General features: G+C 31.6%; 1 protein-coding gene across 1 annotated transcript; it reads right to left on the bottom strand.

The window, feature by feature from the left end:
- Positions 1-42,718: 42,718 nt before the first annotated feature.
- LOC124535786 (flocculation protein FLO11-like) lies at positions 42,719-61,246 on the bottom strand. Its single transcript, XM_047112120.1, has 3 exons — positions 61,168-61,246; positions 49,451-49,623; positions 42,719-45,518 (listed from the first exon to the last, which is right to left on the bottom strand). Exons 2-3 carry the CDS (start codon positions 49,600-49,602, stop codon positions 42,752-42,754), a joined length of 2,919 nt encoding a protein of 972 aa, XP_046968076.1. The 5' UTR covers positions 49,603-49,623; positions 61,168-61,246; the 3' UTR covers positions 42,719-42,751.
- Between the last annotated feature and the right edge of the window lie 10,843 nt (positions 61,247-72,089).

The following is a 72,089-nucleotide window of genomic DNA, read 5'->3' as shown; positions in this document are numbered from 1 at the left end:
TCATCTCTATCATCAAATTCTCTAAAATGTTTTCTACAACTTAATGATGTAATATCCTCATCCAAAGCTTCGTTTGCAGTTAAGAGCCTTAAATATTTTGAAGCCATCACATAATTAAATAGCCAGTCAAAATTAATAACAGTTTCAATCAAAACAAATTTTAGATAGTTCATAAATTAATTTCATTTCAGGCGTGAAGTAGATGTAATCAACCGACAGTTTTAGCTGGCGCTGAATAAAGTTCTCGCTTTATATCGAATCAGCTGCTAAAGTTGGACGCACTAATAAATAATTTTAACGGTCTTGGTTATATGCTACAATTATTTATCTTCATTATGATATAAATATCCTTCATTCCAGTGTTGCGACTCACCTGATGATGGCATACTTCATTTGCTAAAACCGGAGACATACGTGCGTCATACTGTAATTTGTTTTTGTATATGTTGATGCGTAAAATAATTCCTATTGTTTTTTTTTACACGATTTCCCAAGAAAGGTGTGTAAGATTTAACAGAGAATCGTTAAATCGATTAGAGTACTCAAAATCGGAATACTAACTTGATTCCTAGTCATGCTGCTATTAAATAATTAATTAGAAAATTATAGTTACTGATATAATTATATAACACTAACACAGCGACCAACCTCATGTACAAACAATTTTCCATACTATCGAACATAATGTTACAAGTTACAAACATTTCACTGAAAGATTCCAGGATGTGATTTTGTTATCTTTTTATTTTTCAAATTAATATCATATAATATAATAGAATCAAATATTTATAATACACGTCGGGTGATTTTTTTAATACTCATATCACTTTTTCTCAGAATATGCGAATCGGAAGAATACTTATATGATTCCAGGGCGGTAATTTTACTAGGGAACGCCATATCATACGAAATATTATAGTTTCCAATGAGTGCCTCGACCCGTTCGTGACTTGACATTTTTTTCCTCAAGGCAAGAGTTATTAGTAACAAATACTGCTCTGATTCTTCCCCTTCTAAGGGAAAAGTATATGATTGTGTTGAAATTTGGTGGTAGGACTTTTGTCAAAATCCGGCTGGGTAGTTACAGCCGCCCAACATATTTCCTAAACCTAAAACTAAATATTGTGCGATAAATTATTTCCACAACGCCCAATCGAGCAATATCAACTACGTCTATCTTTCTCATAAAGAAACCTTGCTAATGAAATATTAAAGTAAAGTAAAAATAGGAAGATATAAAAAACATACATATATCACAATAATCACAGTTTAATTCTGATATATTTACTTAATTTCGTACATTTCATGAATGGAAATACATACCATTCACATACTTTCGGCGGCCGACTACTACATTACATTACATTCTACATTACATGATTTAGTTCACTCATAGGTTATAAATTTACAAAGTTTGATGGAACATCAAATAAATGTTTAAGACGTAAATATAAATATACCATTATAGGTAATGAATTCGGAAAATTGATTTTATTTAACTTTTACGATTCATCAATTAAAATCATTCAAAGAAAGAAACACAAGTAAGTAAGACATTAAGTATTTGAAAGTTTATTTTCGTAATCAATTTAAAGATCCTTATTATGGAATTATCTATAATATATTATTTTTAATATTACAAATGTTAAATGAACTTTATCTATCTTTCGCTATTTGATAACTAAACCGTTGAACCGAATTTGATGATATTTGGTATGATGCAAACTTGAACTCCAAGAAATTTTGCCTGATACGTGAGCGAACACGGTAAGTAAATCACAGCCCATAGACATTGTCGCTGTGTAAAAATATTATTCTTTTCTTACATGGTCAATACGCCACTAACCTTGCTAAGATGTTATGTCCCTTATGCCTGTAGATACACTGGCTCACTCACCCTTGAAACTGAATCATAAGAATAATAGGTTGTTATTTGGCGTTAGAATAGCTGATGAATGGGTGGTAATTACGTAGATGGACTTTCACAAAACATTTCCTAATATAGTCTAGAGTTAAGAAGTCCTTACAGGTCCCTTTCGAGAAGTCTGGCTGGCTCATGCTTGAGAGCTAGTTGATTAAGTACAGTTTTTATTTTAATGTATGCAATGTTGTTCGCCTTGCCTAATAGTAATGTACTGGTCGGTAGTTGACTGATACTATTATCCTCATAAAATGATAAATAGTTTATTTTTCTTAAACTATTTGAGTGATTGTGAAACTTTACCTAAAGCATCATCATCCCTTAATCTACCCCTTCGAGGGGTAAATTAATAAAGTCCCCGAAACTCAAACTATCTTCATATTGTATTTTATCTAAATCGATTGAGGTTTAAGCGAGTACATGTAACAGGTAGAATTACTCTATTTCGTTCCAGCATTAATTAAATCATAATCAAATACAATTTTGAATAACACAAGAAATCACGTGCTCATTTTATATTTGTCAAAACATTTCTTATATTTATATAAATAACAATAAAATCTTAATACAAATGAAAGACAAGGAAATTGAAATTGTCCAAATTAAATTAAGCATTTGAAGTAAATTTTTCCGTAGAGCGTTTGTGGGGCATCAAATTAAAATCTTGAATAAATTATTGTGCTTCGCAGAGCGTAAGGGAGGCAATGAGGCGGGCCTTCGATGGTATAGCAAGTGATGAGCTATTTTAACACTAAATTTATTCAAATCGACCTCTATTGGTCGGTGTTAGTTGAAGCGTTTGATGTTTGTAGATTTTATCTGATAAAGAACTCTTAATTTTCAATTCGTCTTTCCTTTTGTATATTTTACACGAAATCCCTCAGCGAACATTTAAAAAATCCAACTTTGAATATTTTAACTCGTCAACCGAAAACTACTTCACAAATTTGCTTCTTTTTTTTTAAGAATTCCTCTAACAATTTGTACATAAAGTATATTTCATATTAAGACAGTTGTATCTCAAAGGTATTTTTCATAATTACGATACTTTTAAATTCTAGGCACATTTGAAAAGATTATTCTGAAAATATATAGTTTAAGTTTTGTTTTAATTTATAGAAGCAGGAATCAACATACTCATTTATTATATACATATATATATATACACATAATGAAATTGGACTGTTTGTTTGCAATATTAAAATAGCCCTTTTTTCTCAATTTATATATATTTATACACGATACGTGCACCAAAATAACATTTTTACAATTTTTGTCAGTCTGTCTGTCTGTTTGTTCCGACTAATCTCTGGAATGGCTGGACTGATTTAAAACGGGACTTTCACTGGCAGATAACTAATATAATAGGGAGTAACTTAGGCTACGATAATATTTTTTTTTTTGTTAAATTCAAACACGTACAAGGTCGCGGGAACAGCTAGTGAAAAATAATATTACTAATGTGCCTATAATAGAAGACAATTGAGTCAGCCTTGAAATCCAGTTTAACTACAAATTATAAACAGCAGAGCATATATAACTCCTCTTAAGCAAAGCTTATGAACAATTTAGTTGTGGCATCACGTGAACACTTATCATATATATTGTTATAATAATATTATTATAATAATATTAATTGTATTAAATTATTATACTTTCATAAATGTAAAACATTATGAAATAGCGACAGCATATAGAGCTTCGAAATATATATCACGCACTCATAGATAAATAAGCTTTTTAGTAAACATTACACACAGAGAACACAACGTCTATATCGAAATAAGTACGATGTAGTTTTGACGTACATATGCCGGATATGTAAGCTACATGCAATAATGAAACATATACATGGCAACGATCTAATTAGCGCTTTGTATTTTAGAATTCCCAATCGACGTATCAACACAACATTATTTTATCCACCTGAAGTAAATACTAACTATACACACAAATACCCCTTAATCACGTGGTAACGCATATTATTTAAAAATGCATTTATTTAGCATTTAGAAACCTACATTAAAAACGCTATAAATAAAAAAAAAACAAAACAGAAATACACTCACTCATATAAAAGAACGCCTGACAGAAGTTATAATAAAAGCTATAGGGAAGACAAACAAACAGTGAGAGAGGCGCTGTAACGCGTTACGTAACAAAGCTTTTTACCCTCCCATAAGAAGTTATCACTTCAAAATATATCACATAACCACACAAACTCGGATATAAGTTTATACGTATGGACGCACTCATACAAATGTAGTTTCCCATTTCTTAATTATTACTACAATACTATGACTAAAAAGAATTTAAATTGAATATTCTAATAAATAAATACGAATAAAACTTATTATAGCGATAGCGCTATTATGAAACGCATAAAAAATTATTTCTATCTTAAAAATTAAATCAAATTTCTAGTAAAACAACAATGTTTCTTCGTCAAATATTTTGGCGTCTTTCATTTGTTTTAATTAAAAATAAATAATTATATCACAGTGGTCAATTGGCTGTAACATTTGCTACGATTCCTTGTCTCATTTTGTACCATTTACGGACGATGACTTTATTTTAATTAATTATATTTATTGAATTATTAATTGTTAAATTATCACTGAGCCTAGATTGCTCAGCTTGCTTAATTGGAGATTGCTGGTTCACTGAATTTTGATATGCTTGATTAGTGTTTATAATTCATCTCGTGATCGGTTATGATGAAAACCTGCCACGTGGGTCATTCACGATAAAAATAAATCAGAAGGTCGTTTGATAGCATTAGGATATTTTTAATAGTAACAGCCAATAAATTTCCCATCGCTGAGCTACGGCCTCCTCTCCCTTTGAGCTGAAGGATATGCTCCTCGTATTCCACCACGCTGCTCCAATCAGGTTGGTGGATTTACATGCCGCAGAATTTCGTTGAAATTAAATACATGCATGCATAGTTTCCTCACGATGGTTGCCTTAACCACCGAACTCAAGGTGAATTATAATTACATAAGCACATGAAATTTCAGTGGTGCTGGAATGGGTCGAACCCGCAATAATCGGTTAAGATATACGCTATCTAACAACGGAGTCATCGCGGTTCTTATATATCGATATACAAGTTCAAAAGTGTTATAAAACATTCCTCAGGTTTCCCTGATTTTTGTTACTATAATTATAGGAGTATAATTCCATCTGAGATACTATGTTTGTAAATAGTATTTATTGTCAATCATTTGTGAAGTCAGAGATTTTATAAATGCTGATGTTTCATACTTTTATATATAAACATTTCCCAATAATTTAAATAAAATGTCAATAATTGTAATTTTTTTTTATTTACATACATATATTTGTCATATTAGCAACCTGATGTTAATGCCAAACCATATAATAAACGTTGCAGCTGTAAAATATATATTAACCAATTCTTCCACCACAGATGCGCCTTCAACCCTTGTGACTATGATTCTATGTCCCTTGTGCTTGTAGTTACACTGGCTCACTCACTCTTTAAACCGGAACACGACAAAACTAAACATTGCTCTTCCTTTTAACATCTTTAATATCTTCATAGCGACTAAGATGTTTTAATAAAATTAATCAAATATTAAATTGAATTTCATAATGTATAATATGTACTTTTTACATTTCCAAAGCTGAAACTAAATTTGCCGAAAATTCGTTAATGAACAGAAGTTATGACCAGTAGAATAAATTGTTAATAAATAATGACATATTTCATCTTTCTCTTCATTCATTTAAATAAAAGGTTCCTGCAATCTATTTTAATTTTATAGTCTATCTCCCTCTTTAACCGACTTTAAAAAGGAGGATGAATCTCGATTCGATTTTATTTGCTTATTTTTGTGTTTTCTTGGCTGACACCGACTCCAAAAATAACAATAATAGTAACTACATTATACATTACGTAAATCGTCTTTTAAGAAGTCTAATGTTTATCATTTCATTACACTTAAGAGAACTCTAAAAATATTTTGACCATTGTTTGTTATTCGGTTATGTTGAGTTAGATTTAAAGTACTTAGATACCTATCTATCGTTTTAGGTGGTAAGCTAATAGATCTTACCTAAATATGATGAGTGGGAAGAGTAAGTTGATTACTAAGTTGTAGACGAATACGCAACTTTTTAGTGCATATTAATTTGTTTTGAAATATTTTTTTTGTTATAATTTTTATTTATTTAATTTATTGGGACGCAGATCTTGTGTAGATTAGATTAAACTGGCAGAAATCTGCACGTAGCTGCCTGTAAAGGTCGCAAAAATAGTATACAACGTCCAGGCGATCTATCCCTCTCTTTCTATCTCTATCTTCCTCTCTGTCTCGGAATACGGTTTTATAGAATTAATTTTGTGGTATTGTTTTTATTGAGAATTTCATCATTGTCATTTTATTAATCTACGTTGTTAATTTAATTACTGTGTAATTTAATACATAATATAATATAGCGAAGGAAATTCGTTTCGACCAGGTGCCCGATAACAGCTCCCGTTTATTTTTTTATATAATAACTAGCTGTGCCCGCTACTTCATGCGCGTTTGAGTTTACTATAAAAAAACATTATTCAATACGCAGATTTATTAATTCTGTTTTAGGTAGCTTTGGTGATATTATGTCGTTGGTGCGTGGAACCACGTGACGGCGGCGCTGGGGCTGCGTGCGATACTGGACAGTATTTGGACATTGCAGTGTGTCTTTATTATTATTACATGTATAATTCTAAAATGAAATTAGCCAATGCAGGAGAAATCCTTATCATATCAGCTATTCGCCAGTAAAAATCCTTAAAAAATTGATCCAGCCGTTCCATAGATTAGCCGGAACTAACAGACAGACAAAAATTGTTAAAAAAATTATGTCTAATATATGTACATACGTGTATTCAGTAAAAAACTGTTATTTTAATATTGCAAACAGACATTCCAATTTATATATATTATAATATGTATAGTTTTCACTTAAGTTCTACAGATTATTTCTTTTAATATTTGCATTAATATCATCTCTTAATCCCTTATTGGTTTGTTGCTAATAACATTTCTTGTTTCATCCAAAGCACTACATTTTGTTTTTAAAACAAATATAATATACCCCAAGAAAATTGACAAAGTATTTCAAAGAATATAAGATGTACTCGCTTTCTATTGGCAGATTCAAATGCGCAATCGGAATCAAAATATTCTTTATTCAAGTATCCTCATTAAGTAAGGAAAGATTCGGAAAGTAGATTTTACCGAGCAGAACTGCCAATAAACTCAGCTAGCTACCCTTTTTGATTGGACTTCAGATAAGATCCACGTATTCTCAGCATTGGGCCATCGCGGTTTCATTACTTTATTCTATTTTAATCAGCGTAATATACAAAGTCTTACTGGCCACCAATTTAACTCAAGTCAATTTAAATTATACCATAAAGGTCCTTAAACGGCATTCGAGACCACACACTCGAAACCCTGAACGGTGATCTCCCAAAAGGGCAATTGGGAGGGCTACTTAGGGACACGTCAGTCAAGATGAGGGTTTGACCGACAGTGCGTATTATAGATCAATTTGTACGAGAGGTTCTCGAACTGAAATATGTTCAAAAGTGAGATTACTCCGTACCTTCATGCTTAGGAAATGTCTTTAAATTAATTTTCTCAACTATTTCAAATTTAGGTAAAATGAAAGAGATTTCGTTTCGATCGTTATCGGTGCATCGGGGTTTCATTTAATAATAGATATCTTTGACAAAATTAAAAAAACATATATTTTTGATAGGACGTTTCCAGTATGACACATTCATTTATTATGTACATATATTCAATTAAATCAATAAATGACTTGAAGAGGTTCATGAGTTGATCATAAATGAGATTTGGTCATATAAAATATTAGAACATTATCTTTGGAAATCTCAAATGTCTATGAAATAATATACAAATATATTTGGATGTTCATGACCCTAAAAATACATTAAACTATGCTGTGTCTTCTTCTTTCAAACGCAAATTCAGACTAACAGAATGAGAAAAAAAGTTTGATTACAAAGCATTTTTTTAAATTAATAACTAAGAATCTTTAACAGCCTTTGTTAGACTTATAAACAATGACTTATCGTCGAGAATCGATGGTAATTATTTAAATAAATTGCACTACAGCTAGCTGCACTAGCAAAGCCTTTGTAGGCTCGAACGGAGTACACTATTATATGCTTTCCTGAAGACATGTGCCTGTTAATGACTATGTCAATTTAGCTGAGCCACAATAGCTGTTGCCAGCTAAATTGCTTTCAATTTAACATTATTACAAACCATAATTTTAGTTTCGAATAAATAAATAAATATTAATATTGGACAACATCACATACACTGATCCCAACGTAAGTAACTAAAGCGCTTTTGTTATGGAAAATCAGAAGTAACGACAGTGTTACAAACACCCAGGACCCAAGAAAGCATAGAAAACTGATGAACTTTTCTGCATCGACTCGGCCGGGAATCGAACCCGAGACCTTGGAATGGCGTATCCATGAAAACCGGTGAACACACTACTCGACCACGGAGGTCGTCAAAGTTTCGAAGGATTCCTATATTGTTTAAATATTATGCTACTTATTTTTATGTTACGTCATCATATTTTATACGTAAAATTCTAAATTTAAAAATAACGCTACGTTATAACATTATGCAAATTCGATGTTTAAATAATAAAAATATTCAACCTTTTTTTATATTCATAACATAAAAACTTTAGCCGGAGTAGAAGCAGACTGTAATATATTTTTTTTACATTTTAGTGAGTAATCATGCCATCCTGTCGTTTAAAATTTTTATGTGGAGTATCACACCTCAACCTCCGAATGTCACACATGACCTAACCAATGTGTACAACTACTACTATGTGTACTAACTAATGTGTAAAACAACAACAGCCTGTAAATTCCCACTGCTGGGCTAAAGACCTCCTCTCCCTTAGAGGAGAAGGTTTGGAACATATTCCACCGCAATGCGGGTTGGTGGAATACACATGTGGCAGGATTTCTATGAAATTTGTCACATGCAGGTTTCCTCACGATGTTTTCCTTCACCGCCGAGTACGAGATGAATTATAAAGACAAATTAAGCACATAAATCAGCGGTGCTTGCCTGGGTTTGAACCAGCAATCATCAGTTAAGATGCACGCATTCTAACCACTGGGCCATCTTGACTCTTACAAACGGAAATGAAATTACCCAGATAGAATGACTACCTGTGGATATCTTCAACACCGGAAGGTGTTGCCATTGCGTTGCCGATCTTTTAGATATGAGTAGGTGCTTTTCAACCGACTTCAAGAAGAAGGAGGTTATCAATTCGTCTGTATATTTTTATGTTTGTTACCTCATAACTTTTCACTGAGTTATTAGATGACTGGGTTTTGATAGATATACTGTAGGGTTTTCATGGCTGACACCGGCTCCTAATACAACAATAAATATAACTACGTTGTATAATCGTAAATCAACTTTTAAGTAGTCTAATATTTTTCATTTCATTTTACTTAGGAGGACTCTAAAAAATATGTTGAATACGCAATTATTTTTATTACTTTTTGGTGCATATTTATTTGTTTTAAAATAATGTTTTATCTGAAATCGGTTTTTCTTTTTGTTAAATTTTTTTATTTATCTTAAAGTTTCAGTTAACGTTGCTGATTTGTAATAAGTCATCGATATACAGAGTGGTTAATGCAAATCAGATAGCATCAATATCGGCACCCACCTTGATGCTCCGATCAAATTGTTACCAAAAAGCTGGTGATCCAGTTAAATTATTTCCTGGGAAGCCCATGGAAGGCTTAACAGGTTTTTTTAATTGGTGGTAGGGCTTTGTGCAAGCCCATCTGGGTAGGTACCACCCACCAGGTACCACCCACTCATCAGTTATTCTACCTCCAAGCAACAGTACTCAGTATTGTTGTGTTCCGGTTTAAAGGGTGAGTGAGCCAGTGACATAACATCTGCCTGTAGTTAACAGGCAGATGTTATGTCCCAACATAACATCTTAGTTCCCACGGTTTATGGCGCATTGACGATGCTAATAATAGTTAATATTGCTTACAGCGTCATTGTCTATGGGTGATGGAGACCACTTACAATCTGGTGGCACGAGCATATGACTCGTTCGCCAACCTTTTCCATAAAAAAAAATAACAAGAAGCTATATGCCATTGTGATCGATCTACTAATGTCAAGTAGTAGCCCAGGGGGGAGGCCTTGGACTCAACTGCTCCCGCCAATTTTTGTGAAGTATTTCTATCATACTTCAAATATTTCTTCTTTCAATGACTATGTAAACAACGGTTTATCTAGTTTCTAATCTAGTCTATCGTTTTATGGGCTGCCTGTCTTTGCTCTTGTATTCGGAATGCACGTAGTCGTGCCCTACTTCATGCGACACTGACACGGCGCTCTTCTCGTGAAATTTGTCTTTCTTCATTAGTTAATTGATTCTGAATATTCCGTAGCCTAATTGCATTACTGCGTTGGGAAAAATTGGATCTTGATAGTTACAGGGTTATAATACTCAAAAAAAACAATTTTCAAAACAAATCTCAGATAACTCTGATTAAATAAATTACACTTTCGCCGCATAAATACTCATATCATATACTGACTGACCGGATTGACAAAAAAACCTGGAATTATTGAGTGAGACCATACGATATGACATTTTTCTATTAAGTCATTTGTTTATTTGTTGTTTGGCCAATATAAGTAGCTTGATATATTTTCTTCAGTTTACACAAAATCAATTTCTGAACGCATGAATTTTGACAACCATTTTATCGTAAATTTTTCAATCGTTTCAATAACTATTCGGGACAAAAACAAATACAACAAATCTAAACTATGAAAATCAATCCAGCGGTTTTAGAGTTATAAGTATCTAACACAAATTCAACTTTATTTTGTATATTGACATTATATAGCTATTTCAATAATAATAAAATTTCACAGATATTTTAACTTTGACGTTTAATAAATTCAAATCATTAGTAAAATATACAAATAAAGTGCTAAAGAAGGCATATTATTCAATACAAGATTACACAGACGATAAAAAAGCGTGGAATTAATACTTGTCGACTTCCATGCAGGATATATTACAAAATATGATGTTGAAAAATAGTAACTACTGAGTTTCATGCCGGTTATTCTCCCAAGAATCTACTTTCCGAATCGATGATAGCTTCACTTAATATAGTTGTTAAATAACGATACAAACGTGCTTGCAAAAGCCTACTTGAATAAAGTATATTTTGATTTTGAATAAGTAACATATACGTTGCTTTAATTTTTATTTATATAAATAACTATCATTACACAGTAGATAAATATCCAATTTGGTGTTTATTTTTAAGAGCAATATTAGGAACAGTTTACTAATAAACTCGCAAAAATAGAACATCAGATAACCAGAAATGAATTTCGCATGAGTATTTTGCGAGGAAACCCGTATTCCATTTTTGTTTGTTTTCTTTACTTTATTATGACTTCGAGCCTTTCATACAGCCTTTTATGTCTGATTAGTAAAATTGAGTTCAACTCAAAGCTTTTGTTCGGTAACATAGGAATGTATTTTGAAATCTTTTTACGGTAGCCAGAATCAAGTTGTAAATGTTGGTTAAGAAAATTTCTATTGTGATTCTGCTAATGGGCCACTTGATGATAAGTGGTCACCACATGCCATACATATTGGCAAAGTGAAAAATATCAAGTCGAGATGGCCCAGTGGTTAGAACGCGTGCATCTTAACCGATGATTGCGGGTTCAAACCCGGCTGATTCATGTGCTTAGTTTGTCTTTATAATTACCTCGTGCTCAGCGGTGAAGGTAAAATATCGTGAGGAAACCTACAAGTGACAAATTTCATAGAAATTCTGCCACATGTGTATTCTACCAACCCGCATTGGAACAGCGTGGTAGAATATGTTCCAAACCTTCTCCTCAAAGGGAGAGGAGGCCTTTAGCCCGGCAGTGGGAATTTACAGGCTGTTGTTGTTTTTGTTAATTCCAATGACATTGGTTCTATATACTTGTGTGTGACTAGTATGTGTTCACTTTGCGTGTGTGATACTTCAAACTGGAACATAATATGAGGTTAATACCTCATATTATGTTCCATTTTGAAGTATCACATATACACGACAGTATGTAACGACAGAATTAGTAGTAAGTGGTATTCAACGATACATATTTTAATAAAAATTTTAACAAAAAGAAAAACCGACTTCAAACAAAACACTATTTTAAAACAAATGAATATGCACGAAAAAGTAATAAAAATAATTGCGTATTCAACATATTTTTAGAGTCTTCCTAAGTTAAATGAAATTATAAATATTAGACTACTTAAAAGTCGATTAACGATTATATCATGTAGTTATAATTATTGGTATATTTGGAGCCGGTGTCGGTTTGAAGTCGGTTGAAAATAGGCCAAGCGCGAGGTGGAATCGTACACAGTTCAGTAACATCTGTACTAATATATTTTTATAAATGAGAAAGTAACTCTATCTGTTGCTCTTTCAAGAAAAAACCATTGAACTGAATTTGATTAAATTTGGTGTGAAGCAAACTTGAACTCCAAGGAGTCCTTCCTTAGAGTTCAAGTTTGCTTCACACTAGGCTACTTTTTTGCCTGACACATCACAATCAACTACCTATAATGCGGGCGACAACTAGTTATCTATAAAACGAAAAAAAAAAAAATGTTTATCGTATTACCCTGCTTTATTATTTATTTTATTCATCATTCATTATACATCATTTGAAAGAAAATCATGTTTAACTATCACGTCAGCGTCGTAGTTACAGGGTCTCGTTTTACCTTCACACTACGGAACCGTAATAAAAATAAAAATCGATAATTGATAATTAAATTTTAAGCATTACTATGAGATTTATACTGATTATCGGACCCAAGTCTCAACTCTCACAGTACTCCGATTTCCGTTTCCAATCGGGTCTCCAACACGTCTTCGACACACGTTACTGGCCGCCCCCCACTTCGGTCTACTAATTTTACCAGCTATGTAGCTCTAATTCTTTTCCAGATAAATTAATTATCGAAAATAATGTAAACATAGCTCGATTTAGTCTTCATCATTACATAGTATATAAAAAAAAAAATCATCAAAATTTGTTTGGCGTGATTTTGAGTTATTCACCTATTTATCGCGCACATAATGCAAATTTAGACTTAGGTCGTTTTCATATGGATATCATCATCAGAACTAAGACTAAATTAAAATGGGACCCCACGGGAAGCACCAGCTTTCAAACAAAAAAAAATTTATCAAAATCGGTCCACCCAGAAAAAAGTTATGGGGTAACAAACAAAAAAAATACAGACGAATTGATAACCTCCTCCTTTTTGAAGTCGGTTGAAAACAAAGTCGCTTTACGCTGTCTATCCCTATTTATCCTTACATCTTCAAAATTACGCAACAGATTTTGATGTGGTTCCTTTTAATAGATAGAGCGATTCGAGGGGATGGTTTTAGTATGTATGATAATTTTATAAATGTATAAGAATAATTTGTTGTAAATACCGCCTAGTTTTAGTTTATTATCCATGGTAAATACATTACTAAATACACTATAGTCTATTCCAATGGGAACAGGAGAAAAGGTAAATAAACAACTTCGACCTTGAATTGATATGTCATTTGCGTTCGACTAGTGAGGTGAAAATAATTGAATGAATGGGTAATTAATGCTAAAGAACGATATATATTTTTTTTATTTTAAAAGTAATTTTCCGTTTAAACAAAGTCAGGTCGTAATAAAAAACTTCAGGGAATTCCGAATATGCATCCGTGCACATGATACGAAAGATGAGAGACGAATGTCTTTCTTAACATTGTATTATTTTCAAAACTATAAAATTGCTATGCACAAAACTGATGTACATTTCGAGATAAGAGATTGTTTTTAAGTAAAATAATTCTTTTAACATTTTTGGTAAAAATATTATTTTTATGTAAAAACCTTACTGTATAAAAATAACTTTTTTATCTATCGTTAGGTAACTTTTTACGTTTCTAATAAATAATTCATATTATATATTACAACCAACTGTTTGTAGTTAATCTTATAGTGGAATTATCAACAAAACATTTGTGATATTGAAAAATACGGTATGTTTTGAATGTTTCCTTTTGTCATTGGAATGGACTATAGGTACTAATGTTGTAAATAGTAAGTAGTAATAGTATTACAAAAGTAACTTTATGTTCGTTACGCCTTCATGACAAAGCCTACTAGGAAATTGGCTATTTTTATAATTCACCAATAAAATCATTAATTTTCGCAGGTAAAACCACGTATTCAGCAATGTTATAATGAACAAATATTTCAATCAACAGATTTCATGTACGAAATGAGAAAAAAGTCACGGCTATGTTTTTTAATTTTTGTTTCGTTTCCTGTTAATTTATTTTTATTAATTACTTATTTATATAGCAAATTGGAATCCAAATTAATATCGAAATAAAAATATACTTCATTCGAGTAATTTCGTAAATAGATTGAACCGAGAACCGAAAAGATACTAAGTAATTATATATCTCAAATTAAAAACATGTTCATTAATAACAGTTACATATATATGAAAGAAAGAAAGAAATGTTTATGTATGTAGAAAATCAACGAATCCATTATTATTCTTCTATATATTCGTATAGAATGTAATAAGGATACCTACCTTAAAGTCTTTTTTTAAACAATTTATATTATAAGAAACATTAACGTTAATCAGTTAAACATATACAAATAATAATTAAAAAAAAGCTTTTTTTCGAACTCTACTTAATAAAAATAAAAAACATGGTAAATATTTTAAACAACTTTAATAATAAAAGAAAGTTGCCATATAAATCTTAGCTACTAGAAAATAGGCTATTTTTATAATTCACCATTCATCACACCATCACATTCATAAGTCAGTGTGTTATATTTACAAAATAAATAATCAAAGTTGCATCCAATTAAATTTATTACACTAAAACCGCATATAATTCACAGCTTCATAATAGAGCGACATTAATAAATCTATTGTTAAATAAACGATGAAACCCGAATTAGGGAACGGGTCATAAACTTTTGTGTGAACACGCGAGTAAGTGGTATTGAATAGCGACAGTTGTACTGAATGATATTTTTATCAGCACTTATGGTTACATTTCTATGGCTAGAATTTACATAAAATAAATATTTAATCGAAATGGTGGTCGCCCATTGGTGGATATTCGATCATAATTAATCTATACATACATTGAAGTATCTTTTTTTACCAAATGTCAGTAATTAAGTAAGTACACGGTACAAAATCGATATAGATACATCTAAAATTTTGTGCCCGGATTTGGATAGCTGACAGAGAATTGGTCAGTGCTGACCAATGCGCCACCAACTTTGGTGGTCAGATATTATACACTTTGTGCCCCAGGCATTCATCTAGAGGATGTAAATTTCCCACTTCAGGGCTCTTGCGTTTTCTCCCTTTGAGAAGAAGGTTTGGAGCATAGTCCTCGATGCTCCAATGTCGGTTAGTAGATTCACATGTGACATTATTTCGTTATAATATACATGTGTCTTTCGTAGCTGGTTTCTTCCGTAGGCTTTTCCTTCAACACCGAGCACGATAAATTAATTATAAACACAAATTAAGAACATCAAAATTCAGTAGTGCTTACCTTATTTTAACCCGCAATCATTAGTTAAGACGTACTCGTTCTTACCACTGGGCCATATAAATATTTACATATATATAAGTTTTTATCACCACATTGATAATATGAAATGCATATAGAAGACTGTGCTAATGAGTCATTGCTTTACAATTAAACTTCATTCATACGAAATGTTTGTGGACTAATTCACTATATATTGATACATCGCTATATACAATGGCATATGCTGACGTGGGAATTAAACTTACTAACTAGGACTAAGTTTACTCAAGCTATTTACTCTGTATATTGTCTAACGCTATTCGCCACTCGTCAGTTGAATTTGTCAAATAATAACATCATAGAACTAAGTAGATTCTCGATTATAGCATTAATTATAATATTCTAAGTTTTATTGATTGTAGTTTAAGTATTACATAATTAGCCGTTACCCACCAGATTAAGTAAAATCAACGGAATTCATAATATTTATAGTATTAAATACGCCAGTAGAAAGTATAGTATATATTAATTGTTGGTTTTATTTTTATATTATTGCCTCGAAGTTTACAAATCGAATTTTACAATAATTTTTGAATGTTGTTCCATGCGCGACTCTCCCTTGTTTTTTAAACAATCCGCTGCGCGGGAAAACATTGTGTATTATTTTATACAGCCATACCAATGACGTTCAAAAACCGATTACACTTTCGTTCAAAAACGGATACACTAAGAAAATCTGAGTTTGTTATTAATATGTTTATAATATAAATGTATTAGCATAAAGAAGTATTTCTAACAATAGTAATTAGTTGACGGGGTCGAGCAATGTGTACGCCGGTTTTCATGTATACTCTCCGAGGTCCCGGTTCGATACCCGGCTGATTCGATGTAGACAAAGGTCATTCGTTCTCTATATTGTCTTAGGTATGTGTGTTTGTGGTATCATCGTTACCTACTTCTGATTTCCAAAACAAAAATACCTTAGCTACTTACATTAGGATCAGAGTTATGTATGTAATATGTCTGAGAATTCCAATATTTATTTATTTGTATTTATTTATAAAAAAAATAGTCTATTAGTAGTTACCCGTGGCTTAGCTCCAATTTTAGGGTGTTGGTTGTCATGTGTTAGGCAAATAAAGTAGCCTATATCCTTTCTTGGACCTCAAATTTGGTTAATACCAAACTTCATTAAATTCGGTTTTGCGGTTTGGTCCTGAAAGAGAGACAGACAAACAGACAGACAAAGTTACCTTCACATTTATAATATTAATATAGGTAACCATCTACATCAGATTCCACATTGATTGAAGACAGTTTTCACTAGTTAGGAATTTTTACGTGATTGGCAAATAATGCACATACATATTACTATCGCAAATGTGAAATAACTTTGTTAAATATACCATCGGCTTTTTATTAACAGTTTATTTTTATACATGTGTAACTCTTTAAGATTATTGGCATTGACACTGAACTCCTCTAAGCGGCTGGACCAATTTTGATTAAAGTCAACCTGTCAACACATCGAAATCCCGGATTAGCGTCTCGGCGTTCGGGGGATATACTATACTAAAAAAGCTTAAAATTTTAACATTTTGTATTAATAATTCTATAAAGACTGATCTGATAATGCAATAGTGATCTTAGACAATTAAATCGTTTTTTTCAAAGTCGTTCGAAATTGAAAAAAAAAAGCCTTCAATTGTTTTCTTTAACAAACAAAAAACAACAACAACAACAGCCTGTAAATTCCCATTGCTGGGCTAAAGGCCTCCTCTCCCTTTGAGGAGAAGGTTTGGAACATATTCCACCACGCTGTTCCAATGCGGGTTGGTGAAATACACATATGGCAGAATTTGTATGAAATTTGTCACATGCAGGTTTCCTCACAATGTCACCGCTGAGCACGAGATGAATTATAAAGACAAATTAAGCACATGAATCAGCAGTGCTTGCCTGGGTTTAAACCCGCAATTATCGGGTAAGATGCACGCGTTCTAACCACTGGGCCATCTCGACTCTTTTGTTTTCTTTATTCCCTTCAATTTCTTTAGTATAATTCTCGCCTCCTCCTAGCTCAACCTGTTTCTTCCTAATTATATTCTCTTTTTTGTTCATTTGATTTAGAACGGCTCTATAATCTGTAATGTAAAATAGTAACGTAAATAAAATATTTAAAACATTTCTACTACGTCGGATCTCAGTGATAAGTAAAGCTTTAATTTGTTATGGCATTGGGCCAATTAACAATATTTTTACTGTGGTTCCTTTGCATTTCACTTAAAGTAAAGTAAAGTAAAGTAAGAGCCTGTACATTTCCCACGGCTGAGATAAGGCCTCCTCTTCCATTAAGGAGAGGGTTTGGTACATATTCCACCACGCTGTTCCAATGCGGGTTGGTGGAATGCACATGTGGTAGAATGTCGATGAAATTAGATACATGCAACCTGCATGTATCTAATTTCCTCACGATGTTTTCCTTCACCGCCGAGCACGAGATGAATTATAATAATCGTGCATTTCACTTCCTAAAAATAATAATTATTATTTATCCATAATTCGATTGTTGTTTAAAATACGTCTGTACGTAGATTACATACGTCGCGAGGCTGTCCTCGGAAATCTGAACTTTAAATACGGTTCAGATCATTTAAAAGATTTTAGGTTTTTTCTCAAAGATGACAGCGCGATCATTCCACGTCTCGGAAGGTAACATAAAATCATCGATCCTTTGCCTGCACGCTTTCTGGTATTGAGGCATTAAACGAGGTTCTAAATATCTATGGGCATACTCTTGAGCAATATATCTCGAAGCTCAAAGGTGGCCTGGAAGAGATTGCAGCCTTAGCGATAAGGCCGCCTGTTGCACTTCATGCAACCTTCGTAAATTCAAAAGGATATTTAAATTTTACTTTCTGAACTATAATAAAGAATATTCTTATATTCACATTGACGACCTCCGTGGTCGAATGGTGTGTACTCCGGTTTTCATGGGTACGCCACTCCGAGGTCCTGGGTTCGATGCTCGGCTGAGTCGATGTAGATTATCATTAGTTTTCTATGGGTCTGGTTGTTTGTGGTACCGTCGTTACTTATGAGTAATATATGTGATGTTGCCTCATATTTATCATATTTACATGGTACCAGGTTCGACTTTTTCAAGCCTGACATAAATGTACCATCAAAACACAATATTCAATGCTGTTGTAGTCTAGTTCGAAAAGTGAGTAAGCAAGTACACATTGTCCAACAGGCACAAAGGATATCAGATCCTAGTGCCCAAATTAAGCACCGCTATTTTAATGTAAGCAATTGTTAACATTTATATTTATATTCGCCAATATAAATATTGACACTCACATGGCCCTTTGCACGTCCACCAATATATTGTATAAATAAAATTTATCCTTCAAATTTTTAATTTTTTTGAAAAAAATTTAGTAATATATCTCAATACCAACTTGGAAGAGCGTGACTTCGTAAGTGAATAAATTTGTAACCATCAATATAACATTAAAAAACTCCTTGAAATTTGTGAAATGTTTTTTTTTTTCACTGAACAAGACTTCCCTCCAATTTGGTATTGTTATCATTTGAAAAGACAATTCTACAATTTGGTATTGTTATCATACTTTAATAGAGCAATAATTAATATCTTTTCAAAACTTTATGAGAAAAATCAAAATGCAAATCATCCGTTTAATCCTTCCATTTAAGACACAGGAGTATGAGCAAAAGTACTGACTACTATCTCAAAATAATACAATAAAATAGTAGGAAATTTTATCCCATGTTTGGTATAAAGCTAGTGATGATACAATAAATGCAGTTATAACTGATATACAAGTTACCCAACATGTACGTATCATGTTGTACAAAATGCTAAGACTACAAAACTATCCTTAAGAGGTACAACACAAATCCTAAATCCCAAACTGCAATAGAGTTATAAGTTTGCTTTTGAGTCGAGGCTTTGATGCTAGATTTACAGAACCACGTGAGATATTCTCGAAGACCAAAGTTTCTTAAGCTGGGCTTAGACATGAAGAAATGCTTGGTTTCAAAGCAAATTTACTTTTATCAATGGCTGGCGGACAAGCATATAGGCCACATGATGGTGAGTGGTGAGCGCCCATAGACAATGGCACTGTAAGAAACATAAACCATTCCTATCATCGTCAATGTACACCAACTTTTGGAACTAAGATGTTATGTCCCTTGTGCTTTCACCTAGTCACACTGGCTTTTGCCTAGTTACACTGGCTCACTCACCCTTCAAACCGGAATACAACAATACCAAGTACTGTAATTTGCGGTAGAATATCCGATGAGTGGGTGGTACTACCCAGACGGGCTTGCACAAAGTCCTATCACCAAGTAGTCTACTGGTGAGTTGGCTCAAATATTTATTTATTTTTATTAAAATTTACATAATGTACTTAAATTATTCATACATTTATTATGATCTTAAGAAAAGGACGATCAAAAATCGAAGTGATATTGTAGAAATGCCGAAAAATATTGCATTGTTTTAAAAATATAGAAATTTGTTACTTATTGTGATTTTGGTCTAAAAATCTGACAGCAGTGTAATAGTTACTAATCAATATTTCAAATAATATTCAGGTTGTGCAAAATTTACACAATATATAACTTGATCAAGAAAATATATCAAAAGAACTGGTATAGGGTATATCTGGTCTGAACGCTGCATGAAGTCAATGGACCGACGGACCACAGGTAAATAGATTTAGCTTGGGCTTGGCGCAGTGTGTATCCAAGCACCCCTGACTTCGAAGACAAACACATCAACGCGTTAGATAAAATAGACACATGTGATAATTGATTAATTTGCTACGTTTATGGGTTTTTACACTTGCACTAAGCAAAGTGTCACAAATACAAATTTTCAAAATCTAATCTGCCAAAAGTTAAAAGATATCAGAACTTTATAAAATCAATTATTACACACTCTCGAGAATATCTTTATCATTAATAAAAAATGGTAACATTGAAATTTTATAAAAATAAACCTGGTATAGTCTAGTCATGCCTGATAATCGAGCAAAGTTTAAGTTACTCCTTATTTCATCAGCTATGTGCCAGTGAAAGTCCCGATTAGCCTGCTGGTTAGAAAATATTGAAACATATTGATCAGTTATAAAAATCGTAAAGACAGATTCGTATTTTTGTACAATATACTGACATTAAGTGATATTAATGAGGAGTAGGTGTACGTTAATTTAAAAATTATATTAATATACGATGAAAATATCTGGCGAAGGCCAATCTTCAAGAGCCGTGACATAATCCACTTAGCCTTAACAGAACCAACCAAAGACCGCAGGTTAATTGCCAAGCTTAGAAATAAAAAAAGTAATTGTAGAATTAGTTACATTTTGATATATTTTACTGGCGCTAGGATTGCAAGTATTATACCGCCAACAATATTGCTGTGTTCCGGTTTGAAGGGTGAGCGAAACAGTGTGCATTACTGGCTTAAGGGTGTGAATAAAGATTTACATTGCTTATAATATCGTCAAATATTGACATGGGTAACTTACGACAAACCTATTTATATTACTTATCGTATGGACAGAAAAATATATTGATATATGCCGAGATTTTTGGGTTATAACTGACGGCTATTTTTACCAAAATAAATCCTTATTTTTATTCATAGTCTGTGCACCCATGGATCGTTTGACCCCTTTTTTTGCTATAGCTAGCAGAAGCTAGAAAACGTCTGTAAATTTCCCACTGCTAGGCTAAGGCCTCCTCTTCATTCGAGGTTTGGAGTTTCATTGAAATTTGTCATATGCAGGTTTCGTCACAATATTTTCCTTCGCCGTTGAGCACGAGATGAAATTATAAACTCAAAATAAAAAACTTAAAAAAAAATAGTGATGCGTTCCTGAGTCTGAATCATCATCGGTTAAGATACAAGCGTTCTACTTTCCGGGCAATCTCGGCTCTCACGTATATACATATGTATATCGATCACAAGGGCCACTTGTCCATGGGCAAGTGGTCATCTTCGCGCATAAACAATGGCACTGTAAGGAATAACCATTCTTTACATCGCCAACGCGCCAACGTTGGAAACAAAGATGTTATGTTCCTTATTCCTGTAGTGACACTGGCTCTACAAAGGTACCTGAGGCAACAACTCACACCAGTCTGTAGACCATATCTATAAATTAATATTAAAAATTTGAAAGTAACTCTGTCTAACTGTCGCTATTACACTACCAAACCGCTGACCCGAATTTGAACAAATTTGCTATGAAGTAAACTTGAACTCCAAGAAAGGTCATACTAGGCTACTTTTTTGCCTAACACTTGACAACCAACCGCTAACGCGGGCGAAGCCGCGGGTGACCATAGTATTCAATAAATCTTACAAGCCATCGCAGAATAATACATGATTGTATTTGTCAGATCTTCCCTATCATCATGAAGAGGGGAGGCCCAAAAAAAAGGAATATTAATTGTCACTGGTGTGGAGACCACACAATACAAAGATTGCTGTGTGGTAAATTAGTAATTTGTTTACGGTCCACACCCAGCACTAACGCTCCGTGTTGGAGACCAATAATTATAATACGCTAGCGACCCTCTCCATCTTCGCACGGTTGCAATGCTGCTACTAAATATACCAGAGATTTTTATTGTCGATGTATGATATACAGAAACCTTCCTCACGAATCACTCTACCTATTATAAAAAACCGCATCAAAATCTGTTGCGTAATTTTAAAGATTTAAGCATAGATAATAAACAGTGGTTAGCTTCTTTGTTTTCTACTATGTAATGCTGATATTATAATATTCTGAAGAGGTTCAATCCAATTCTGAAAATGTTTTCACTGGTAAAGAACAACATCGTTACTAAGTGCAATAGAGTATAAGTTATCTTTTTATCATACAATTTTCTTAATTAATATTTTGGCTGTACGCTAGTATTTATTAAATAAAATACAGAATGGTTTATTTTTATTTCGGCCATAAATTAAAATAGCCTCTAATAGAATACCGTATCTTCTAATAAAACGATGACCGAGGCTGCTTGCGTTAGGATCGCTTGCTGACTTAAAAGAGGTTTAACAATGGGCTTACTATATCAGTAATGAATCAATTGTCATCGGCTTTCAATATATGAGCTGAATCTCTGCAGTCTCTTAGTAGGGACAAATAATATCTTTAAGATATCCCATTATTATCTTTTCTGTTACAAGTTAAACTATAATAAAAACGAATAAAAAATTTACCATCTTGAACGCATCCATAATTATGAAAATGATTCTTTGCAGGTTTCTAGAGAAGTACCAAAAAATATCATCGAAATAAAATAGGAAATAGTAATACATTCGAACCTTTATCGTACTCGTGCTCCACAAAATATATGTACTTACACTCCATACGAAAGAACACAATTCGATAACAATTCAGCCACAATGACTTCAAGTAGTGAAGACAATGAAATCCACATTGACGGATGCGGATTTATAGACGCAACATTAGATTTTTATGGAACAACAAATGTATGGAGAAGGTTTGTTAGTTAATTTATATTTGAGTATATAATAGTATTTTAATGCTATATATTTCCACCAATCCATTGGAACAGCGTGGTGGAATATGTTGTGTTGTGTACCTTCCCCTCGAATAAAGGAGGCTTTAGCCTAGCAGTGGGAAATTTGCTGTGTGTGGCTGGCTGTTTGTTGTTGTTGTTATTCTTGTATGCTAAATATGGAAGAAATAAAATACATACTTAATATGAAGTTTCAATTAATTTGCTAGTCATTAGTATACTATACATTTGTAAGTTTTTCAAACTGTTAACTGTATAATTATTTTAAGGCGTTTATCGAAATTTAAGTAACAGTTAAATCACTGGAAAAAAAAACTAAAAGGAATCCATGATACACACATAACTATTATTAACATAAATGAAACTAATATAGTATAATATAATGAAATCATTTTAATGCACGAAAATAGCAGTAGTCATAATGTCAACTCCACGCCATCCATTTCCAAAGCGACTCACGGAACATTACTCTCGACGGGCACCATTCGATAATATTCCCATTTTATTTTATTAAATCCCCAACCCTCCTTTCCGGGCCAGTGGAGCCCTTTCGAGCCCTTTCGAGGATTTTGACACGTTATTTGTTGACTTCATGATTTAAGTATACTTATCATCAATAAACGAGTTTTAAAGCGCAATTCTTTAATCAGTTTACGTCTGTTTATTAACATTCGAATATTCTGAATGAATTAAATTATCTCAAGATAATATAGATGATAAAAATACTAATTGTAGGCATGACACATAGGTATATATATCGTGCCTTTAATATATATCATATATATATACTAATATTATAAATGTGTAAGTAACTCTGTCAGTCTGTTTATCGCTCTTTTACTGCCAAACCACTGCATCGAATTTGATGAAATTTGATGTGACACAACTTTGAAGTCCAAAGAAGGACATAGGCTACGTTTTTTGCCTATAGTATGACAAAAAATCCCCTAAATTGCGAGCGAAGCCTCGGGCGACAACTAGTATTATCCATGTATAATTGGGCTTAAATGACACTGTATTATTATAAGCCGGTTCTTCCCTGTAGTATTTACTTTCGGAACCGATAGTTCACGTCGTGACTTTAACGTGGCTATTTTAAAGCCCTTGTTAAATTCTACTTGTCTCTATCAAGTATACTCGGATTGATTGATCAATTTAGGTAGGGGGCAATCATACGGACCACAAAAAGGAACGCTGTTACCCTAGACTGTACAGTTATACAAACTACATTTAGTATAAATTTGGCAGTAGGATAATTGGTAGAGTTTACCTAGAGAAGTCTTTCCATATTCCATAGTAATTGTTTATTAGAATACAAAATTAATCAATCAAAAATATAAATAAAAAGAAATTTGATTCAAGTAGGCTTTTACAAGCACTTTTGAATCGTCATTTAACAATTAAGTGAAGCTACCACCAATAATACCTAAGCTTGATTGAAATGAATAGTATATAAATGATTTCATTTGAAGCTATCACGTGGATTCTGTTGTCAATATTGAAAGCTGTTTTAAAATAAATTTCATTAGAAATATACATATAATAAAATTGAATTGCGATTCAACGGGGAAATGCTGCTAGCATTCTTGCCACCATTCCACGCGGTCAAGATTTATACAGTAACTAGTTTTAGTTCATATTTGTATATATATATTTAAGCATTTAATGTTGTAAATTCTTATGTTAATATAATAAAATAGGAGTGTATGTTTGTAATATTAAAATAGCCTTTTTTACTCAATGCAAAGATGTTTTTACATTTTTTGTCAGTCTGTCTGTCTATTGAACGCCTGGACTGATTTTGATGGGTCTTTCATTGGCAGATAACGGATATAGTAAGAAGTATAAGTTACTTCTTACTATATCATCATCCTTTTTTGTTAACTTGAAACGCGTAATAGGTCGCGGGCACAGCTAGTACAAAATAAATTTAATAAGGTTATTTTGGCACATTGAAAAACTTCTATTATAATTAAACAATTCCTGATAAACTTAAATTTGGGACTAGAGCCTTATATCTTATATAGTACACTTATCATTTTTAAGAAATTACTTAGTATTAACTGCATGATATATGAATATAAACTTTATTCGAATCATACAACTATGGAGTGCTCGTATATTATAGCACTAAAGCATGCTAATTCTGAATAGATGCTACTAAATAGCATATGAGTAGCATGAGTAGATTGCTATTAAACCACAAGCTGGTACATTTTCTAGTCATATTTAGTCATATAAATTATTCAAAATCAAATCCGAAGTTTTTTCTCCTTTCATGCTTTATTACATTTGATTCACTAACGAAATTAAGTATTTGTACACTTTATTTATACAATTATTTTTTTTATAAATATGAGACAACATTACATACATTACTCTGATCCCAGTGTAAGTAGCTAAAGCACTTGTGTTATGAAAAATCAGAAGTAACGAAGGTACTACAAACACCCAGACCCAAGACAACGTAGAAAACTAATGATAATCTATATCGACTCGGCCGGGAATCGAACCCGGGACCTCGGAGTGGCGTAACCTTGAAAGTCGTCCAAAAACTTTAAAACTAGCGATCTGCCCCGACTGCGCACGGGTGCAATACTGATACTAAATATACTACAGAATTTGTTTATTTATGACACCACATTACAAACTTCTAAAATTATCAGTGTTTCTTTTATAAAATGGTCCATGTATTACTTACCAAAACCTTCCTCTCAAATCACTATATCTGGTAAAAAAAGCCGCATCAAAATCAGTTGCCTAGTTTTAAATATTTAAACATACAAAGGGACAAAGGGCCATAGAAAGCGACTTAGTTTTATACTATGTACTGATGCAGTGAAAGTGAAGACTGAATTAGTGACATTTTTTTTTTCTAGAGATTATTTTTACATTTAGTTTTATTATTAAATTATTTGGAAATACAAACGTACTCAGTTTAGATACAATCTTACAAGATTTCACAATTATTTTTGTTTTTGTTTTTTTTTTTGTATCGAACAGGCAGAATGCATATTTCAGGCTGGAAATAATATACTTACTCCTCAATGTACATGGTTATTATGAAAAAAATAATTTCAACATCATCAAAAATCAAAGGTAATTAACTATGAATATACAGCAGTTATATTTTATTTACATTAAAACAATTCTATAGAAATTCATAGAATGCCGGGTTAAATTTAAAAAAGGAATTACTACTAATAACTAATATTAACCAGATTTCGAGAACAACGTCATTAAATAATTAAACAACAGTAACGTTTTGAATACACTAAAAACTTTATAGCAGAAAATACGTTCTACTTTTAAAAATATCGGCAAGAATTATCGTTAATTCAGTATAATAAGTTATAAACTAATTCCTCATTCATACGCCTATATCTGTTATTGAACTTATTATAATTAAAACGCAAATACGCAATAGCTTTGCGTAATATTTCTTTCTTTGCCTAACCGTATTTTTGTTTCTGAATTGTATTAAAATTGTAAAGAAGTTCATAATTTCAGTAAACGTCAGTATCATATACGACAAATATTACATAACATAACAGTAACGACCTATAAATTTCCCTATGCTGGGCTTTTCCCTCGGGGAGGTTTGGAGCACTCCGATGAGGTTTGGTGGATGGAAATATGTCATAATTTCCTTAAAATTAGTCACATACACTCCTCACGATGTTTTCCTTTACCCAAGATGAATTATAAAACACAAACAAAGAACATGAAAATTTAATGGTATTTGCCGTGATTTGAACCCGCAATCATTGGATAACATGCAAATCTAACCACAGGGCCATCTCAACTCTTGTATAAGACAATAATATGGTTTCTTTCAAATTCGACCTCATTTATTTAAATTGTATGTGCATTTTTATTTCTATCAAATTTAATATCTGGTTACGTCGATAATCTAAGTAAATCGGATGTAACTGCGACAAAATAATTCATATTTTAATTATACAAAATCCTTTCATGAAATACTCTATATCTTTTGGTATAAGTTTTAGAAGTTTATTAGTGGAGTTTTGTTAAAGTAAGGCATTACAATAAAGCATCCCCTATTAGTATTAATTTATATGGCTGTGTAGCTTTATTTCAAATTAATATAACGTTCACCCTGATAATTGGTATTACGATTCAAAAGGGTTTCGACGCTAGCATTCTCAACATCGGTTCAAAGATTCCATGCGATCATGATTGGTACGGTATTCAATTCAATTTTGTTCTAAAGCCGAGATGGCCCAGTGGTTAGGACGCGTGCATCATAACCGATGATTTCGAGTTCAAACCCAGGCAAGTACCACTATATATATGTGCTTGATTTATGATATTGATTATATTTATTTATGATATATATGATGATATATGCTTTGATACACAACCCGTTTTGGAACAGCGTGGTGGAATATGTTCCAAATCTCCTCCTCAAACGGAGAGGAGGCTTTAGTCCAGCAGTGGGAAATTTACAGGCTGTTGTTGTTCTAGGTATTTATATATTCAGTCCTCAATATGTTGACGATCCTTATGTTTACAATCGATGTTAATTATATGTCTAGGATATAATTAAATACTAATTTATCACAAAGATACTTATTACGTTACTAGAAAGTAGGTCAGGCATAATTAAATAAAATTAAATAAAGTGAGAATAGAATATCTATTAATGATCAAATACCTAGAATTATCGATAATTAACGTCTTAGTTAATCAATTACAAATTGTAGGGATACATTTATGATTGAGATTCTAATTAGTTCAATATCTAAATTAATTACCTAGATTATTTGTCGAATAACCAAGCAATGGAGTACGAGAAGTATTTAATAAAATACTTCTCGTATAAATATATTTATTTATATATAATAAATATATTTATTTATAGATTTTCGAAAGACCATATTCACAAATTATTAAGTAAAATTAGAAAACTAATTCTTGTACGATGTGATACACACAGGCGTTTATACAAACATTGTAAATACCAACAAAAAAAACACTCCTACTACTCCCATCCTCCTACTATTAATATATCTTTAAAAAATTAAGAACAATATTAAAAATGAAAAACAAATAATAAATTAAATTACTCCAAATTAAGAAGAAGTAAAACTTGAAATAAAAACAAAAATGTATCTTGAAACTATTTGAAAAAGTCTAATTTTTTTAATCTATTACTGTTACGGCTGTATATATCAATGTCATGAGAAGCCATATCAGAATAACTACTCAAATTCGGATCATAGGCGAAAATCTAGGAATTGCGAAGTTAATATTAGGTTAATATGTTAAATTGGGTGGTTCGACTCGTAAATTGCCAACCTGATGGTAAGCGATCACCACCGCCCGTGCTTACAAGGAACGGTAGTAACACACTCCAAATTTTCAAACACCAAACTCCAATAAACTCATCGGCAAGACCAGAAGTTTGAACACAGGACCTCGAAATCAGTGGTCATAAACCAAGCTAGACCCACAAATCAATAGTCATATGTACTAACAATACATTACATAATATATTTTGTTTACATTATATTAAACCAACAATTGTAGAAGCCGCAATTAATCCCATATCGTGTTAAATCGAACTCGAGAGCGCTTATGAAACTGTAATTTCATTAACGATTCGTTTAGTTTAAATTATTACGTTTTATTCTACTGCCTTTATGCCTACTTAAATTACAATAAAATATGTGAAAGAAAGTATTCCCCTTACACTTAAGGGGAATTCGGGTCATGATTAGATCTGCTATTCTATATGGAATAGTGTTGGGCTACAAAGGGTTGAATGAAAGACTACATGTAGAAGAGATGACAATGTTGAGAGGAATGTGTGTTGTTACGCGAATGGATAGAGTAAGAAGTGCATAGAGGAAGTTTGAAAGTGGTACCGGTAACCGAAAAATTATGTGGCAACCTGTTATGGTATGGGCATGTTATGCGGAGGAATGAGAACCATGTTGTAAGGAAGTTCTTGAGAATGGACGTGGATGGATATAGAGGTAGGACGACCAAAGAAACGATGGATGGATTGTATGAAAATTGAATGAATTTTTTTTTTATATTATAGGTCGGCGGACGAGCATATGAGCCACCTGATGGTAAGTGGTCACCATCACCCATACACAATGAAGCTATTATAAGAAATATTAACTATTCCTTACATCGTCAATGTGCCACCAACCTTGGGAACTAAGATGTTATGTCCCTTGTGCCTGTAGTTACACTGGCTCGCTCACCCTTCAAACCGGAACACAACAATACTGTACTTGGCGTACAGTACGGTTATTTGGCGATAGAATGACTGATGAGTGGGTGGTACCTACCCAGACGGGCTTGCACAAAGCCCTGCCACCAAGTAAAACTAAGACTGGAAAGAATGTTACTTGTAACATGAAGTCAGACACGCCAACTTCGAATAAAATTCAAATAAGGGTAGGAGGACAATGAATGCTTATGACAAGTAATAAAAAGTTTGTTGGACTGTTGATTTGTTCCTATTTCGTGAAATGAAAAGTTTAAGTGGAGAGATTATCATGATATACTTAGTTTTGAGGAAACGCTCTCGCCGTCATTATACAGACAAATCCCACAGGGTTTAATACTTTTTGGGTAACAACATTCATCATTGCTCAAACTGCTACTTTATAGATGGAAGAACTCTCATAAATGGTTGAAACAATTTCTTTGTTATTATTATTACTAATATTCAGACAATAATATTGTCACGTAACGATTGTGGTGGTTTCAAGGCCGTCTGGGAAGGTACTACCTAGGTACTACTCATCAGATTACTACCGCTCAACAGTAAGACTCAGTACAGTTGTGTTCTCGTTTGAAGGATAAGTAAGTCAAGGTAAAAAACATTTAGAAATGTTTATGTGTTAAGGATATTATAAAAATAATATCTTAGGTGATAAAATGCTTTGGGAATGAAACGATAGCCTCCAGGCCGTTTGAAATAGAAATAAGAATAATTGTCAATTGTCAAGTTGTGAAAAATGTCGGTTCTTCTCAGATCTAATGTGTACATTTCTGAATCGACTTATTTTTTGGCGTGTAAGTAAGTGTATTGATTTTGTATTGAACTATTTGTCCCCTTCGGATTTGCTAGCGTTTTAAGAGTTTGTTCGTCACGTTTTTTTTTTGATGGGCAAAAAACCTAGCCCATGTCCTTCATTGAAGTTCAAGTTTGCTTCACACCAATTTTCATCAAATTCGGTTCATTAGTTTGGTCCTGAAAGAGCGACAAACAAACAGACATAAATTTTACATTTATAATAGTAATACATATTAAGTTTTTGATTTTATGTAAGCTATGTCTGTTTTAATGTCGTATTCAATAAGCCAATTATCTTGTAACGTATTAAAGAATAAGATCAAATAAATAATTTGCAAAATTTGGAAAATATATTCTATTTTGCTTTGAAATTTCAAAGAACATTCCATTATCCATTATATATTGTAGAAATTACACTTTAGCTTTTATGATTAACGTATTTTCTAAAGGTTTTTTATAAAAACGTAACATACATGTTTCAAACAAAGGTATTTTCATTGAATTACGGATAACTTAGTTTAAAAATGTTTTAAATACATAGTCTAAATCGTGTTAATTCCCATTCACAGAACGCATAAAACATTTTGCACAGATGTATAAAGAGATTAATGTTCAAGGCACCATGGAAATGCGAAGATGGTCTTAAGGTTTTGCTTTAAAAATATAACTCTGTTCTATTTCTTAGAATTATTTTTTAATGAATTTCTTAGCATGTCTAACCTGAAATCGACTACGGAACATTTTAGCGGATTTACTTCCAAAATCTTCTTAAAAACCCAGTGGGATATTAATGTAGTCTTACAAGAGGTGCAAAATGAGGAAAATGTTTCGTATATTTTTAACTAAGCATCAACAGGATGAGGATTTTATACTGATGTAATACATGTAAACAAAATCCTTAGAAAAGATTTATTTAAAAAAAGAATCACGAAAAACAAAAAAAAGACGTTAATATATTTTGAAAAAAGTCAAGTTTTAAAATAAGAACACAAACGTAAATCCCTAACGATCGTTGCTTCGTATATATTTTTTTTCTCGGTTACGCTCAAAAATTTGACAGTTGGATTAAAATTTAAATAAAGTTTAAGTACTTCATATCTTGTAGACTGACAGCGCACCAGGGTTTCGATGTTGCAAATGTCCATGGGCGGCAGCGACTTTCCATAAGGCTCATCATTTTATGCAGATAATAAATTATTTTTTGTTTTCTTTTACGTGGCTTGCATTAGAGTGAACTGGCAGTATCGTCACTTAAGATAAAAGATTTAGCCAGACGGTTTTTGAAAAAGTATTCAAACCTATTTCCTTCTTATTTCTTTATTTCCCACAATAATTAAATTAATATATAGCCAATGCACTTCGTTCCAACCGGAATACCCATGCCAGGTCGCTTTGTTTGTGATGTCACATTTTCTTTCATATTTAGTATACGCGTCATTCAATATTCTCTTTTTAATTAAAAGTTAAGTCAATTCTCTTATTTTATTGCTGCTTATTAAACTTTTACTATAATATGCGGTGTTACAAAAAAACTTTTGTACATAAAACAATGTAAGTTCTAATTTTTTCAAGAAAATATTAACCACGGAAATTATCCAACTAAAGAACAAGGGAGTGAGAAGTTAATATTAGACAGGGATAGAAATAGTGTTTATATTTTTCTTTCTTAAATTCGACTACGGAACCCAAACACTGAGAATGATAAACAAATTTCGGCAAACACCGCGAAATAGCTCCAATATTTGGGCACGTTAATTATGCCCAGATCAGAAATTTCGTTTGAAATTTTGATTGTAAGAATATTTTACTTAGATCATTGAACAAATAAGGGAAATTCAAACAAAATTTTAATTTTTACAATAATTATGAATATGTTAAAGTAACTTTTATTGTGTTATATTATATGTTAAACGATATCTTTTTTAACGTACCTAATATACGCAGATTTCTTAGTAAGGATTTAATTTTTTTTAAATAGAAGTTAAATTAAATGTCGTCTATTTGTCAGACACATACAACAGACACACTACACACATAAAATTTGCTCATTGATAACTAATACACAGATTTTAAAATTAAAACTAATAAATACAAAACTTTCACAGTAAGATGAGACAAATATTCATGAGATACATACATGAACTTTTCTTCTAAATCAGTGACCTTTTTTAGTTTTCAGTTGATACATCGATTCGAACAAGGAAGCCATTCCTAAGAAACAAAAGACTGGTATAAGAGCATAAGTGTGGTCGCTAACACAATACACTATTACAGTACAGTACAGTACAGCCTGTGCATTTCCCACTGCTGAGATATGGCCTCCTTTTTCATTAAGGAGAGGGCTTCGAACATATTCCACCACGCTGTTCCATTGCGGGTTGGTGGAATGCACATGTGGCAGAATTTCGATGAAATTAGACACATGCAGGTTTCCTCACGATGTTTTCCTTCACCGCCGAGCACGAGATGAATTATAAACACAAATTAAGCACATATATATCATCATATATATATATATCATCGGTTAACAATTAAGATGCACGCGTTCTAACCACTGGGCCATCTCAGCTCACTACACTCTCAATACACTGTTGATTCTTTCAAAATATCTGTAGTTACACTGACTCACTCATCCTTCAAACCGGAACTCAACAATATCAAGTATTGGCGTATTGCTGCTTCTCCATAATTTCTGATGACTAGTAAAAAAATTTCAATAAGATGAAAAAAGAAATCAAGTCGTCACAGAAAGGCCTGTACGTGCTTTCCGAGACCCCGGCTTTGCCTTAAATAAGTCACCATCGCACAATACCACACGAATCTAATCTCAATCTTTTGAATTAAACTATTCTGAACAGTATTTAGTAATTAATATTTACCAATACTAGTAAGCTGAAGTGGCGGTGTGCTAGCCATATTTGTCGTAGAACCGCGAGTGGAGACCGCGTCTGCGCAAACGTAGTGTAGGACGTCCTCCGGCACGGTGGAGTGACGATTTACGCAAGATGGCTGGCAAGAGCTGGATGCGAGTAGCCGGAGAAAGATCACAGTGGGGTGCATTTGGAGAGGTCTATGTCCAGCAGTGGACTAATATGGGCCGCTGCTGATGATGCTGATGATGATGATGATGATGAACAATATTTTATATGCCTATAATTCTAATATACCAACCATACTATGAAAAAAATACCACTTCGATTGTATAGTCTGTAGCGTACCTTATAATTAATCTCGGTATAAACCTGACGCATTCGTGTAAACTGAGGCAGACACAAAATTGTATACAAAATTAACCCTGTAATGAAGGTCCATTGTTCGATTCTGAATGATTTAAATACAAAAGGGGTGAAACAAAATGAGGTCTCTACTATTTAAAGTCGTGTGCTATTATCGTTTTAAATGTGTTACTGATTAAAACATCCATGTGTGTTATTAAGAGTTGTTAAATCAGACTATTCGAATTTATAATACTGCTAAACGACGAGGGATGACTCTATTTAAATTATGACTTTTAGAAATACGCTATGACGCGTTTCTAATTATTAACCGACTAAATAAAGGAGGTTATCAATTTGGTATGTATGTATGGAACATTGTTAGAATTTAATTATATTGGAGTATGACGATACATTTAGGCTTCCAAGTGTGCGTACGTGTGCTAAATTTCGTAAGTGTATGTTTGTCCATGAATTTCTCGAAAATTAAAAGTCATATTGAGATTATTTTTAAAAAAAAAATTAAAAACTTGGGCGCATTCAACTTAAGGTACAGTGTAAGTTTCATTAAAATCGATCTAGTTGTTTTATAGATATATGTTTTTATTTTTAGTTTCTGTTTCTAATTTTGCAGTCGGTTTAATTTTTTATAAATAATTTATATTGTATACTATTTGTCATCCGGGGTTCTACTCACGCATTAAGGGTTGATCGTCAGATGTTTTGTATAAAGTAGCCTATGTATGTATATTCCTTGGAGTTCAAGCTTGCTTTATACCAAATATAAATACATCCTTTTCTGTAATTTGGCCTTGAAAGAGCAATATGCAGACATTCACTTTAGCATTCGTTATATTAACATAGACAATATATAGTATAAAAATAATCATACAAATAAATTTCTTACAATAGGGCTCATTAATCTTCAGAAAGTCGTCAAAATATACACAATTCGCTGAGTATATTTTGACGCCTCGTTCGGTCATCAGGTTTTAGAGACAAATAAAAAAGTGTTCGAGTTGGAGTTGCTTCGTACCAAAATTCATAAAAATTGGTCATTAGTTTGCATAATAGACAGACGCATAGATACTATATTAGTATAATTGAGCGCAAGTATCGTCGTTCCCAAGACATTGTTTCTAGAATAAGATTTTTTAAGTTTGCCTATTCAGAAATTTCATTTTACGATTATTGTGTTGTAATTTCTCATTGCACTTATATGTGGGTGGCGCACAACACATACGTACCTACTTCGTTGTTGTATATTATGTTAGCGAGCAACCCTAGCCTCCAACAGGATGTTATGGCATTGTATGTCATAATTATATCAAATTATTATTACATATAATTATAATAACCGAAACTATTTATTTCACATTGTTATATATAAATTTATTGTTGTAATTAATTATTTAATTATTTGATAAACTTTAATTAACATTATTTTATGTGGTATCACATTTAAGACTGGTAATAAATACGTCTACTTTAAAAAAATTGATCTGTCACATATTGAATCTGATCTGTCAAATATATTGGTTGGGGGATCAATAATTATCAAGCTTGTCATCTTGATCTACCAAAAATATAATTATTAAAGAAAAAAAAGTATCAGAACTATATTTGCTTGTTATTCTACCTCCACAAAGCAATTTCATTCTTATCACCTACCGATTATATACCTTTTTATTCTTTTTTTTTTATTTTAATAAATCAGTTTCAATATTCCCTTTCGGTTGTTGTGTGCATTAAGCATCAGTCGAGATTTTTTGTGAGAACTCTCATTGTATCTCATTCGTTACGATAATAATGATGTGTGTCGATTATCTATTTATACATTAATAGGCCTCCACGTCAAATCTTTCTACTCTTCTGAGTCTTCACGCTAAAACCGCTGAACAGATGTAGATGAAATTTGCTTTGGAAGTATTTTGAGTGCGAGGAAGGGTCATGAGGGGTGAAAGTTTGTATGGGAAATCAATCAATGTATGTATGAGTGCAATATGGTGGGGCAAAGGTTTTTTTCTGCTGTGTGTTAGGAATTCCACGTGGGTAAAGTCACGTGTTTGGCAATTTTAATTGTATTTAATAAAATAAACTTAACATATATTGCCTAAATTTTATATTTTTTTGTCATTGTTGTTGTTAGGCTCACACACACTAAGGCTTAATGTATGCACGAAAGTCACACACCCACACAAATGAGCGCTAACAAAATTATTTAACGTGGAGGGGCGCGCCATTAACGGTAATGCATTCTTACATAAAAAAAAATATATAGAGATTCATAGAATCATATACATTATATGACAATTAACTTCAAGATTAATTAAATAAATCGTTACATAGTATAAAACAAAGTCACCTACCGCTGTCCCTATGTATGCTAAGATATTTAAAATTAAGCAACAAATTTTGATGCCTCTTTTTTTTTTAATATATAAAGGGATTCGAGAAAAAGGTTTTGTATATAATAAATGGATAATATAGAAAAGAAATACTAATTTTAGAAGTTTCTAATGTGATGTAAATAAACAAATATTGTATTTTATTTTATGGAATAGGTTGGCGGACGATCATGTGGGCCACCTGATAGTAAGTGGTCACCATAACCTATAGCTGCTGTAAGAAATATTAACTATTCCTTACATCGTCAATGCGCCACCAACCTTGGGAACTAAGATGCTACGTCCCTTGTGCCTGTAGTTACACTGGCTCACTCACCCTTCAAACCGGAACACAATAATACTGCGTACTGTTGTTTACCGGTATAATATCTGATGAGTGGGTGGTACCTACCCAGGTGAGCTTGCACAAAGACCTACCACCAATTAGTATCAGCATTGCATCCGTGCGAAGCTGAGTCGGGTCGCTAGTAATTTATAAATATCGTTTATTTATAGTTAACTGAAAAATGCATTACCATAGGAAAAAGCATAAAAATGCATTACCCTATCCTCGTACCAGGATATCATACTTTACAAGGAGGTCCGCAATTACCATTAATCCTGTAACTGCCTTTGTTTCCGTCTTCCTAATCACTTGCGGTTTTCTTAACTACTTTACTTAGAAATAAGTGCTTTATTATCCTTAACCTTGTATAAAATATGTGCATACTTATACATCTGAATAATATAAAACACAATAGCTCCCCGCCATCTTTATAAGAGACAGAAACTACACAACGGATTTGAATGCGGTTTTCTTTAATAAACAGATCGATTATTTATTAATAAAAATTTTAACAAAAAGAAAAACCGACTTCAAACAAAACACTATTTTAAAACAAATAAATATGCACTAAAAAGTAATAAAAATAATTGCGTATTCAACATATTTTTTAGAGTCCTCCTAAGTAAAATGAAATGAAAAATATTAGACTACTTAAAAGTCGATTTACGATTATATAATGCAAATTTAAGCCTTATGTCGTTTTCATATGGATACCATGATCAGAACTGGACTAAGTTAAAATGGGATCACACGGGAAGCACTAGTTTTCAAACAAAAAAAAAATTATCAAAATCGGTCCACACAGTTAAAAGTGATGAGGTAACAAACATAAAAAAAAATACAGACGAATTGATAACCTCCTCCTTTTTAAAGTCGGTTGAAAATAGGAAGATTTTTTTATTGACTTTAATATAGTTTATTAAATTAGTGAAAAACTAAGAACAATACTAGCTGGAAAAACCTGGGTGATTTCTTTTTATGTCTGTTTCTTCAATCTAAACTTATATAGACTCTAAATGTACTCATGTAAATCCGATTTGTCTAGCTAGTATTATATATGTCACCGTAAGATTACAATATGATGAGACAGATTGTAACCTAACGAATTTTGTAATCTCACATTGACATATACATATAATATTTTAGGGGGTATTCTGGTGAGCTCAGCGGAGGTGAGTCTTATTTTATATAGGCGAGATAAGAAAAAATAGTTATTATTTTATAGCGTTCAATGCTTAGGTCAACAATCCAACGACAAATGAAATACAATAGGCCAGTCAATAAAGAAGATCAAGTAGTTAATCATTATGATTGTTGTAAGTTAGTGATTAATTGGAGTGTCAAAATTTTAATTTGTTATTAATTTACCTGTACCAAACCACATATCAAAAATCATAATGATCCTAATTACTTGACCTTCACCGGCTTTACTGACTGTCCTTTATACCGATTTGCCAAATAAGATCCTGTACCTTATTTTCGATCCAGTTATTCTGCTCACTGCGCAGTCGCTTCTTAATTCCGTCAGTGACATCCCTTCTCTATTTCACAAGAAAATCGTTTAGTAAACATTCTGTACATAAAACCCTTCCTATAATGGTAAGGACGTCTCCTGAGGGCACGTCGCTAGTAAAAATGTCACGAGTAGGAATTCTCTTATAGAACCATAAAACACAATCACGTTGAAAGCTTATGGTTGGAACAGTAGTTAGTACTTAACGGGGACAGGATTAAATGTTTTAATAAAAGGCTTTTTAAATTTTGGTCCATTAATGAAATAATATTTTTTCATATATACCGGTTTGCCAATAAAATTAAGTTCGTATAGAAACTTTTAGTCCCAATTCTCATCTCACGAAAGACTAAATAAATACCATGTTCATGATTAAAAGTATTATGAGAGTGTTTTTAGAAGAATTGATTTAAAAATGATAGGTATATTTTATTTGTCTCATACATTTAGCACATAGTATAATATATCGGTGTGATGAATACCAATAATGAAAAATACAGAAACTGCTAACTCTTATACTTACTTAATTGTGAAGATATTTTTTTAATGGTATAGGTGGGCGGACGAGCATATGGGCCACCAGTACCCCTAGTACGAGTTTCAATACTTCTTGCGTTAATAACGTATCGTCTATTCGAAAACGTTTACGAAGTATTTGAATTCGATAGTATAAGTTTGACATTACTCGTTTGCGTTAAAACCATGATAGCCATCGAGCTACTCGAAAAAGACTACCACACAATTCATATTTCCGTCTCACTTACACGCGCTAAAAAGAGTGAAAGAAAATATTTTGTCATTTTTATTGTATTTGACATTTCTCGCAAAGTATTGTTTAATTTCTTTAAAAATTTAAAGGTTATATTATCGTATTTTACAATGTTTACATTATAATAAGAAATAAAACGGTGAATGCTTTAATTTTTAAGTGTTATAATAGCAGTGAAAAGAGAAGAAATTACACTGAAAAATTGTTTGAAAGATTAATTATATTATAAAATTCATCAAGAGGTACGTAAACATAAATTTATTATTACATTAAGTAAATAAAACGATACGTAATAATTTTAAGGACCGTAAGTTTATAATAAAGATTCTAAACGTTTAAAAACTAATAAACAGTGAATATTGTTATTAATATAGAGGAATTTGTGTTAAACTATAACTAACCTACAAATATTGTTAATTGAATTCTCCTTACAATTTTACGTTGATATACTTATACATATTTAGAGCATCTATTAATAACTAAAATTAGTTTGCGAACACTTTTATTCTATATTTAAATTATTGTTTTTATTTCCTGTTTACAAAGTTTAATTTTAAATGAAGTGACTTTCATCTCAATTCAAAGTTATGCTTAAATTATTTTGTTATTTTGATATTATCCTAATGAAATACAAACTATTTCAAAATACTACACTAATATGCATGTCTAATTGCCATTATGTATTATGGACCTTATTATTTATATTTCAATTAGGGTTCACTTAGATTTAAATAATTCCATGATCATGACTATCTTATATGTTTGTGAATGTATTATTAAAAAATGTTGTTTGTGATTACAGTTCCAAAGAAGAAATACAAGCCTAGATAATACAAATACATCTGTGCTGCATATTCCAGTGTGATGCTACATCTATCACTCTTAACTCCAAGAATCATTGTGAAAATAAAGTTTAATATATAGAAAACAAATACCTAATAGTTACTACCATAATTTGTTTTTTATTTTTCCTAAAATATAATTATGTATATAACATATATAAAGGTTTTTATTTACATTAAACAACAAAGAGTTCATAGTTTTAATTGACTGTTTTAATCTACCCCATAATTGAAAAAGTATAAGTAACAACATTCTATTTTATTCAGCAATGAGTGTTTTTGAATTTGATTATTTATGAGTGAAATCAAAACAATAGTTATTAATTTTCCAGTGTGATGCTACATCTATCACGCTTAACTCCAAGAATAATTGTGAAAATAAAGTTTAATATATAGAAAACAAATACCTTATAATTACTATCATAATTTGTGTTTTTATTTTTCCTAAAATATAATTATATATACTACATATATAAAGCTTTCTATTTACATTTAGCAATAAAGAGTTCATAGTTTTAATTAACTGTTTTAATATACCCCATAATTGAGAAAGTATAAATAACAACATTCTATTTTATTAAGCAATGAGTGTTTTTGAAGTCGATTATTTGAGAGAAATAAAACAATAGTTATTGATTTTCTAGTGTGACATTACTTCTATCACTCTTAACTCCAAGAATCATTGTAAAAATAAAGTTTAATATATTGAAAACAAATACCTAACAATTACTTTCTCTTAATTTGTGTTTTATTTTTCCTAAAATATAATTATATGCACTACATACACAAAGTTTCTGATTTACATTAAACAATAAAGAGTTTTAATTGTCTGTTTTATACTACTATTGAAAAAGGATAAATAGCATTCTATGTTTTAAGCAATGAGTTTTTTTGACGTTGATTATTTATGAGAATTCAAAACAATAGTTATAAGCATTTATTGAGTATAATAATAATGTATATATTATTTAATATATACATACATAATAGTATAATAATGTACCACCTATAGATGTTTCTAATATAATAATACATATTTTTTAAATCATTATCAATTCAATTTCATTTTACAATATCGTAGAAAATAATAGATATTCAATAAAGAGACAAATCCACTTTTCAGTATATTTATTGTTTAAATTAAATGAAAAGGAAATTATATAGAGATGTAGATGTAGACTGTTCAATGCATGGTCACTTGTTTCTTGGATATTGTCTGCACCAAATCATCATTAATAATAGTATAGCTGCTCCAAATAAAGGATTGATTCACTCATAGCCTGAAAAATATATATATTTTTATTAATAATGATTACACTAAAGAATGACAGTTAACTATACTTTGCATGATCCCCATCATACCTTCAAAGCATTCTCAACTGCTACCAATATTGTTAGGAATAATAACAAAAATAAGTTAAGTATTTTTGATGTTTTGGAAAATACTCATTTAAACAATATACATATTTCAATTATAACTTGTTTTACTATTTTGTTTAAGCGATTTTATGATATTATGATAATTGAATTATATTCTTTTACATTATTATCATTTATTTTCGATGTAATTAAATAATACATTAGCATGCCATTTAAAAATATATGTTATATTTAGACTCACCTTGCGTTTGTATCATATTTGTAAATATATTGAAAATAAGTTAATATTTAGTAGTCATTTCTTCTTCACATGTTAACGCAAAAAAATATTAACATTTTCTAAGGCAATTCTCAAGAAAATATGTTAGTTTAAAATACGGCAAATTAAAGATAAATTTCACCGCAGAATTCAGTTTCGTTGCTTTTTAATGTTCTAAAAGACTACCGTAACAGTTGTAGCTAGTTTTCAAGCATTATATTGCCTCACATGTTTAGTAATTAATTTTCAAAAATAGGTTTCACTGACGCTCACCGAAATAAATTCAGTGAGTTCAAACTCGATAAGAAAGTAACGAAAACGTCAATTTACATGCGTAAATCTGTCAAAAGTGTTACTCGTACTACCAAAATGTCAAAAACCGCGCGTTATTTCGACTTCGAAGTCGATAACGTTAGTAATAAAAACTCGTACTGCCGATTTTAGTTCCTCTGCGTTTACGCTTGGGGCGCTGATAGGATTTGTATGAAAAGAAAACCGAAAGTAAATTACATGAAGTTAACTGTCAAACTCGTACTAAGGGTACTGATCGTAAGTGGTCACCATCACCCATACACAATGACGCTGTAAAAAATATTAACTATTCTTTACATCGTCAATGTGCCACCAACCTTGGGAACTAAGATGTTATGTCCCTAGTGCCTGTAGTTACAATACAATCATAATTACATAAACAAAAAACATCAATGTCATCTATAATTAAGTATCATTTGCAAAAATATGTATTTATTTGTGAGTATTATCATATAATACTAGAGTAATACATATTTTTTTTACCTATTTTTTATACATTGATTTTAGTAAAGGATTTCATTATATATTTCTTCTCTAAAACAATTTTATAATATTAAGGACTTAAATAAATATTGGATTCAAATCATAATGTAAATGCCTCCTTATAAATTTTAATTGTTGTAAGGTATAGAAAAATGTTAGATTTTTATTTAAAGCGCCATCTATTGGCAAAATGTAAAATTATTAAGTTCAACTTAAGTAACTAAATTAAATATACACTTCGTCACTAGATGGCTCTAATAATAATTAAAAAAATAATTATAAATTATTGTTAGTGCTATTATAAATGCTTTCTGCATTTAAATTTTAATAAAATATAAGAAAGTGTAAAATAAAAACCATTTATAAATTAAACAAAATATTTGTTATGTATATTTTTAATATTTACACAAAATAAATTTATAATAGAAAAATATCAAACTATTTTAATAAAAACGGCTACAAATGTTTTTATGAAGTTGAGAATACAAAATTGTAGTCTTACACGACCCAGTCTTCCTTTAGACTTTTTAATAATGCTTTCGTTTATTGTATTAAACAAAAAAAAACAATTAAAAAGTCAGTGCTTTTAAATTTAACAGTATAACCTTAAAAATTAAATTCGATATCACAATATAAATTCAGCAGGCTTCCCTCAATATGTATCTGAGTCGAGGATAACGTTCTGAAAATATACTAACTATAAATAATATTATAAAATGCATTCATACAATATTTTACGATAATAATACATTGAACCTAAATTTAAATTTGTTAGTTATGATCTTAATATTTCCAATGACATGTTTTAACGGTATTGAAATTACACCTTTTTAATGAGATGCTAGAATAATATTACAGAGAGCTAAAAATAATTACTTTTTGTAGTCCATACTGTTTTGTAATTATAATTCTGTACGTTAAAGTAATATATATTCTTCAAGCTGTTTTTCAAAGACTTTTACCGTCTAAGCTTCGTAAATATCTATTTAGAGATTCGGAAGTACTTTGTAAAATGCTTAATCCTAGTCTGTATTTGAATTCGACGATTCTTTTAAGGAAATCGAAAAATCCATTTCCTCCAGAATTCGGCAAGGGCGGATATGTTATCACTTCTGGATCGTACGAAGGCCTTGGTCGTTTACTGGTTACCGACACAGGTGGAGGTGAAGGAGGCATTGTCGACGTAGTCTCTGATCGGATTTCAGTTGTTGTTTCTGTATTCATATTTTTGAATTGTGTTGTGGAATCTGTTTTCGGATTATTATTATCATTTATTAAAGGACTGCTTTTTTCACTGACTTGGGACTTGCTTGTGGGAAATACTTCAAATATTTTAAATGCATCTGTTGTTACGTCAAGTTCATTCGAAAATTCGGTTTCAGTTGTTTTAATATTTTTATCGTCAACGGGTAAAGTGGACACGCTTTCAATTACTTGATTTTTTAATGTGCTAGGTTCTTCGGTTTGTGGAAATTCTTTAGCAGGGTCAACTGATACCGCGTATACTGTAAATACTTCTTTGTTTTCTGGAGTCGTTTCCTCATTTGTCGATTGCATTATTTCAAATAAAGAAGGTCGTCTCATCGGAGCCTCGAGACCGTCATCAATTTCATTGCTTATAAATATTTCATTTTCTTTATTTTCCTTTGCAGCCTTTAAGATGTCTTCAATTGATCCTACAATGCCTCGCTTACGACGAGTATTTCTTCGTTTCCTATTTAACTTTCTGGGACCGTGCTCCGGTACTACAATAGGTGTTGCTGTTTCTGTCAGCTCTTTTGGTACATTTCCAACGACAAATTTATTATCTGTTGATTCTTCGTCGGCACTTTTTTCTTCAGAATATTTGCTATTATTTGTTTCTTCTTCATCATTGTTGGAACCTAAGTACATTGATGTAGGGGGGTATGTCATAATGTTAGGATTACTCGTTGTCTCACTATAAAATTGAGTTTCGTAAGGATAAACTGGCTTAAAGTCTGAATCTCCTGATGGTTTCACTCCGTAAACAACAGAACTTGACGCATCGTTTCCAAATGATGATATACCAGTGGATTCAACTTCAGGGGCAGCGTAAATAGGCTCAACCGCTGGATATGAAGGGCTGTACGTCTGGGCTTTATCGTATTTTTTTTCTGTGGTATAAGCATTCACATTATGTCGGGTTTCGTACTGATAACGATTATAATTGAAGGATTCTGGATAAACGGCACCGTGGGCTATACCTGTCTTTTGTTGCGGATAATGATTATTGTGTTTTGTTTCATAATTATTATTGGCTACATGACGATATCTTAAATCTTGATCTTTTTTAGCGGGATACCTATTTATATAAGCCATTTGTCCGGCATATGGATTAAGTTTTTGTTTCGAATGAATAGGCATACCAGCGAGAACGGTACCAAGCATTTCTTCTTCAGGTTGTCCATTACCTTCACTTGCGTATTCTTCAGCATTGTGTCTATAAATATCGTCCTTCTTATCAACTTCAATAGTTCTTCTAACGGGAGTACCGAAGGGGAAAAATAGGTAGCTAGCGAGTCCTACTAATCCTAGACCTAGAACACTAACTCCGACTGAGGGCATTACTTCTCTCGAAAAATAATTATAAATTTGTGAAGTAAATGGACCTACACTACTAACACTACTAGCTGGTTTCTTTGAGGTTTTGTTTGTTTTAGTTTTGTTGGATGTTTTAACATCTGCAGATACCGCAGTCGAGGTCTCGGGTTTAGGTTTTGATGTTTTACGCTTCTTTGTTTTGGTTTTCTTCCTAGTTGATGTTCGTTTTGGTTTTTTAGTTGTTGTGGCTGGTGTGTTAATCTCTAATTCAATTTCTTGTTCCTTAGCTTCCATCGGCAATATTGCTGATTCACTAACAATTGGTGCGGATGTAGTAGTAGTAGTTGTAGAGGTAGTACTTGTTTTTAGTTTATTTTTGTTAGATTTTTTAGCTGGCTTCGAAGTTACTTTAACAACAGGTATTATTGAAACGGTTGCCTTAGTGGTTAAAGCTTCAGTCGGTGGTGTAGGAGTGGTGCTTGTAGTTGTAGTTGTACGGGGAGACGTATTCTTGTTCTTTTGTACGTTTGATAGTACTGTATCCTTAAGTTTATTGTAAACATTTTCACTAATTGCGGAACCGCCAGCTACTAAATCAGCTTTATTTGTGCTCCCAATGATTGGTCGTTTAGCCACTGGAGTTTTATTTTGTGGCCTCTTGTTTTTGTTTTTGGATGATGTAGGTTTCGGTTTCTTTTGAATCTCTTGTGTTTCTGCTTGTGTTGGCTCTGTCGATACAGAATTATTATCTTTGTTAACAGGGTTGCTTAACAATATCCAAGTGGATATACCTTCATTTGTGGTAGAAGATTCATTGGGTACGTCCTTATTTTCCAGTTCCAATTCTTCCATTGTAACTGGGACAGCAATGCCTGTATGGGAGTTTTCAGGAATGGCGTCGGTATCTTCATTTCTAGTTTTGACTTTCAATTTTTGGACGAACTGAGTCTTTACTTTTGGTGGTATTCTAGTATCTATCAAAACTGGGACCTCGATTGTTTTATTCGGTTTATCGAGTAGCTGTGTTGCAACTTTCTTTATGGAGTCTCCAATGATTGGAACTTTATTTTTAACATCTCTTGAAGTGTTTGAAGTCGATGGTTCATTATCAGGCTTCCGCTTATTTGATTCCGAAATAACTTCAGTAGAATTTCTGTAAATAGAAAATAAAAGCAATTAGAGAAAGTATACACAGTGATAGGAAAATAAATAAATAAAAACAAAACACAAATATGTAGTTGAGGGAAATAATAAAACGAATATTGATATATTAATTTTATTGTAAAGTATAATCTATTCACAATTATCTTTTTTATTTCAAATATCACAAGAGGTACTTGGAATCTTAGTGTAACAAACTAATATACTAGAAATAAACAACAGCTAACGAATATATATTTTAAATTCTAAAGTATATATAAATATAATATCTTACTAATTTGATATAAGAAAGTCTTTAATGTTACGGAAATTCCATATACGAGTACATTATATAGAGTCGTAAAAGTCATGTCATACAAAGAGCATATTTAGTTTTATAAACTAAAAGTTGATATTTAAACATACCAATATTTTATTCCTTTAATCATAACCAAGTTATATTTGTTTTTATTTATGAGGGTTCATTTGCACTACAACGAGTTTGTATACTACAACAAGGTTGCATGAATAGCCGATTTTTTTGTTGATTTTTCAACAACATATCTGTGCTAGAGCTGCAGTTATAGTATCATACTAATTTATATTGATTTGATTTGATTTGCTATGATTTGGTATTAATCACCTCATCTCACCATGACATCTCTAAATTATTTAGTTGCAATGAAACCGGGAAGTTTATTGTTGATACATGTTGAATATCTTATTTAAGGTTAGTTACTTAGTTTTATATAAAAATCATCTAAATATATATATTTAAATTATTGACGTATGGAAATTTGTAGGAAAATGTGTTTATATCATATTAGTGTGAGCGAAAAAAAATAAATAAAAAATTGCTACCTTGCGATGCCGCACCGAGTGGCCCGTACTTTACAATTAATTATATTATATATATTATATAATTAATAATTAAATTATACCGATCAAAACCGGAGGTTGACAGCTAATATGCTATATATGTATAAGGTTTTCTATAACATACAAAAGTTAGAAATTGTTTTAATAATATTAGCAATGCTATCATACAGGCAATATTATATTTAAATTGTTGACTATAACTAGTTAGACTACCAAAGACACCTGATAATTGGTCACAACGGCTCATAGACACTGTAATAAATATGATTATTTACAAATAAATAGATAATAATAATAAATAAGAGTACAATTAAATACATAATAATAAAATAGCGTAAGTGACATGGTAACATTAAATTAAAACTGACAGAAGTCATATTTAAATAAAAATAAAATATGCTACCAATACTCATATTGAATTATTTATATATCTATTCTACAGATATATTTGTATATGAGATACTTATGCTTCAAATATAGTACGACAGCCAGTTATTCCTAAGCCAGAAAGACTTGCTGTACTAATATGTACTTCGTAAGTTTTTGAGTCCTATAGATACGATCTACGATAACGAATAGGATCGGCTATCGATTGACATTTTTTTGGAAAATTGTAATTTTTTTTGAGTTTACATGCCATTATTCCATGCTTCACAACAACAAAAACAACAACAGCCTGTGAATTTTCCATTGCTAGGCTAAGGCCTCGTCTCCATTTGAGGAGAAGGTTTGGAACATATTCCACCACGCTGTTGCAATACGGGTTATCAGAATATACATGTGGAAAAATTTCTTTGGAATTAGACACATGCAGGTTTCCTCACAGTGTTTTCCGTCACCGCCGAGCATGAAAGGAATTATAAGCACAAATTAAGAACATGAATATTCAGTGGCGCTTGCCTGGGTTTGAAGCCGCAATAATCGGTTAACATACACGCGTTCTAACCACTGGGCCATCTTTGCTTAATTAATTAATAATATAAATAAGTTGTAATAGGTATAAATAAATATTGATATGATTAATGCCTTAAATAAAAAAAAGTATGCGCTAACTAAAAAAAAATAAATTAACAGTTTGTCGAGATAATAATTCTATTCAATTGTAACAGTTTTTGATTAATTAATAAATAAGAATAAAATAAAAACTGAGCTAAATTATAATCCGTTTCAAAGTAAGTCGCCGTCTAACGGTAGATTTAATTATTCAAATGCAATAAAACTTATTTAATTTTTTTTAATAAAATTATTTACATTTAAAACTTTACTTGCAAATGAAATGAATAAGGTGACACAAATTTAAATTAATTTTTATGAGTATATTTTCTTAAGAAGTTCTATTTAACACGAATAGTCCAAGTTTCTCTTTTCTTTCTCTTATTTTTACGATTATTATCTACTAGATTTGTTTTCACTATATCTTTATTAAATTTTGTAACTGCATTAAATAATTCTTTTATTTTGTTAAACCAAGATGTACTTCTTGGAATTTCTGATTCTAATGTTCTACTATTAGGAAACGAATTTAAATACCACGTCTTATAATGATCATCCCATTCCCACTGAGGTCTATTTAAATATACATCTGTGGCCTCCCTTCCTGATAACGCCCAAGGTGTAAACAAAGCAGCAAGACCTGACGTGCCAGCGAATATTAATATCAATGGAGTTAAAAAGAAAGATAATGCACTAAAACTGAGAGGATTGATAGCAGCTAGCCAACTGAACGCACTTAATGCAGGTCTAAAAAAATCTATAACAGACGAAAAACTAAACATATCATCATCATTATCGTTTGGACGACTGGGCTTTGTATAAGATGATAGTGCTGTACTTGGGGAAGCAATATTAGATGTTTCAGATGATTCTCCCGGTGAAACACTATTTGCAGCATTATAACTGGATAACTCTAACCCTTCATTTGACCCACTGTCTACTTGTGGATCATTTTCTTGAGATTCTTCATAATCATTAATACTCTCATCACTGGCAGAATTATCGAACGGTAAACCAAATACGTCAGTTAATGTTGTGTCTGTGTCTTCCTCAGATTCTATCACAACATTCTTATTAACAACATTTGTGTTAACTGCTATATTAAGATCTGGACATGCTTCTTTAGCTTGACCTTGAAATGTGTTATTTAGGGTTACAAATATTGTAGGGCAATCGTCAGATGAGGCACTATATTCTTCGGGTCGTATAACGATTCTATCTGTATAACCTTTTATGGGAGGGAAAGTGGTAACGTCGAAATCGTTGTTATAATTTGGTGAAAAATTCTGATTGTAAATATGATGTGTATCTGGCCTTTTTGGTTTGTACGTCTTAACTGGTTTGATAGTGGTTGGCTTTCTATTAGAATTAACACTATGCCATGGCTTGGGATAACCTACATTTGTTATAATCGGTGTTGGTGTAGGTGTTGTGAAGATATAGTTTGGTCGGGATACGTATGGATTATCTATCACGTGAAAATTGTCAGAATAAACTTGTGTTTCTTCTGAATATGGTGGCCTAGGTTTGTTATATGTGTGTGTGAAACGTTTATTGTCAGATTGCATGTTATTTGAATGTTTGGTACTTTCTTCAGAATTGTAAGTATTTTCTGTACTACTAAATTGTATGTTTGAATTAAAAATATTTACAAAATTGGAATCGTCTCTTTCATCAGAATCAACGTCTTCATTAGAAATATTTAAATCATCATATTTAGAGTTGTCAGTCCATTTCGTGACAATTTTTTTGATAACTGGTTTGTTTACATTTCTACTTACTAAGTAATTATCATTCACTTGTGAATGTACGGTCTCTTTATTAGAATCAGAATCATGTATTTCACTGTTTTGTATTTGAGTATCAAAACTTGGTCTTTGTTTTATTATTTTTCGTAAAACACGACTTTGTCTCCTATCTACATTAAAATTGATATTTAATTTAGAATTGAAAATGCTAATATTTTTATTATAATTGTCATGCATAACCCTACCCTTATTAGCTAAAGTATTATTATTATCTAATGGTAACTGAAACAAATGAAAGCTGTCATTATTTTGTCTTTGATTATACCTCGTAAGATCCTCGGTTTTTTCCGTTGTGATATTTTGCACTACGTCTAATGTAGTCGATTCGAGCTGAGGCCGTGAATAAACATATTGACTAAAAACAGTTAACACTAAAACTAGAGTCCACTTAACACAAACACTTTTTAGACGCGCCATTGCGAACGACTCGCCTTATACCTGAAAAGAAAGAAACACAAATTAGAATCATGTATAGATATAAAAAAATATCTCAGTATCTGTTTGTAATATTAAAATAGCCCTTTTTACTCAATGCATATAACAAAATAACATTTTTTACAATTTTTGTTTCTCTGTCGGTCGATTTTGACGGGACTTTCAATGGCAGATAACTGACATAACAAGGAGTAACTTAGGCTACGATATTTTTTTTGTTATATTCAAACGCGCACAAGGTCGCAAGCACGGCTAGTATCAAAGAAAAATATAATAGATAGTGCAGTCAGTGTAAGAAAACCGTCGTCAGTTTTCAAAGTCGTAAACTCTTAGTACCTTTTGAATCTAAACATCAAATAATTCTCAGTCGGTAAAGCAGATTATCGCTCATTCTGAGCACACGAAAATAGATCTTAAGGTGACGAACCTTTTCTTACCCCGACTGTACCTACATATCACTAGAATACTTCACAATTGGTATTCTAGATATCTTAAGTGTATAAACTACTTCTTGTGCTCTACTACTAGTAAAACTTTCTGTACTCGGTGTTTCTTGTTGAAATACGAACAGCTTGATCGTTGAAGTTAGAAACTCCTCCTATATCAGTAGCAGCAGTGCAATTCTGTAAGATTACACTTCGTATATCACTTATGAAATGTGACTGTGATGTGATGACAACCATCTCATCGTGATACACCATTTTGACAACGTATAAATATTATAATCAAAGTCACATATCACCTGACATACTTGGTGGTAGGACTTTGTGCAAGCCCGTCTAGATAGGTACCACCCACTCATCAGTTAATCTACCGCCAAATATCGGTACTCAGTATTGTTGTGTTCCGGTTTGAAGGGTGAATGAGCCAGTGTAACTACAGGCACAAGGGACGTAACATCTTAGTTCCCAAGGTTCGTGGCACATTGACGATGTAAGGAATAATTAATATTTCTTACAGCGTCATAGTCTATGGGTGATAGTGAACACTTACCATCAGGTACCATGCTCGTCCGCCAAAATATATAAAAAAAATATTTCACGGTGAGTATCGAATTATTTCTCACATAATACCTCTGCAATATGAAAGATCAGATGTGCATTTAACATAATTAATTATTAAGTACAGTAACGTTCTTCTATTATCAAACAGCCACTGCTACTGATTTGGGTGGCTTACGATGTTTACCTTCACCGAGCACTAGCAAAAAAAAATATCGCTATTTATAGCAGTCTGAATCCGCAAATAACAAACATATCGCTACTTATAGCAGTCTGAACCCGCAATTCAAGTAACTATTAGGCCAGCAGAGCTCCTAGCTAATTGGACTTATAAACAAAATATAATTAATAGCCTATAAAACGACGATATAAATAAATTAAGTAGATATTATGTTAACGGTATTAAAATATACAAAACAAGAAATAAACCGTCATATGGGAAATCGGTCCGTTAAGTTATCCGAGACGTGTATGTGAGAACCGTTACGTTGACCTTCGGTTTTATAACATAAATACTTAAATTGAATTTAAGACTTTCCTTGACTGTTATTCTGATATTGATGTATTGAATTATGTTAAAAAAGCCTTTATTTAAATAAAAAATAAATATTGGACAACATCACATACATTACTCTGATCCCAGTGTAAGTAGCTAAAGCACTTGTGCTATGGAAAATCAGAAGTAACGACGGTACCACAAACACCCAGACCCAAGATAACATAGAAAACCAATTTTTCTACATCGACTCGGCCGGAAGTCGAACCCGGGACCTCGGAGTGACGTACCCATGAAAACCGGTGTACACACTACTCGATCACGGAGGTCGTCGAACTTTTATTTAACGTCATTTAGAATAATATTAATAATAATCAATACATATAATAAAATTGGAGTGTTTGTTTGTAAAGTTAAAACCCTTTTTTACTCAATACATTTGTATGTAAACACGGTACATATACCAAAATAACATTTTTTAAAATTTTCGTCTGTCTGTCTGCCTGTTTATTCCGGCTAATCTCTGGAACGGCTGGACCGATTTTGACGGGACTTTCACTGGCAGATAACTTAGGCTACATTATTTTTTTAATTCAAACGCGTACAAGGTCGCGGGCACAGCAAGTATGCCAATATATTTAATGGTCAAATAGGTTTGCAATCGTTATCTTATTTTCAAAAATCAAAATCAATACTTTATTCAAGTGGGCTTTTACAAGCCCTTTTGAATCATCATATAACAATTAAGTGAAGCTACCACCGGTTCGGAAAGTAGATTCTACCGAGAAGAACCGGCTAGAAACTCAGTAGTTACTCTTTTTCAACATTTAAAAAAAAAATACAGTCATGTTAGTTAATACAATTATTTAAATTAATTTAATATGCAAAAGAGATATGGAAAATATATTAATCATAAATAGTTAATACATATACACGATACCTTGATTTTCTTTTGAATCTAATTTCGATAGTACATTCAAAAGACTTACTTTTGAATGTACTAACGGTATAACGGTTTTTGCCTTCCACTGGAGAAAAGTAAATTCTTGGTAAGGCATTAAGGAAAAACCCTAATGACCACACGTCTGTGGAAGACAAAATATTAAATTCCAAATAAAAAAATCAAAAACCCATTACTCACAATAGAACGAATGCATTTAACATTCAAGACAACTTCACTTTTGCGGTGTGACTTTCATTTGCATTTAATGTTATTTACCTAAGTGACTTGAGTCATGAACTTGGACTTGATTTGACTTGGTATATATAATATAATATATAAAAAAATACTTTGTATGGGGTATGAAATTTGACATCGTTAAAGTTTACATGGAGATATATTTTTTTCATTATTAGAAAAAGAGTAAATCAACAAAGGCATCACGCACACTACCATACTTTTGTTACACACATAAAAATCAATAACATATTATAATATTTCTTCGTGACATTTTCTTATGATAATGAGCCTCAGAGGAGCTTGAGAGGAGGAGCTCAATGATGACATCATTGAGCCTAATTTTTTTCTATATTACGAATCAATATATTACAATTTTTTAGTAAAAACAAATGACGATTGAGAATGAATTTCCACCAATCGGTAACCTAGTTTTAAGTCATATAAGCACTCATTGTTTAAAAAGTATTTGCTACTAGATACAAAATTGTCTTTTTACAAAATTGCTACTCCTTTCCATTATTGACGATGTTCATCAAACTAAATGGATTCCACTGAAAGACAAAATCTAATAAAATTTATGACCTAAATAGGTCTACGGTACATCCTTCAATCATAATATTGAGCTTAATTATCGTTTTCATTCCAACACAAACTGTATGCTTTGGAGGTGATAATATAAATATTAGTCAAATTTCAAAAAAAGAATAATTTTATTCCATGCATTAAAGAGCTCTCAATTCAAAATAAGCCTATAAATAGTAACATTAAAAAAAAACAAAAAAAAACTTAGTATCAACTTTCGCTAAACGCTATAATAAAAATTCTCGGAATCTCGAGTCACGTCTTTGTCGAGCTTTGATCATTTCCATTTCTAAAGGCCAACGACCCCTCTCGGCGACTGGAATGTTTGTATTATTGACCCCTATAACCGAAACCCAGTGGCTTACAAAATGACCCAGAAGGATTAAACCAGTATATTTTTAATTTAATAATAAATAAAAGTGTCATTTTAAATATGTTTATAACACTATTTTATTTATAATTTATTTTCTGTAACCAGTTGAGAGAACGCTAAGATTTCAATTATTCAATCAATCAATCAACAGATAACAATAATATGTATTGCAGTATTACTACATAACGTAAATGACATTGTAACTATAGTTGAATACATATTGACTGTAAATAGCATGATTAATATTTGATACACTGTCAATGACTATAGGCAGTAGTTACCATCAGATGCCCAGAAAGCTTCTAAAGACTTACCCCCCCCCCCCTCTATCTAGTAAGGTATAGTCTGATTGTTCTTTTAGTCTATTACAGCAAAACCACACTTTACGTTCTAACTCCAATTCAGATAAAAAAATTAACCTTACATGCATGCCTTTTCATTCGATTTTTGTATATTATTCGTTAAATTGGGTCGAAATTAAGCGATCGCAATAATCTGCTACTACAAAACGTAAAACCGATTTCATTTATGTATGATATCACCTACTTTTACTTTTATGGGCGAAATAACTGCACAGAGATAAATATTACCCTCGTTTAAGGCTTAAATTGAAGTGTTCATTTTGTTATCTTCAACAGAATACAAGATTTAAATTGATACATATTAGAATAGAGACAGCAGTACCCAATAAAACATTTATGTCTTAAGGAAAGATCTGCTCTGATCTGAAACGCTTCACCGAAATCGCCGATAGTCTTTTCGAAGTCTTGGACGATCGACAAGAACACTGCTTGCACCCAGGTGATTTTTGTGCTCAAGACAGGGCTGCCAAAAACCACAGTTGCACATTATTTATTTTAAATTGTTATGATTGAATGACATATAGAATAACTTTCCTGTGTTATGGAATCTACAACATATATACCCACTAACCTTTATCAGTGAAGTGGGATACTATAAACTTCCAACCATTTTGACAGAGGGTCTTGCCCAGAACGATACATTAGGCAATTACTAATACTTTGAACTCATTGATAACAGAACAATACAAACTGTTCATGTAACGGCTTGAATCAATTTTAAACCGTACTTGACCGTAACATTTATCTATTTAACAACATGGAAGGTGTACACAAAATGAGGTCCAATTAATGGGCGATGTTTAAAGTATAACATTTTTTTTTGGCGGTGGATCATTGTTATCATTTTATCATATACATGCTTTTAACATATTTATAAACATATAAATATGTTTAATATACATAACATGCTTATAAACATGCTTTCTGAATTGATTAATTAGTTCTAAAAATATTTGAGAAGTAAAGCGTCAAATGTTACTCTTATTTCAATACAAATTTGTTAATGCTTCTATCATTATGAACAATATTATTAAACATATACGTCATTATATTGTTGTAAACTGTGAGGTCACTGTCAGTAAAACACCCAGGGTGTATTTTAAAATTTGTAATTGAATTTAAAAACAGAAGTAGCAAAAGATCATTTATGTATATTAAAAATATAAAAGGACCTAAAATTTATCCCTGTAGAGTACCTATTTTGGCACAGAACTAAAACATTTTTATCCTAGTCAGTAAACTTGTTACTTATTATATTGAACATATTTTTTGTTTATATGTAATCATTCGATTGATCGAACCAAGAAACCAATACATGTAATATGATAGACTATCGAGGAATATGGTCATATGGAGGTGCTAAATACTTAACAAACGCTAGTCCGCCCGCGTTCTCCCGCATCTTGCGATAGAACAATCTAACCGTGACTATTATGTTAATCATATAACTGGAGACGCACGTATTGGAATGCGTTCTCGTTTCTACTCGATCCACTGGTTTTCCAACAGCAGAACGCAACGCTAGGATTACATTCACAGTGTCAAGTGTACGTAAAGAAAATGCACCGTGTTTTGAAAATCATTCAATTGAAAATATTTGGATGCCTTGAAAATCATCTTTAAAACTTACAATTTAGTTTAACCAGTTAATATATTATACTTCTTGCCTACTGTAATCTTTAAACTGATCCTGGTTATTAAAAGTGTTTTTTTACCTGTTCATAGCTCCAGTCAATAACTGTGTTCTTTACTCATCAAAATTTTTATTACTCAACATGAAAGCCAATCGTAGGATTTAATTTGTAACACATGATTAAATATATGGTATATTTAATAGCTATAATTTAAAAAAATGAAACGAATGAACTATTGGTAAAAAACCGTTTGTCATTTGTTTTCTATTAAAATGTAATTCTATTTTCAAAGTCTTATTACTTTAACATAAAAACAAATAGAAAATTCAAGTATTCTTTTACTAGAACAAATATCTGTTATTCATACTAATCGTCATTTTAACGAATTATATTTAACTGGTTTAATTAACATATTTAACTAACTGTCATCCGCAAGTTTGCTTGCGTTTTAGGAGTTCGTCGTTGGTTGTAAAAGACTATACCTTCTCTGGGTAGTTCAATTTGACTTCAGACCAAGTTTCTTCAAATTTTTTTCAATGACAGACAGACAGATAGTATTATTATGATATTTATAATATTATATTGTAAAGCCACTACCGGTTCGGTTCAACCGAGAAAAATAGTCAAAAAATGCAATGCAATGCTCTTTTCGATTTAAAATATAAAACAAAAGAAGCCATTTCTTTCAGTCTTCCTTTAAATCTGAATCATAAAACGACCGCGTGTGTTGAAATACACACACAGATAGAGTTTTAAGAAATAATTTCATAACATGTATTATTGGAAACAACTAACGTGTAATTATTATGTACATACTCGTAACATGTATAGTTTTGAAAAATGACGAGACCCATTCTTAACGGATACATGTATTAGCATTGGCTAATACGTTTTGGTCTGGAAAACAAGTGACATGTCATTATGGATGTTACCACATAAATGGTCACCACATCTTTCTTCATACCAATGGATAGCTTACATAAAAATAGGGCAAGGTATTCTACCACCTCATCAATGACTGCACTATAATCTTTTCTCCAAGTAAAACGCGAAATATCTTATTTTGTATAATAACTGACATTTATTCACAACACCGAAATAAAATCATCAAATAAAACAAACATAAAATAAAACATACTCAATTTAATTGCTATTTCAGATTACAATAACATTTTTGTTCTAAATTTTTGGACCCAGATTCGGATTAAATTTGGAGACTAAGAAACAAATAGAGTACAGTTTTTCCATAATTTATTGAATGAAGAAAAATATGTCCTTTTTAATCTTATCACTTATAATGTGGACGAACTTTTTTTGATTCCAATCGGAACTTAGACTATCTTGTCCTCCCTTAGATAAAATTTCGGACATAAAAACGTAATTTACTGCTTTTATATGATAGCGGTAAATGGTCGCACTTTTGGACTTCCTGGTATGTGGTCAATACCGGCTATAAACCGTATATACAAATATTGGGAATATTACGTTTTATTCCTTACATTGCGAATGTGCAATCGAGTTTTGGAGTCCCTTTTGCCAGAACGCAACAATACTAAGTGTCTGATAAAATATTTAATGAGCGAAATACGGTCTAACTCACATCTCCACTATCAAAATTTTCTTTGATTTTATGATTTTGAAAATAGAATTCAATTTCGCAAGACATATTGCACTTGTTTTTATAAAACCTTAGTCACAGGCGAGTAAGTAAGTAACACATAGTTCGCGGAAACACTTTCCCGTTTATGTCACACTATTATTCAAACCATAACACGTCTGATGATATGTTCCGCTTTATTTAATCTGCGAAATTATATCATTATTTTAGTAATAGTGGAATTATAATTATAATAATTCCTGTACAAACAGGGTAATAATAGAGGACTCGAGTTGCTTGGACGTATTCTGTGGTGATATAATATGCACTATGGTTTCTGGAGTTTAGGCTGTTAGTGGATTGTATTTTTTTACATTTATTTTTTGTTTCAGATGTTTTAGTTGTTTCGAGAGGGCACGTGTTTATATAATGTAGAAAAATATTAGTGGCTATAAATATTTTTAGGTGTTTGCCTCCGAGGTATCTCTTTAAGTAATACTATGTTTATGTTGTTATTATTTTTTGAAAACCTTGTTAGGCTTAGATGTGACAACCAACAAAACGAAGAGTACCAATTCCAAATCAACATTGACCTGAACAAAACAACATGAAGTAAAAGTAAAGATACGAGTATCATTCCAGATAAATCTAACTAAATCATATAGAAACCTATAGATATAGAACCATCTAAATAAGAGTGTATTTGCCCAAAATTGGGATAGTGAGACTTTCATTACAAAAAAAATACTTTTAAATTAAATAGGAAATTGATATATAACCTTTTTAATAAAACTATACGAATACTTTTTATATGAACAGGATCACTTAACACAGGAGAAGAAAAATCTTCACTTATTTGTTTCCCTTTAATTGTCAACATGCTTATATGAGATTATAGATTGTCTCACCGATAAAAAAGCTTATAAGAAAAGCTTTAAAAGTTTTAACTGTAAAAAGCAAACAGGTTTAAAGTCAATAAATGAACAGTTAATAGTTATGGGAAAAGGTTTGAATCAACTAAACCCAAAAAGAAGAAGGTATAGTTATATTAAGTGATGATTTTGAATTATAAGATTCCGTAGAAATCCCAAACATATTTATTAAGTCCAGTGAGACAAGAAAAATGTAAATTTAACATGCAACATAACATACATTACTCTGATCACAATGTAAGTAGCTAAAGCATTTGGGTTATGGCAAATCAAAAGCAACGACGGTATCACTAACACCCAAACCCAAAAATTTTTCTTTACAAAAAACTCGTACTAATACTGGTAAACGCTCGCCCATGTATCGCCTGATCGAAATATACAATAAATATTTCAATGATGTAGATATCTTTATGAACACCCCTGGTTGTTATAAAAAATCTATTCTGGATAAGTTGCAAGATTTTAATGCACTGTTATAACAGAAGTCAAATAAACTTATGTAAGTTCCTAGTTAGAAACAACTTTTAACTAATAAGTAATTAATCCACTTTATTTTTCTTTTTTATTTTATTTTCTGTTTATTTATTTTTTGTTTTTTTTTTTGAGCTACCAAAATTGTTATTCTTCTATTTATTTACTATACTTTAATTTATTCTGTCTACTTTAAAATTTGTTATTTCTCTTTATTTTTTGTTCCTCAGTTAAATAAATAAATTATTTATACATACAAATTAAGAAAAATATATAAAAATTGTATCGTCTATCTCTCAATAACTTTAGTAGTAATCTGTGGTTAACGGTGTTGGTTTCACAATTATGTATTTTTAAATCTAAGCTTAGTATTTAGACCTATTGTGACGCTGTTTGTTAAACCCGAATAAATAAATAAAATAAAAAAAAAATAAAACCCAAGACAAGATAGAAAACCAATGAAGTTTTTCTACATCGAATCGGAGCGTCGTACTTATGAAAACCGGTGTACAAGCTACTCGATCACGGAGGTTGTATAGCAGGAAAAAAGCCAAATAAACAGCATTATTTTGATAACAAATTGTTACGATATCATTGATCGAGGGCTTGATTAATCTATGATATTCACTATAGATTTGCACAATATAGCTGAGAGAAAATCGCATGAAGTACGTAAATTTTAGGTTTGTTTATGTTATTTTCCCACTTTCATTGGAACAGTCTACAGAACTAAACCCTAAAATAACTAGGTAATAGCTTAAGACCTTTCATATAATAAAATTAATATAATTTTACAATCAAATTAAAGCACTTGTGCAAAAATTTAAGTAATAAGAGACATTTAAATTTCCGTGATTAAAAGTATGAGTATGTAACAGTGTACTTGTCATGGACAATATGCTTGCAAAGGGAAATTATGTTTCCGAATGTATAATATTGATAATAGTTCTCAAAACAATGAAATGAAATGAATAAGACCGTTTGCTAAAATTGAAACTTTTAGTATCCCAGTGCATTTATACCCAAAATTTCTCAGATAAATTTACCCTCTCAAATCAAGAGATGATTGTAGGAAAAGGCGAGCGTTGATAGTCAGTCACGACATTGCACCTCTCCAATGATTCAAAACAAAACATCAAAAGAAATAGCCCACTCATTGAAAATGTCAAAATGGTTGAAAGTCGTAAGACAATTATGTATCAATTGTTTCTTTTGGTCGTGACTGACGGTCCCGTTGCTTGACGAATTGTACGGAATGTGGAACATCACCTTAAATGCTGCCTTTGTTTCTATAACCTAGTTGAGTGTCCTGATTTATTAATAATGATATAATAAATAGGGGAAATTTGCCGAAACGTTAATAATGGTTGATTAAAAAATAACGAATATTCTTATATGTTTCAGCTTATAAGAAACTTAACTAACGTACTAAATCGTTAATAGTAATAAATTATTAATTATAAGATTGTTTTGAATATAGCAATATTGTACTTAATTATTAATACATAACTATCAATTAAAAAAATAAGAATAAATAATTAAATACTATAAACAATAATTAAATATTTGTTGTATAATAATCTCTTTGTAAACGATATTTTATTGAAATGTTAAAAAAAATGCACAGATTAAAATATTACAAGATTAAGACTACGTCATCGTGTCTTCAATCCTATAGGACATAATGACGAAATTAAGTTAAAATTATTTAATAAAATTATTTATTTAAAAAGAAAAAACAAATTTTTACTTAATGAAACCAGCTCGAAGTATCCTAGCCCTAAGCGTCTCGGCGAAAGTAACCCAAATGTCAAAGTCTCGGGAAACACAACACTAGCCATAGAGCTAGCAAATTAATACAACTGACACTTTCACCTACTTTTGTCATTAAACATAATAAAATCGAGCGCACTGTTATGAACTTTAATAGTACGATATAAAAGTTAAAATGGCTTGAAAAATTCATAAGTAATACGATGCGTTATGACCTTTATATTATGAAAGAAGAAATCAGATGCATTTAAATATAAAGGTGACGGTCAATGTTAATTAGTCATATCATTGGTTCTGCGTTTATTTGTTTCAGTGATTTAAAAGAACTACGGAATTGTGAACAAATTGAGCTAGTTTTTTTAGTAATAACATATTAATCTTGTGGGTTCTTCTTGATATATACTTTATATTACGAATGCATATTATTATTTACGTTTAATTCAGCCAACTAGAATGAATCAAATATTTATTTGAATATACTATACTTCTTAATTTATTAATTATCGCTAGAAATTATTAAAAAACAGGTTTATTATATTTTCATTAAAAAGTCTTTTAATTTGGTAGACCACTTATGATTTTTTTGTTTGCAGTTATAGTTATAGTTTTCCTAATATTTTATTAGACCAAAATCTTCAGTTTTAGATACGTTCTATCTATGGTATACATTTAATTTATATTAATGAAAAAAGTACCTATTATAAAATATATTCTTATGAAATGTTATTTTTTAATTTTATCCATTACTTGTTATTATTATTATTTTATATCATCTCTAAATTGTTTCTAACTCTACGTCCTCTCTAGTTTTATACAATGTCAAGATTACGAGACACTTCAGTGAACAAGCTTTAACGAATTATTTTATAAATTAAATTTGAACTCATATTTACAGTTGAATAAATTTTACAGTATATTTCCTATTAAAATTAACATTTTTAATTAATTTAATTTCATTCGAAGCATAAGCAGATTATTTAAAAATAGATACACATTTTTGGCCTAACATTTAAAGGGATAACAAACTCCTATCAATAAAATATCACAAAACAAAATATATATCGTCCAATTAAAAAACCTAATTTTGAATATCTGTGTATAGTAAAACACCCATTCTATTAAAAAAAAAAACTTCGTCTCACTTACCGTTACTAAACCCGTTCGGTCAGTGCTAAGCACACACGCGTCAAACACAAGAATTCCGATGCAACTGATGGGTTCTACGGACAACGGTATATTGGTCTACTTCCGAGGTTTTTCTTATCTTATTCATAGTACACGTGACGACCACGACACGACTTTACAATACAAGATTAAATTTAACTAAAACAGGGATTTCCAGACTTTGCAACACGTCTGAACCCGATTATAATGCTTTATATTTTTATCTTGGAGGTCTAAAAGTTACGTATAAATTTTTTCTTGTATCGTCTTCATCGTATTTATAACTTCAAATGATTTTCTTTTCAATTTACACTCCCTTTCCTCAGATCATTGTTACATTAAGTCGTTCTTTAATTTAATCTTATTAAGTTTAATCTTATGGAAATGTGACAAATTTGAAATATCCTGAACATAGCATTTTGGAACAATTTTTAATCAACATGAAGTGTTTACGACAAATGTCATGAATTGATGACGTCAACATTTTATAACTTTGTGGCACTCATTCCTACATAATAAATAATTTAAGTTAAACTAACATGACTGCATTTTAAATTTTGGAAAAGAGTAACTACTAAGTTTTAATTCCTTTTCTTCTCGGAAGAATAGACTTTCTGAGCCGATAGTGGTTCACATAATATAGTTGTTAAATGACGATTCAAATGCTTGTACCTACCTGAATAAAGTATATTTTGTTTTTTTGTAAGACTAAACTTCGTATCTCACAACTATATTGTTAAAAAGCGAGTTACGGTGATGAGCAATTTTGATACTTGTTTCCTATTAATTTGATTTAAAGTCGATGTCACATATATTTGGAAGAAGAAGAAGAAGATATTAACTATTCCTTATATCAACAATGCACCACCAATTTCGGGGACGAAAGCGTTATGTTCCATGTGCCTGCAGTTACATTGGCCTATCTTTATGAATTGCTGTTTAACGGTAGAATTTATGATGACCTACCCAGACGTATCCTATCTGAATTTTGGTTTTCCGCCAGTCACGTTAAGACATTCCGAGCTTGTGTACTCGTGAAATACACTTCGCCTTGTATTACACTAGACAGTGCACAAGCAAATCCCCTATAATCAAAGTTTTCGTTTCTGAGTAATTGTATAATTACTCGTGTGTATGTAACTGTAACTATTTCTGTTATCAAGTGGTTGCACAGTGACAAAGATAATGTTCACTTTTATTATTAAAATCTATGCAGTATTGTATGTGACGTTCTCCTGACCGATATCTGTCGCGACGGCTACTCTTAAGGGAGGCGAACCAGGCAGGACATATTATAAGCAGAGTTGAATTATCCATTACACAGGAAGACCTAAAGGCCTCACATAGATTGAAGGCTAAAAAGAAAAGTTGGGAAATGAGGTTTTAAATTTTTTTCATGTTTTCATAGGACGATGAGACATCTTCATAATGTACTGACAATTCATAAAACGAATAAAGCTTTGAGTTAAATAAAAATGTGTCATAGAGAAAATAAAACCGATACGATTAATCCAGTTCTGACTGTATAGCAAAATCTGTATACTCTAACACAAGTCTACATTGCTTATCGGCAGACTCTGAGGCGCTTGAGGTATATAGTTCAGGTCTTGCATTGGAACAGCGTGGTGCAGTATGTTCCAAACCCTCTCCTTAATGAGAGAGGAGGTCTTAGCCCAGTAGTGGTAAATTTACAGTCTGTTACTGTACTGTACAGGTATTACAAGCTAGCCACGCTTACATTGACGTTGGTAATAGTTGACTGTCAATTTAAAGATCTACAGACCGACTCGACAGGCATCATATCCCGAAGTTTGAACCCTAAGTTGTGTTTGAACATTTAAATAAGTCAGCAGTATTTTATAATAACATCATTAGCCTGGAGTCAAGGAATAAGATGTCGTATTTTATTATTGACGTTTAGGTCTTTAGTGGAAGCTTCCACGCTGGTGATACACTAGGATCCTCAGATCGTTAACCTTTACCAGCGAATACGAGATAAAATGTAAACAGGAAATAAACAAAGGAAATTTAGAGGTGCTACTTTTGTGCCAGTATGACTTTGAATCAACTATCATCGGTTAAGACTTACGTGTTAACTATAACGCGTGAGTCTTAGTAGGCAGGTTTTACTAAGCAATCTCGGCTCAATAAGAAATTGAATTTAATAAACAAAGAGTGGGGTGAGATACACGGCCGGCCGGTTTTAACGAACCTACTAGCTGTCGATTATCCACGCGCTCTGAATTTCTATGGCAGACTGGATAAACATTTTTTTGTACAAAATATGAAGTTTCCTTAACGTGATTGATCTTTGACATTAATTCTGTGAAGTAAAATCGTTTGGTCTGAAACTCAAAATACTTTACCTTCCACTATTTATGTCAAAATTTTAGTATAACGTAATTTACTCAAATTTTACATTCAAAAGACAAGTGCTTTCATAACTAACTTAGCTAAACTTTCCTAAACTATCAAAATTTTCAAAATCCAATCTGTACCGGGCAATCTGTAAGACGATATCTCATAAATAACAAGCACGTTTTGTATCTGGCAATAGACCCAAAAATATATAAGAAAACAAAGGTTTTGCAATATTCGAATTTTTAAATGAAAACTTTTTATTTGTTAAATTCCCATGCAATTAATTACAGCTTGATACCATTACAGACAAAGATAATGTAACAATTCTTTACATCGCCAAAGCATCACCAACCTTGGAACCAAAGATGTTAAATGACCAAACGGTTACACTGGCCTATTTGAAGGGCTAGTACCCTTCAAATAGGACAACAACAGTACCTACTAAGTATTGCTTGTTGGCAGTAAAAAAGTTGATGAGCTTTTGAATCCAGATTGTTTTAAATCTGAAGAATTTTCGAGTGCGTTTGATAAACGTTCAAACAAAAGCTGGAGTTCCACTAGGACCCGTTTTTAAACCAGTTTTCTATTTAACACACACATGTGATAATTAGTTAATTGAAATTCAAATGTATGATTCGTAAGCATTCCCTTACGGTTATAAGAAAGTACACATGACATCGTCAAATGAATGAACGAACGACCGAACTGTAATTGGACAAGATAAGAAAAACGTATTTGAAAATAGTTTCCATTTTTATTTTAAGCAGAAATAATAGTTCTTATAATCGCTTTGATGCATCGGTGAATAATAATTGATTTTAATATTTTTCATTTTATTCATAGGACGAAAGAAGGAATTACTTATTATAAAAAAAAAAAAACATTTAAAATTATTGTGGAATAAACACAATAATTTTAAATGTTTTTTATTAATAATAAATAAATATTTATGGAGGTTGAATTAAATAAAATCTTACGATATTGACAAATTTAAATCGGTTAACAATAAATATAAAGTACTAATTAATAAAAAAATTCACTTAAAAAAAGTTTTATTGAGTTAATCTAATTCGAAATACTAAGACAATATTATAAACATGTAATAAGCGCCATCTATACAGAAATACATAAAGTAGTTCGTGGGCAAAGTACGTAGTGCACGTTTGCTGTCGATAGATGTCGCTTAACTGAAACACGTATTTTCTACGTCAATTACTAGATGTCGCTGTCGCTGTCTAAATGATGTCGCTATTTTGTTACACGAGTACTATTAACAAAATAACAACTTACTTAAAGATAGAAATACAAAATAGGCTATTTGACTGGTTTTTAAAATCCATTTTATATTATTAAGTGTTAAGAGGTAGGAGGAGAAAGGAACCCAATAAAATTTGATTTTTTTTTATTTCTAGTACATATCATATTAAAAATTCCATATTTAAATAGCGTGCGAAAACACTACTCGTACAATATGGCGCAGCAAACCCGGTGACGTCACTTGCCTGTATTTTAATCTGTGGTTCATATAGTAGAAAAGCAAGGTTAACAAGCAAGTGCCTTCATCATAAGCCGGGCCAACAAGTAGCGTTTTGTGTCACGTGACAAACGATTGAAAAAAAGCATTTTTATTTATGGATTTTTGAATAAATTAAGCATTATTTTTAACTTTCGTTAATAAATAACCATTTTTAAACTGTCAAACATATTATATACACTGATTACAATAACTGACACTTTATTTTTCGCATTTTCAAATAGCCTATACTGAAGGTCATTACGATCTTTATAATTGTTAACAAAAAATAAGTAAACACGGGGTTGTTTGTAATATAAAACAAAGTTCGTTAAGAAAATTAAAAAATTAAAATGACAATATTTTTTAAGTATTCATTTTATCAAGTCTTACGCTATTACTATATATTACCATTATCCTTTTGATGTCTTGTTTTTATTTATTCCTTAAAACTGAAATGATAATCATAAAAATGATAAATAATATTAAACGAGTGCTTTTCTTGAAAAACAGATACATTTTTAGGAGATATAGTTTTATCAAAACGCAATTTTTCGCAAATTCTAAATGAATATCATAAATAAGTATATCGCTTCAATTTGCTGCCAAATGTTATTTATTTGCCTTTATTGCTGTTATGGTTTGCATAGAATAGGTAGGTTATATGCTAGTTTGATCAATCAGCCGAAGCTGTATTAAAGGCGATATTGTTACGTGAAAAGCAAATGAGAGATGATATTTTATTATTTCGTTAATAATAATGTATTTTAATTAATACAAACCGCAGATGCTTCGTATTCGATAAGTAGGTTAAGATATTCAAGATAACTTTGAGTTAAAATTTAAGTTGGAATACTAACCAATCTAAAATAGTTAGGTATTGGTAAAATTATTACAAATAATTTCAATAGGCAATTTTATATAAAATACATTAAAGTGCCTCTTTATTAATAATAAGGAATATCGATATTTACAAAAAATATGTGATTTTTTTGTAATTAATAAAATACTTAAGTTAAATACAATAAATAGTAAGAAAAGTTTAGCCAAATCATAAGAGTACTTTCTAAGATTAACCAATAAGAGCTGAGATAGTCCAGTGGACAGAACGCGTGCATCTTAACCGGTGATTGCGGGTTCAAACCCAGCAAGCACCACCATATATATGTGCTTAATTTGTGTTTATAATTCATCTCATGCTCGACGGTGAAGGAAAACATCGTGAAGAAACCTGCATGTGTCTAATTGCATTGAAATTCTGCCACATATACATTCCACCAACCCGCATTGGAACAGGGTGGCGGAATATGTGCCAAACCCTCTCCTTAATTGAAAAGGAGGCCTTAGCCCAGCAGTGGGTAATTTACTGTTACTTTTTATATATACAGTAGATATTGTGCTCATGTAATGTCATATGTTACTGATTGAGCTTTACCAAAACTAAGTTTATAAGACCTAAACCTATAGGACCCGTCGAAGAGTGAATTACATAAAGCATATTTTTGACTCCGGGACTCAGACTGTCCTCATAACAAGTTTCATTTACATCGGTTCAGCACTTTAAGCGTGATGAGACAGAGGTATTTTCGCATATATTATGAGTAGTTATAGACTATAAATATACAAACACCAAGAGTCCGTTTCATTGTATGTCGTAAATAAAAAAACTATGATGGAATAAACGAACGTGATACGCATGTTAGTTTTTTATTCACAAAAAATTTTCTTTACGGTTTTCTTTTAAAAGAAAAAGTAAATAAGTTGCTTTTGATGGTGGCCATCAGTTTTTTATGATCAAAAACACAATGGATTAGCTATTAGTAACATTGATCCGAAGTTCGTGGACCCCCGGGGTTCTGTAGAATATTTGTAACAGAAATAGACCGGAAATCAGTAACAAAATTTTATACGAAATGTATAAATAAAATTAGTCAGTGTTAAATCTGTAGTAAATTTTAATTGGTCACTGCTGTATCTTAATTAACAGTTGAAAATACACAATAAAACATTCATTTTAATATCATTAAGGAAGTGAATTGAAAAAATTAACTACCTATATTTTTAAGATTGGACTTTAGATTGACTTTTATCGTATACTTATTATATGGTTTATATTTGTCATCTCTATCACAGCTACGAGATTAAAAAGGACAGCAAGCAAAAAACACTATCAATATCTTTAATATTATGCTTTGCTTAGAAACTCAAGATTAATTTAAAAAGTGTTACAGCGAAAGTAATTACTTACCCAGAAAAACAATTTCCACGACCCCTTCTTCATTTTCCGTTAACTCCTCAATGATAGGGAACTTGTAATTTAAATCCACGTTATTATTTGCAGCACGTAAGACCTACCAACGGACTCCAACTCATTTGTGATATTTATTTGCACCTAACATTACATTTATGCAACACACATTCACGAATGCAATCTTCAAAATTATTGCATAAATATGTACTGTTTCTAGTATCAAAATCATTTACGATCTAAATGTCTCTAAGTGTTGTATCAAAATTGATTTGACCGGGTGCACATTTAAATTTGTCACGGCTGTTAAGTAATATTTGTACTTCGTACCACTTTTTCTTTTATTTATTCAATTACTCATCAATCAATAAACATTCGTTAGTTAGTACATCAGCACTTTCAATTTCTTTGAGTCGTTCATTTGTTATTCCTATATCATTAGTTGAGTTATCTTCATCGATTTCATCGATGTTTAAATCTTCATCAGCTTATAATTCACGTGTACCTCTTTGTCTATCTAATACTAGTTCTATTTCAGTATTATCTTTTAAAATCTTTAAAGATAGATAATCTTGTTTATCACAATCTTAATGAAGCTTGTCTCGGTACAATGAAAGCACGGTAAAAACGTTAGAAACTCCGTGATTTGATCCGACAATTTCGTACTTTACACTGTTTTTTCTTAACGATCTCTGGTGTTATGTGGTCTGTAATAAAGAAAAAAAATTATACGTGATCAGTCAATTTCACTTTCATCACATAATAACATTGTAAATGGTAAAGGTATTATAAAATATGTGATGTCTCACGGTGATTATGGTGTGATATTCGCTGTTGAGTTATAACTACCATGAAATCGATGGTCGTAATTACGTAGGCACTTGAATATGCTTTTGATATGAATACTTTGAAAGTTTTTGCCTCGTCATCGTGTTCAGTTGATAATTAAATTGATACAATTAAATTTCTTTCATTATTATTTTTTTAAATGAAGATATTGTTGTAAAATCTACAGACAAAGGCCACCTCTCTACTTTGGAAGATTTGGACACAATACATTGCTCCAATTGATATGACGACATCCGTGGTCGAGTGGTGTGTACACCGGTATTTATGGGTATCCACAACGAGGTCTCGGGTTCGATTCCCGACCTAGTCGATGTAGATTATCATCCTTTCATGGTCTTGGTGTTTGTGGTACCGTCGTTACTTCTGATTTTCCATAACACAAGTGATTTAGCTACTTACATTGGGTTCTGAGTAATGTATGTGATGTTATCTCATATTTATATATTTATTATAGTTATTGATATTGATAGAGATTGTACCCAGACAGTAATGGCAGAATTGCATCTGAAACACGCGCCGAGTACGAGATGGAATGTAAACACAAAGAGATTTAATAAAAACATAATACTATTCAAGATTTACGTGTTTTAATCAATACGGCATCTCCGCTCGCATTGGTCAATATTAATTTCAGAGATAACAAATTCTAAATGAATCATTATAATTTGTTGAAATTATATATCGCATCATCTTTGATGGCTGTGATTGGTTATTGTCGTTGGTATGCAAAAAAGTTGGACGTGTTTAAAATCAATAGTGTAGTAATTAAAGATCACAATTCTGAGTAATTTAATTTGCTTCAATACAAATTAACAGAAGATTTATACGAGTATATAGTAATTAATCATAAGAACAATACGAATTGATTGCCCTCAATGGAAAAAAAAACGACAAGCTATATTTAGATAGAAAGGCTTTAGGCTAATTAAGGTTAATTAAATATTTTATCAAATATCATCATTATCACTCCATAGTATAACACAAAGTCGCTTAACGCTGTCTGCCCCTATGTATGCCTATATCTTTAAAACTACTAAACGGATTTTGATGCGATTTATTTTAATAGATAGAGTGTTTCAAGAGGAAGATTTTTCTATATACATTGATATATGGTTAACAAACACTGAAAATTTTAGAAGTGACCAATGTGATGTCGTAAATAAAGAAATACTGTATCAGTATCAGTATTGTATTCGTGCGAAGCCGGGGCGGGTGACTTGTAAGACATAAAACGCCTATCAATAATTAAATTGCCTTAATTAAAACTTACAAAATGATTGATAAATTAACTATCATCTTAAGTATAACATCCATTAAATAAGTAACCAATAGTTTTATTTATAAGGCAACTTTTCCTTATAACTCAGAAAAATATGACTTTCTAGGTAAGACGTTTTTAATAACTGAACATAAAATATATTTCATATTCATAGTTCCACATTGAGGGCATTAAACGCACGACTTGCGACTAATTGAAGTCGCGAGACATCACGATATCAGCTAAGTCACGTTTTCAGTCATGACCTGAAGCGTTAGGTTCAGACTTCAAACTTTCCTTGACTTTGTTCATGGGTATTATTTGTAATTAGCGCAGAGAGATACTTATTTTCCTGTAAAAATGAGTAAAACTAGATTCCTACGCGATAGAATTTCTTTGCCGGTTACATTACATTTAGAGGCTTCTTTTGTGATGATGATGTGCTCAACAACAACAACAACAGCCTATAAATTCCCACTGCTGGGCTAAAGGCCTTCTTTCCCTTTGAGGTGGTTTGGAACATATTCCACTACGCTGTTCCAATGCGGGTTCGTTGAATACACATGTTTCCTTCACCGCTGAGCACGAGATGAATTACTATAAAGACAAATTAACCTCATAAATCAGCAGTGCTTGCCTGGGTTTAAACCCGCAATCATCGGTTAAGATGCACGCGTTCTAACCACTGGGCCATTTCGACTCTCTGGTGTGAGCACATCTCAGCTCAGTGAGCATATCTCAGCTCACTGAGAGTTAATCTCAAGACCAGCAAACTACTGTGAATATATATACATATTTAATAGTATTGCCTGCGACTTTACGCGCGTTTGAATAAGTCTGAAATGTTATACATAATTCAATTCGTAATTATCGCAACTCGTTACTCCTATTACATCAGCTATCGTCCAGTAACAGTTACCTCTAAAACAGTCCAGCCGTTCCAGAGATTAGGCAGAACAAACCCAGGCCAGACAGATTGACATACATCGTAAAAAATGTTATTTCGGTATATGTACCGTAAAAAACGGTTATTATAATATAACAAACAGACACTCGAATTTTATTATATGTATAGTTACAAGTATGCGCTCAAACGCATGCACACGCTTTATTCCCTAATTCATAATTCAATGCGCCGGCAGATCAGACACGACCGAAAACAGTTTAAGCCCAAGATCAACAGCTGTTCGAGTTTTACAACGCACGGGAATATACACTTTTTCAGCTTCCAGACTGATATTTCATATAGTTAGACAGGCTGGCTAATGGGCTTGAGGGTAAGTGCTTCTCACCACCCATAGATAATGGCTCTCTGAGAAATACCACCACCAATAAACCCTGATTCGAGAATGCGTCACTTATCTTCGAAACCAAGATATCCCTAAATGCCTGTAGTTAACTTAGACCAATCACCTTTTCAGTCCAAACACAACAATAGCAAGTTGCTGTATGGTGGTAGACAGTCTTGCACAACGCCCTATCACCAAAGAAATTAGTTCCCCTACAGTGTTTGTGCTGAACAAAAACGACTTCGAGAAAGCCTGAATCTAATTCATGGACCATTTGTAGTTCTTATGGTCCATAGCAGCTCTTTATAATTTTACTTTAATAAAGTTATTATAATAATTTAATCTTTTCGTAACAAACTTGCTTGGAAACGTGATTTTTAAATGTTGAAAAAGAGTAACAACTACTTTCCGAACCGGTGATAGCTTCACTTAATATTGTTGTTAAATGACTGGTTCAAAAGTACTTGTAAAAGCTTACTTGAATAAAGTATATTTTGATTTGATTTGGATCATAATGTAGGCCACATAAATGTTTATATACTCTTATCAAGTCTCAAGATTCTATGTTTGTTTAACTACAATACAATAAACAATAAATTGAAGCACATTAAAACATACATATTAGTCGCTAACGTTCTAACAATATTTTCATGTAGTCGGGGTAAGAAATGGTTCGTCACCTTAAGATCTATTTTCGTGTGCTCAGTATGAACGATTGAGAATGACATATTGCGTCGCAATTATTCGATGTTTAGATTTGAAAGGTACTAAGAGTTTAAGACTTGATAAAGGAATTAATTTGAAAACTGACGAAGGTAATCTTACTTTGACTGTACATCCGTATTTACTTTACAAACATTCATTGACTAAAGAATAACAACAATCAATGGATTTCCTAAGTGACATTTCACTGACAAACTGAGTTTCTTGTCAGTTTATCTGAATAGAAATGCCATGTCAAATAGCATCACGTATGCGCTAAGCTCATTTGTGAATGTTTAAATACAAATTATAGCACAAACAGTTCGCTATAAATACAAAGTACGACGAAAATTTGTAGAAAGGTTTGACTTTGTCCCGTGAAAGTAGCCTAGGTCAGAACTAGTTGCATATAGTTTTATATCTAATCTAACCTTATTACTCTACGAACTAACTAACTACATACTTACGCTATAGTTTACCTATCGTTCACTTTAAAATGTAATAATATAACCGGTTAAGTGCACCTGAGCGCGCCCTGATTATTATTTGCAACAAACTCTTGAGATGAACCGGCATGAAACTCAGTAGTTACTATTTCTGAATATTACAGTTAAGTTCGATATTACTAAGTCTATACTTTTTTTTATTTTGAATATAATCTTGTATGATTATCAATTTGTTTTT

Source organism: Vanessa cardui, chromosome 15 (assembly GCF_905220365.1).
Source record: "Vanessa cardui chromosome 15, ilVanCard2.1, whole genome shotgun sequence".
Taxonomy (NCBI): domain Eukaryota; kingdom Metazoa; phylum Arthropoda; class Insecta; order Lepidoptera; family Nymphalidae; genus Vanessa; species Vanessa cardui.
This window is presented reverse-complemented; position numbering and strand designations above follow the sequence as displayed.

What these genes read in the sequence shown, in the direction of transcription:
- LOC124535786 (XM_047112120.1), bottom strand. Translation starts at nt 49,602, where the DNA reads ATGGCGCGTCTAAAAAGTGTTTGTGTTAAGTGGACTCTAGTTTTAGTG. An exon ending in AAAACCGAGGATCTTACGAG is followed by an intron (nt 45,519 to 49,450) that starts GTATAATCAAAG and finishes TTCTATTTACAG; the next exon opens with AAATTCTACTGAAGTTATTT.